At 66.0% G+C, this 65,135-nt stretch overlaps 6 protein-coding genes across 12 annotated transcripts; 4 read left to right on the top strand and 2 right to left on the bottom strand.

The window, feature by feature from the left end:
- Positions 1-557: 557 nt before the first annotated feature.
- Positions 558-4,636, bottom strand: TMEM179 (transmembrane protein 179). The gene is made up of 4 exons (XM_040975524.1): positions 4,332-4,636; positions 2,287-2,424; positions 1,423-1,501; positions 558-761 (listed from the first exon to the last, which is right to left on the bottom strand). Exons 1-4 carry the CDS (start codon positions 4,634-4,636, stop codon positions 582-584), a joined length of 702 nt encoding a protein of 233 aa, XP_040831458.1. The 3' UTR covers positions 558-581.
- A 9,044-nt stretch (positions 4,637-13,680) lies between these two features.
- On the top strand, positions 13,681-30,651 carry INF2 (inverted formin 2). 2 transcript variants are annotated; one of them, XM_040974991.1, is made up of 23 exons: positions 13,681-13,743; positions 19,494-19,893; positions 20,257-20,372; positions 20,456-20,615; positions 20,904-20,937; positions 21,304-21,445; positions 21,695-21,836; positions 21,911-22,681; positions 22,824-22,969; positions 23,571-23,632; positions 23,927-24,029; positions 24,527-24,612; positions 24,723-24,823; positions 26,322-26,392; positions 26,477-26,584; positions 26,814-26,884; positions 27,110-27,230; positions 27,551-27,715; positions 27,823-27,895; positions 27,983-28,144; positions 28,360-28,923; positions 29,021-29,077; positions 30,199-30,651. In XM_040974991.1, exons 2-22 carry the CDS (start codon positions 19,503-19,505, stop codon positions 29,074-29,076), a joined length of 3,645 nt encoding a protein of 1,214 aa, XP_040830925.1. In that variant the 5' UTR covers positions 13,681-13,743; positions 19,494-19,502; the 3' UTR covers position 29,077; positions 30,199-30,651. The 2 variants fall into 2 exon arrangements, with proteins under 2 accessions (XP_040830925.1, XP_040830926.1); XM_040974992.1 differs by lacking the exons at positions 13,681-13,743; positions 29,021-29,077 and having other exon boundaries at positions 18,506-19,893.
- A 1,776-nt stretch (positions 30,652-32,427) lies between these two features.
- On the top strand, positions 32,428-44,753 carry ADSS1 (adenylosuccinate synthase 1). 2 transcript variants are annotated; one of them, XM_040974989.1, is made up of 13 exons: positions 32,428-32,720; positions 37,412-37,514; positions 39,906-39,968; positions 40,141-40,191; positions 40,766-40,832; positions 41,300-41,407; positions 41,494-41,575; positions 41,653-41,779; positions 42,322-42,476; positions 42,785-42,909; positions 43,505-43,602; positions 44,272-44,421; positions 44,638-44,753. In XM_040974989.1, the coding sequence occupies exons 1-13, from the start codon at positions 32,529-32,531 to the stop codon at positions 44,688-44,690; spliced, it is 1,374 nt and encodes a 457-aa protein (XP_040830923.1). In that variant the 5' UTR covers positions 32,428-32,528; the 3' UTR covers positions 44,691-44,753. The 2 variants fall into 2 exon arrangements, with proteins under 2 accessions (XP_040830923.1, XP_040830922.1); XM_040974988.1 differs by having other exon boundaries at positions 40,141-40,195; positions 40,701-40,832.
- Positions 44,754-46,379: 1,626 nt separating this feature from the next.
- Positions 46,380-49,568, top strand: SIVA1 (SIVA1 apoptosis inducing factor). Its single transcript, XM_040974990.1, has 4 exons — positions 46,380-46,528; positions 47,042-47,212; positions 47,711-47,867; positions 49,447-49,568. The coding sequence occupies exons 1-4, from the start codon at positions 46,411-46,413 to the stop codon at positions 49,502-49,504; spliced, it is 504 nt and encodes a 167-aa protein (XP_040830924.1). The 5' UTR covers positions 46,380-46,410; the 3' UTR covers positions 49,505-49,568.
- A 393-nt stretch (positions 49,569-49,961) lies between these two features.
- On the bottom strand, positions 49,962-59,068 carry AKT1 (AKT serine/threonine kinase 1). Of its 5 annotated transcripts, none has more exons than XM_040974983.1 (13): positions 58,952-59,068; positions 54,209-54,337; positions 53,262-53,373; positions 52,659-52,806; positions 52,416-52,547; positions 52,265-52,330; positions 52,105-52,173; positions 51,906-52,031; positions 51,706-51,834; positions 51,403-51,617; positions 51,239-51,326; positions 50,668-50,770; positions 49,962-50,473 (listed from the first exon to the last, which is right to left on the bottom strand). In XM_040974983.1, the coding sequence occupies exons 1-13, from the start codon at positions 58,995-58,997 to the stop codon at positions 50,277-50,279; spliced, it is 1,560 nt and encodes a 519-aa protein (XP_040830917.1). In that variant the 5' UTR covers positions 58,998-59,068; the 3' UTR covers positions 49,962-50,276. The 5 variants fall into 5 exon arrangements, with proteins under 5 accessions (XP_040830917.1, XP_040830918.1, XP_040830919.1 ...); XM_040974984.1 differs by having other exon boundaries at positions 50,349-50,523; XM_040974985.1 differs by having other exon boundaries at positions 50,349-50,523; positions 50,668-50,752.
- A 4,067-nt stretch (positions 59,069-63,135) lies between these two features.
- Positions 63,136-64,239, top strand: ZBTB42 (zinc finger and BTB domain containing 42). Its single transcript, XM_040975676.1, has one exon. It carries the CDS (start codon positions 63,136-63,138, stop codon positions 64,237-64,239), a length of 1,104 nt encoding a protein of 367 aa, XP_040831610.1.
- The last annotated feature ends 896 nt before the right edge of the window (positions 64,240-65,135 follow it).

Here is a 65,135-nt window from a genome sequence, read left to right as displayed (position 1 = left end):
CCCAGAGGCAGCCAGGGGGATCTTGCTCCCCCCATGGCAGCTGCAGCTCCAGAGGCTGCAGAGCAAGCAGAGAGAATCAGGACAGAACCAGGTGTGGGTGTCTTTATTGAGAACCCAGCCGACAGGCATGCCGTCCTTGACCACCTCCTGTCCCACCCCCACCTGGATCCTCCTTGACAGGTAGGGGAGAGGGATCCTGCATGGGAGAAGCCACACCCCTTTCCATGGTATAGACCAATCCCCTGCCCCCCCACCAGGGCCTGCTGCTCAGGAGGAAACTCAGCCAGGCCCTGGACCAGAGCACACTGTCCTTGCCTTAACTGTCCCTTGGACAGGCACCTGCCACACAGCCTCCCCATAAGACCCTGCCAGGTCCACAGCTCCGGGAGACTCCTGCTGCCTGGGCCCAGCTTCCGACAGCTGGGAGGGCCTGCCGGGGCAGGCCGGGGAGGCTATAAAATGGACAGGAAGATGAGGAGAGGGGCCTAGTCTCCCATGGGGGGTGGGGGTACACGCCAAGCAACCCTGGGTTGGTATGTAGGGGTGCAGCGGGAGCCCCAGGGGCCGCCCACACTGCAGGCCTAGATGACGGCACTTCTGTCCCCCTGGAAGGCAGTGCGAGCGGCTGGCCTGGCCAGCAGCAGCTCCTTCTCATGGCCCAGGCTGCCCAGCAGGTCCTCCTGGCGGTAACTGTGGTAGACCTTCAGGAAGGCCAGCACGGCCACGGCCAGCCAGGCCAGCCACGAGGCCCAGAGCCCGAACTGCAGAGAGGAGAGCAGTGTCAGTGCCATGGCGGGCCCCTGACCAACCCAGCCCATGGGAAAGCACGGGACAGAGTGGCAGCACCCAGGGACCCAGGCAGCCAGAACACTTTCAGGGAGCCCCTAGAACCTCTCCCCTCCGGCTCCCCCAGAACCTTTGGCTGTGGGAAGTGTCCCTAGCCCTCAGAGGCCTTCAGAGCCTGGGCTGGCAACTGGGAACCCCCTGGCCTGGAGCACAGGTATGGAGGTGGGACCAAATGGCCCCACCTTGGTCCTCACTGAGTGCCTCTGGCTGTCCTTGCCCCAGCCACCGGGGCCACCAGAGGGTGACTGGCGGGTGCAGTGGGGCTGACCTGTCCTTCAGTGTAGGTGACCTGGGAACCCACCCGAGCAAGCTGACCTGGTACCAAGATCAGAGGCCAACTTGGAGAACCCAGGACCCCCTGCCTGGCTTTGGCTGTGGTACCTTGGCCCCCACATGCTGCCCTGTCCCTTCTCCTGCCCCCAAAACCCCTCTGGGCACTGAAGGCCCAGCACCCCTCCTCCAGGGAGCCTGCCCCATGCCTATACTGTTTCATCCCCTGGGACTGCCTGGCGAGCACCCTGAGGGGAGTGTCCCCAGCCACCCCTCCCACCCCTGCCGTCCCCAGGTCCCACCCACCTGGGCAATGGCGAGCTGGTCGTAGAAGGCCGAGTTGTCCACGTTCAGCTCAAGATCCACATCCTGGAGGGCCTCGCAGCTGGAAAGCCGGCCAACAGGAAGGGGACCGAGCAGAAACCACCTTCACCACCCCAGCTTCCAGGCCCACTTCCTGCCACCTCCCACGTCCACCCCTCCAGGACCCAGGCCCAGCCACCACGTTCACCCCTCCAGGACCCAGGACCAGCCACCGCGTTCACCCCTCCAGGACCCAAGCCCAGCCACCACGTCCACCCCTGCAGGACCCAGGCCCAGCCACCTCCCACATCCACCCCTCCAGGACCCAGGACCAGCCACCGCGTCCACCCCTCCAGGACCCAAGCCCAGCCACCACGTCCACCCCTGCAGGACCCAGGCCCAGCCACCTCCCACATCCACCCCTCCAGGACCCAGGACCAGCCACCGCGTCCACCCCTCCAGGACCCAAGCCCAGCCACCATGTCCACCCCTGCAGGACCCAGGCCCAGCCACCTCCCACATCCACCCCTCCAGGACCCAGGCCCAGCCACCGTGTCCACCCCTCCAGGACTCAGGCCCAACCACCTGCCACATCCACCCCTGCAGGACCCAGGCCCAGCCACCGCATCCACCCCTCCAGGACCCAGGTCCAGTCACCACGTCCACCCCTCCAGGACCCAGGCCCAGCCACGGCGTCCACCCCTCCAGGACCCAGCCCCAGCCACCTGCCACATCCACCCCTCCAGGACCCAGGCCCAGCCACCGTGTTCATAACGCACCAGCTGTCCCTCCCTAGGGTGGGACAGTGGCATGGTGTTGGGCTGGGCAGACAGAAGCCCACGGGTGCACACAGGTCGGGGGTCGCACCTGTGGGGCTGGGTGCCTTTCTCAGTGATGGCGTCACACCACATGGAGAAGCCGACGCTGACAATGGTGCCAGCAATGAAGACCAGGAAGACCACGAACGCGCTGACCAAGAGGCTCAGGGAGGCCTGGAGCAGGGAGCTGCAAGAGCAGAGGGGACAGGTATGACCCATGTCCCTGCTTGATAGCCTACCCCACGTCTCTCCATGGCCTCAGGCAGGACCCCCCAGTCCTCAGTGGTAAAACCAGCCCCTCTGCTCTCCACCCACACATGCCCCATGTCCCACGTGCACCTCCTTCCTGCTTCTGCAATCGGGGAGAGTAGAGGGCCCAGCGGCTGCTTCCTTGCCCGCCACAGCCCGAGCCCACCAGGCCTCCCCAGGCCTCCCTGCCGCTGAGCTCCAGCCCAGTTCAGGGCTGACCCTGGGGGCCCAGGGACAGTCAAGTCTCCCTTAGGGAGGGACAGCAGGCTGCAGGAGAAGGGGACCCATGTCCCACTCTGCTCCATGGTGGGATGGCCAGGAAAGCAGGGACTGGCACAGTCCCTGGGGACATCCTGGGGTGGTCTCCTGGGGCAGCAGAGCCCATGGGCACCTGGCCTCGCTCTGCTGCCTCCCCCACGGGCCTCTGGGGGCTGGGCAGAGCCAGGCCAGAGCAGATGGCAGCAGGGGCCTTGGCCGGTCCTGACTTCCAGAAGGCATGGCCCCCAGCCACACAGGCTTTCTTCGCTGTGGCTCTCCCCTTTTCCTGGGCCAGGGTCTCCTGGCAACCCTCCACTGAGGCTGCTGACAGCGTGGGTGCCATGCGGAGCCCACAGCCTCCTTCCCGTCCCCTCACCCAGCTGTGAAGAAACAAACGTGTTCAAAGCCTCTCCAGGGTCACAAAGCCAGGCCAAGACCGTGGCACCGGCACACACGGGGTTAACTCATCTTTCTCCCTTGCTTCTGCACCAGGATGTGCTGTCTCCATGGAGACGGGATCCTGCCGAGCTGAGTGATGGTGTGGGCAGGCAGACGGCCTGTCAATCACAGGCACTCACGGGGCACTGCCCTCCTGCTGCAGCCCACCCATCCATCCTGCACCAGCCAGCTCCCTGGAGGCCAGCTCCAGGGCCGACACCCTACAGAGGCACCCACAGGCTCCTTAACCCTCCAGCCCACTAGGCACTGCAGACACCCCTGGGCGGGGGCAGCCAGCCAGAAGCTCAGGACCCAGCCCCCCTTGGGCAGAGTGAAGCCCCCAGGCAGCTACTGGGGAGGTCTCTGAAGTGCACTAACCCCAGCCAGCCCACGGGGGCCCTGGTGGGCTGGGGTCTCCCCAGGAGCTCCCCAGAGATGCCCATCAGGCCGCTCCGCCATTCCCAAGTCCCACTGACTGCCACTTGCCGGCCTGCTCTCCACGGCTGGACCAGCCAAACCCAGGGCTGACCTGCCCCTGCTGAAGCATGCGCCCACCAAGCTGTTGGACAGCACCCAGGGGCTCCGGGGGGCAGGGTACTCAGGTCCTGGGGCTGGGATCCTTACAGCTAGGTCGGGGGGAGCTGCTCGGGGGTGGGGGCCAGGGGTGGGAAGCCCAGCTGGAGTCCCCTTACCCTGAATTCAGCTGTAACCACATCCAGCCAGCCTCAGCTCTGTCCTCCCAATCTCCCGCCCCAAGCTGGAGTCTCCAGGTGGGCGAGGAGGCTTCTAAGGGGAGACACGGCCCTCACCCCACCCACGCCTCTGATGCTTCTCAAGATATTCGAGACCCTCTGGACAGTGAAGGCTCCAGGGGCCTCAGCGGGAGGACCCTACCCCCACCCAGTGAACGACTCCCGGGTGGAGCTCCCCTCCCCAGCAGGAACCGGAGAAGGAAAGAGAGGCGCCACCCCTCCCGCCCGCCAGGATGGGCCGTGAAGTCCCCATCGCCCCTGGCCCGGGCTGGGAGCTGACCCGGGTCCTGGCGCGCCCAGGCGGCGCAGCCTCCGCAGCCCAAGGCGGCCAAGCCAGGGATCGGGTGGGGGCCGCGCGCTCCGGGAGGGTGGTCGTCCGGGCGGGCTCCCCACTCACCCCTCGTGTCCCTTGCAGAGGAAGAAGAGAACGCGCCAGGCATGCGCCCCGGCCAGTAGCAGCGACAGGAGGCCAGCGAGCAGGCCGAAGCGGCAGGCGGCCGGCGGGCCCCACTCCTGCACGGTGAAGCGCTCGCGCTCCTGCACCGTGAGGTTGGCGCTGAGCCACATGCCCTCGGTGAAGAGCGGGCAGCGGCCGCCGAAGTCGCGCCCGTTCGCGGACAGCGGCACCACCACGGCGAAGCTGAACAGAAACGCCAGCACGGAAAACACGCACTGCGCCAGGAGGGCGCTGCTGGGCGCCATGGTCGGGCCCCGGGAGCCGGTGCGGGGCCGGGCGCGGGGCGCGCGGGAGGCTGCGCAGTGGCGGCGCCCGGGACGCGTGCGCGGCGGCCGCACCGGCGGTCAGCCCCGCGGACAGCCCCGCACGTGCGCGCCCACGCGGGGAGATCGCCCGAGCTCCGGAGGGTGGGTGGCGAGCGGGACACAGCTGGGACATGCGGCCGGGAGCGTGCCGGCCCAGCTCAGGGGGTGTGCGGGCACGGCCTGGGTTGAGGTTTGTGCGGGGCAGGTGCTTGTTGGGCGGGACCCGGCCCTCGAAGGGGCGTTTCGCCTGCGTTCCCAGAGCAGGAGGCAGCAGCTGCTGCTTCTGCTCAGATGGCACGGAGAAGTGAGCTCCTTGTCGAGGCGTGCTGCGTGTCCCATTGAGCAATGCGGACCCGCGTGGCACAGAAACGGGACTCTGCCCCGCGCCACCACCCACTTGGTCAGGCAGGCTCAGGGCTGACAGCTGGGAGCCAGTGCTGGGTGAGCAAGGCCTCGCCCCATCTGCACACGCGTGTGCTCTAGCCTCTCTTCCAAAGGTGCCCCCCTGCAGAATAGTTGGCGGCTCCTGGTCTCTCATCTCCAGCGTGGGGGGACCGCACCAGTTGCCCCAACCAGAAGTTTTACAAGGAGGACTGGGGAGAGAGCAGGACGCAGCAGGGCCCACTTGGCACGCTTCAGCCAGTGGTCGGGATGCTTGTCCTGCGGTGGAGCTCCTGCGCTCCAGTCCCCGCTCCCAGGAGGGAGCTGGGGACCACCCAAAGCCAGGGGCGCTGCTGCCCACGTGGCCTGGCGGAGGTGCGGCTGCAGGGCTCAGCCTCGCCTGCCCTGGCTGTGGAATGACGGGAGTGAACCCACAGATGAGCGCTCACTCTCGCTTCCCCGTCCGTCCCTCTCTGTCCAACTGACCCCTTAACAGTATACACGAGGAGGATAATGAATGTTGATGAACACAGCGCCCGTGGAAATGCTGTCTAAGCATCGCTCTGCCATCCTGGCTCCAGAGAGAGTGGGGGACACACAGACTGCACCCTAGCATCGCCCTGTTCAGGCCACACTCGGTGACCCTGCCCAATCCCTTCCCACACCCGGTACCACCTCCTCCCTCTGTGGGCTCCACGCCAGGCAGGGGCGCTCCCACAGCACAGGAAGCAGAGTCCCCGCGGCTCCGGAGGCAGCAAGGGACGAGCAAGCAGGGCTCAGAGGCACCTGGCCAAGCACACTCGTCCTGGACATAAGCTGCCTCACCTGCTATTTAGCCAGGGACGCACAGACCCCGGGACTGAGTGGGGAACTCGGTGCAGGGTGTACAGGGAGCCCTCCTTTCCAGGCACAAGGCCATAGACGCCACCTGCAGGCGTGGAGTTCACACACAGGCAGGAGGCTGGAAAAAGTGCAAATTATGCCGGGCAGCGTGCAGACAAGCCACTAATTGCTTCTAGCAGAAATATTTATGCAAATAGCCCACAGGTCTTCAGCTCATGTCTCTGCATTTACATTCTCTGTCGCCAGCCCTCCCATCTTCCCTGAGCAGGGGAGGCAGCCCTCCCTGCCAGCCCTACCGCTCCTGGCTGACACCCTTCCTGGGCACCCTGAGGCTCCCCATGGGCTCCATCAGCCAAGGAAGTGGAGCCACCAACCAAGAGGCAGCTGAGACTGCGAGCCAGTGGGGTGGGAGGAAGGAGGAGCCAAGTTGTAGAGCCTGGGAGACGCAGAACCACCAACACCGGGGATAGGAGGAATACTCGGCTGTGGCAGTCCCATCGAGGGGCACCTCTCTACAGGCCCAGAAACTGCCTGGGGTGGCAGAGTGCTCCTCACCCAACTCCCCAAGGCACCGAGGGACCCAGGAGATCTGTCTGCCAGTTGAGGATGGGGCTGGGTCTGCTGGTCCTCTCCCTAGCTCAGAAAGGCAGCGAGAGGAGCCCAGGCCCAGGTGGTCATGCAGGGATGGAGGCCTCTTGGGACACCACAGGCACATGTGAAGGCCACGGTGACACCCCTGGGGGCCGCAGCGTGGCAGACCTGTGCTGAGCTGGAATCTCCTGGCTGCTGCAGGAATTGGGCAACAAAGATCCTCACGTGTGTGTGTGTGTGTGTGTGTGTGTGTGTGTGTGTGTGCACCTCACAGATAAATGGATACAGATGCAAGAGGGACAGAGGATGAGAGGTAGCCCCAGGCCGGAAAAGTAGATGGGAAGAAACCAGAATAGCCCTGGGTATACAGGAGCAGCACCACAGCCTGCTCCGAGGATGGTGAGAGCCAGAGCCCACACCCAGGCTGGCCGTGGCCGTGTGGACGCCTAGGGCCGTCAGTGGAGGAAGACCCCAGGGACAGCCTGGTCTCCCGCAGGTGCAGGGTCCCAAGGTTTGGGGCCGTTCTCAACTGCTTTCCCAGGCCATGAGCAGGGAGCTGGATGGGAAGTGAGGCAGCTGGGACTTGAACCAGCACCCACGTCTCTCGGAATCTGCCTGGCTTGGAAGGACAAAGAGGACTGGTTCTCTCCCCACCCCACATGCCTGGGCCCAGGACCTGCTGCTGATTGGGCTCAGGTTTTAGCCAGAAGGAGGGGGCAGTGTGGGTACCTTCTGGACAGGGCTCTGGGTGCCCAGGCTGCAAGGACCGCGGCTACCACACCTGTACACGGCACCCCAGTCAGAGCAGGTCCACTGCCCCTGCTGTGCCCGAGGTCTGAGCCTCCTAACCCCAGTCCCTCCCTGGAACCCACTCCCAGGCACCGCCAGGGCAGCCTCATGCAGGAAGAGACGAATCTGTAACTGGCATGAATATTGACAAGGCTCCTGATGTGGCTGCAGAGAAAACACACATGGTGCTCCCCCACTGATGGGGAGCAACATCCACTCTCCTGGACCCTGGACAGCAGGGGCCACACCTTGACTGCAAGTCGCCCACTACATGAGTCACCACCTCGGTCTGACTGAGCCGGCCACTCTCCAGCAAGCCCTCTGGGACGTTACCTCAAACTGGCCGGTTGTCCAGGCTGGTGACCCCAGGCCAGTCTCAACTTTGTCCATGGAGCTCTGGTGCCCCCGTGTGGCCAGCAGCAGCAATCCCTCAGCCCACGCAGTGGAAGCACCTGGTTCCACCTGCGGCCCCCAGGCTGCACCTGCTCTTGCCAGTGCAAGAGGCCAGGGGTCTTTCTGCAGGATCTGGGTCCCCCTCATCCAGTCGTATGACTTGGGGACTGAAGTTACAGAGTCAGGGCAGACTTCCCTGCCAGGGTCCATGGGAGACCCTGGCCCACGGTTAAGGGGATGGCATCAGAGGGAAGGGCTGCTGAGCAGGACCTGCTTAGGGACCCGCCCTCACCCCACTGCTGAGTGCAGCCCCTGGCGCTGTGTGAGCGGCTTTGTGGATGCAGCGTGGACACCACGAACCCCATCCTGACCTCTACTCCATGTGGGCGTCGTCTAGATTCCTGGTGCCCTCCAGGCCGGGCAACTGCATCCATAGCAGTGGGATGCAGGGAAGGCTGCCGCGGTACCTCTGCCCCCAGAGTGGCCAGAGCTCAGGCAGGGAGCAGGACGGGACTGCCCACCGAGGTCGGGCCAGAACCATGCTCCCAGGACGTGGCCGTGGGGAACCCAGCCGCCGAGCAGAAGCGACGCGAGACTGTCCTGTCAGTAGCTGGCTCAAAGAAGACATGGAGAGCTCAGTGGCCACCGCTGTCTGCCTCCCAGACCCTGCTCGTGGCCACTGGCCCTTGTACTGGCTCTGAGAAGGGGCACACTCAGCCCCGGCCTCCCCGGGAGCCCCAGCTGGACCCCAGGGGTAGCCCCAGCCGGACCCCTGGCTCTCCACACCCCTGCACCTTTTTTGGGGGGGGCGGATTCTACTCGGAGTGGAATGGTCAGCGAGGGCACAGGTACTGGACCCAGGGGTCCCCTGCTAAGAAGTCAGGCCTAGCTCTGCCCACCACTCCCTCCCTCAGCTGCCCGCCCTCCATGGGCTGCTCCCTGGATGACCGAAGCTGGCTGTTTGCTTACCATGCACCCTTCTCTTTTGGAGGCACCTCTGGGGGACAGCAGGTGGCCACATGGGAGAAGCCACATCCCCCAGGAACGTGGCCCCTGTGCAGAAGGATCCTCCCAGGCAGTAGAGCCACTCACCAGCCCCCAGGACTTGGACACTGTCTGGGCAGATGCTGGCCCGCTGATGGCCTGAGGTCAGGACCTGGCCCTGCCCTGCGGGAGGCGGCACCCATGCAGGAACTCCTGGCCCCTGACGCGGCTGACCCTGCCCCGCCCTCCTGCTGTGGGTGTTTGGGGAGTGGACAGCACAAGGAGGGCTCTGTCTCCTCTGAAGTTAAATTACAGCACAGCACACCCTGGGCTCCTCCTGCTCCTCCACGCCACAATGCCTACATGTGTGGGCACTCTAATGTGGTCCCTTGGTGACGAGACTGGTCAAACCCTACCCCAGCACCAAGGAGAGCTGCCCGAGTGGCTCACCTGCCACTCCCCCTCTGGGACTGTGGGTTCCCGCCCACCCAGGACGGGTCAGTGGGCGGCCCCAACTTGAGGACCAAGCCCAAAACCAAGCACTGCAGGACAAGACAGTGATGCCTCCTCTCATGGCCAGAGGGCGGGCACACTGGTGAACAACCCACTCCAGGCGCAGGGCTCCTGGTCCTGCCCCCCTTATTCCAGCCCTGTGAGGCACAGAGGGTGGGTCTTCACAGGGCTACTGCCCAGGCACAGAAACCCTGGGCAGCAGGAGGCACGGGCCCACAGACGGGTATGAGCTGTGACAGCTGCACCCCCTTCCGATGCAGGGCAATCACTGTCCCTCGCTCACATCCAGGCCCTGGCTCCAACCACAGACCTTGCTTGGGGGTGGCTGGGCCGAGCGTTCCAGTACCAGTGGGGTTCCTGCTGGCTGTGGAGGAGCTCCCCGGGAAGGGCTGGGGGGACATGGGACAGACCCTGTCACCAGCCTGTCGTTGGATCACGTTGACTGTGTGTCCTGCCTGCCCTGTCCACTGAGGGCTGGGCTGGACCCCCAGCACCAACTGGGTTCCACCAGTTCCAGCTGCAGGGCCCATGCCAGGTGACTGCGGGGTGACCTGAAGCTGGAGAACCGGCTGCCGGGCGAGCAGGTGCACCTGCAGGGCAGGGTGGGACCAGGCTAGCTGCCCAAGGTCCAGGGCTCTGAGGACAGCAGGCAGCGTCCTGTGGGGCAGACACAGACCCAGAACCCACACACGAGGCCTCTGCCTTCACCGCCCAGAAGTTACCACACGGACACATGGTGACAGGTTACCACTGTCACAGAAACAGACTGGCACCTGGGGCCAGCACCTGCACCATGCACACCTGTGCTGCCCACACCCAGGAACAAACCACACATTTACTGCCCAGTTGTCCAATCGTCCACTCGTCCATGCTTGCGATGACCACTCCCCTGTCCCCCACGCAGCCATCAGCACTGTGTCCCAGGATGCACCAGCCACAGTGGGGTTCCAAGCAGGACCAGGACTTGAGCCCCCACTCACAGCATGGGATATGGGCCACTGGACAGTGTCTCGGGTACCAGCCTTGCAGAGAGGACTTCCTGCCCCCAACCCCTGACCACTTGCCACCATCCCGGCTGACGTCTTGCTCTCTCATCCGCTGCCAGAATCCCAGCTCACATGCACCGGCCATGACTGCCTGGCAGGGCCGCAGGGTCTGGGCAGGGGTCCCTACCCCCACCCATCCTCCTTTCCAGGAGACAGATGGCAGATGCTCCACTTCCTTCAGTTCCGCAGCCTGACTCAGCAGCAGCTGCCGCCTCGGCCCCCACACCCGGAACCCCACCTCCATCTGCAACCTGCGGCCCTGGGAGCCACAAGGCTCAGCAGCCTGAGGACAGGGCAGGCACTGCTCTAGAACCCCTGTACCCTAACCCAGCCCCCAAGGGACCCTCCACCCTAACCCAGCCTTACAGGGACCCTGTACCCTAACCCAGCCCCCAAGGGACCCCTCCACCTTAACCCAGCCTTACAGGGACCCTGTACCCTAACCCAGCCCCCAAGGGACCCCCGCACTCTAACCTATTGCTCACAGGGACCCTGCCTGGGAACTCTCCCCCGAGTTCCAGGAAAGTGGGTGCTGTGAGTCCTGGCCTCACAGGCTTATTCCATTGAAAGTGGATGGGGTCCCATCAGCCTAGACAAGGTGCCTGCTTCCTACCCACCCGCAGCCCCACCCCAGCTGGCTAGAAAGCCTAGGCGGCCAAGGGAGTGCTCAGAATTCCTCAGCTTAATCCAGAAATGCAGGCAGCTAGCCCAGCCCCCAGCTGTACCCTGGGAGCCCTGTCAGGGGGTGAGCAGGTGAGGCGTGCTGTCAGCCACGTGCACCGTAACCTTCTCCCTCCATGCCACGGCAAGGCTGGGTCCAGGGAGGAGTGGCAGCCCCTGGGCTCTACTGCACCTGTCTACTGAAGTCCTTGAGCTGCCCCAGGACCCAACCTGGGGGGTATGACCCCCACCCCACCTCGCAATCCTCTCTGAAGGGGGCCAAGTGGGAGAACCCCACCTGCCACATGCTGCACACACACTGGCTGACTCAGCCAGACCCCAGGTGCCCAAGTGACTGACAGCTGTCACTTAAAGGGCAAAGAGATGGAACCACTCAGCTACTCTGCAGACAAGGCCTGGACACTCAGCCGGCCCCACGCCGCATGGCGCATACAGCAGGTTAGTGACTGCCAGGTGCTCACACAGGGGCTAGCATACACACATGAACCTGCTGAGGGGACTGTGGCCACCCCCGGGGGGGGACAGTGGTGTCTGAATGCCGAGCTCAGCCCTGGCACCCTGGGGAGCAGCCAGAGATAAACGGGGTGCATGGCAGGGGCACTGGCGTACATGGGATGCAGAACAGGGGTGCATGGGGTGCATGGCATGGGTCCGTGGGGTGCATGGGGTGCATGGCATGGGTCCATGGGGTGCATGGGGTACATGGCATGGGTCCATGGGGTGCATGGGGTGCATGGCATGGGTCCGTGGGGTGCATGGGGTATGTGGCATGGGTCCGTGGGGTGCATGGGGTGCGTGGCATGGGTCCGTGGGGTGCATGGGGTGCATGGCATGGGTCCGTGGGGTGCATGGGGTGCATGGCATGGGTCCATGGGGTGCATGGGGTACATGGCATGGGTCCATGGGGTGCTTGGGGTACATGGCATGGGTCCATGGGGTGCTTGGGGTACATGGCATGGGTCCATGGGGTGCTTGGGGTACATGGCATGGGTCCATGGGGTGCTTGGGGTACATGGCATGGGTCCATGGGGTGCTTGGGGTACATGGCATGGGTCCATGGGGTGCTTGGGGTACATGGCATGGATCCGTGGGGTGCATGGGGTACGTGGCATGGGCACATGGGTGCATGGGGTGCATGGCTCAGGTGCATGAGAGATGAGTGCACAGGGACAAGTGGGTTCATGGGGGTGGATTCGTGGCAGGAGGTTCAAAGCCGGGTGCACGGGTAAATAGGGTGGCCGTGGGTGAATACGTGAGTGGGTGGCAGCGCGTGTTCTGCTAACAACACAGAGGCCGTCTCAGGGCACAGGAGGATGCCGGGAGCGAGTGGTTTGGCAGGAGTGACAGCGCGTCCTGGAGGTTGCTCACGCAGGCAGGGTACCACTGCTCAGCACCCACCCCCCAGAGAAGCTCTCGGGGGGACCCCTCCCTGTGTGTCCTCTACTTCCCAGCCAGAGGCCGGGGCCAGCTCTCTGCCCACCCCTCATGGTGGCTAGGGCACAGGAGCAGGTTGGATGGTGAACCCTGCCCCAGACACCTCTGCCCAGCTGTGGTATGTGTGTCGCCCAGCTCTGAGGACAGACCCAGGCAGGAGTTAGTGTCAGACATTTCCGAGGTCAGGCGGGTCCGGCCGGGGGCTGGACGGCAGTCACCAGGTGCGGACCCAGGGTAGGGATCTGGCCAGACTGGCATGTCCAGGGTGGGGCTGGCATGGAGGGTGGACAGCAGGAACACCGAGGAGCACAGCTGAGGAGGGCCGGTGGAGCCCACGGAGCTAAGCCCTGCTGCCCTGGGCATGGCAGAGCGAGCCCTGAGAGTCGCACGGCCAGCACTCACTGTTGAGCGCACCCACATGCCCACGTGCGCATGCTCAGAGGGGCCTCCTTCCGGACAGAGAACCCGTGTAGCCCCGAGGGCCAGCCCAGCACGGGGCCCAGCTCCAGCGTCCCAGGGCCAGGAACTGGTGAGCTGGCCCTTCCCGTGCACCTGACCCCGGGGTCAACACCGATGACACCCGCTGAGCACGGCACCCCAGCCAAGCACCAGGGCTTGAGATGACTCAGCCCCCGCCTCCCCAAGTGCCAGCCACAGTCCCTGCTGGGCTCTGGCAGAGCTGCCCCTCCAGGCCCCTTCACAGACACTGGCCGACTGCCAGGGCGGCCCTATCAGGAACACTTCCAGGGCTGTGGCCTAGGCAGGGGACATTTACCAGCAGGGAGAGTGGGCCTTCTCCCACACAGGGCGGCCGGTGCCACCTGGAGCTCCCAGGATGCAAGCGGCCCAGCCGGTCTGAGGTCCAAGACCCACTGGCACTGCAGCCTGAAGTCCCTCTGCCGGCGCTGGAGGCAGACCTCAGGCCAGCGTGACTTGGGCGCAAGCCTGCCAGGTGTCCACGGGCTGCAGGTGGAAGACAGAGGCCCAAGCCAGCCCTTGCCCACAGCGCCTGCAGCAGGGCACCTCTCCAGCCCTCACCGAGGGCCCCCACCCGGCAGCCTGGGGATGGGGAACCGCCAGCGGGTGACCGCGCGCGTCCCTCCCCGCAGCCCGTCCAGCCTCGGCCCTCCGCCCCTCCTGGGGACAGGGCACCGCACGTGTCCTCGCCCCCTGGACGGGGCGGGGCCTCCCCGGTGACCACCCCCGCCCCGGGACCGCGCCCGCGCCTCACGTGGCCGCGGCGGGCGGGGCCGCCCCTCCTCTTCCTCCCGCCGAGCCCGCCCCGCGCCGAGCGCCCGCGCGGAGCCCGGGAGCCCCGGGGACCCAGCCGTGCCGTGCCTGGGGCGCCCTGCCCGCAGTCGTCCCAGCCCCCGCCGCGGCCGCGCGCCCCCGGTAAGTTCGCGTGATCCCCGGGGAAACTGAGTCTGGGAGAGGCGCGGTACTCGGGCTGGGGCGCGAGGCCCCCCGGCCGCCGCAGAGCCGGGTGGGGCCGGGGTGGTCGGCGGGCGGCCCCACCCCGCCCCGTGGCCACATCCTGGCTGCGAATCAGCCACAGTTGGGAAAATCAACTTCAACTTGGCCGCCGCGCCCGCACCGCGCCCAGACCGCGAGTTCCTCTGCGCACGCCCCTGCCAGGCGCCAGAGTCGCGGGCGTTTCCCCTGGGTGCGGCCTGGACTGGCCAGGAGTGGCCGGGACCCACAGGTCAGAACAGCCCACAGCTGCCCCTGGGAAGTCTTGGTCGCTGTTGGCCCCGTGATCACAGGTTCAGCCACCAGTGACACCTGCGGTTGCAACCTCCGGGTCCACCCCTGGCGCTGCCCAGGGCAGAGACCTCCAGGAATGGACATAGCCGGCCTGGCACTGGGGCCAGGTCTAGTCTGAGACCTCCCACGCCCACCCTGGTCAGTAGCCAGGGGCCTGGACCAGGGGGTGCCTGCACACCCTCTCCCCACCCAGCAGACCTGGGTCGGGTGGGAGCAGACACTCCCTGGTGTGGGGGTCTGACTGGCTGCACCCCCGACCTCCTGGGGCTCACACCCAGCTGGATGGCGGGCAGGACAGTGGATGGGGCACACTCCCCTGGGGTAAGGCCAGCAGGGGCCAAAGGTCACCACTGGGGACAGCTCCAGCCAGGGCTGGAGGTGCAGGCCTGAGCCCACCCTGCCACCCCCATCGGATAGGAACGGTCCCTGAGTGCCCCTTCCTCGGGCCCCCTATGAGTGTCCTCAGCTGGGCGCCGGCGGGGTCTGAGAGCTCAGCATGGTGGGCAGCAGGAGCCCAGGACACCCTCCAGGGGCCGCCCAGGCTTGGCCATGCTCCGTCCTAGGCACATGCCAGGCTCTGGGCCGGGCTTCCCGCCCCCTCTGTGCCTACCGCACCGCGTCCTGGCACCACCACTCCACTGACAGGAGCCTTTGTCCTGCTCCTGTCCCGACTGGGCATCCACACACACCAGCACAGGCACAGGCCCTCCTGGCTGCCCTGGACGGGTGCCACCCCCAGCAGCACCTGAAGACTCAGCCATCGGGGCAGGGCCAGGTCTGCTCCTTGGCCACCGTGCCCTGCCCCCCACATTCCCCCATGGCCTTCCCTGGGTGTGGGAAGGACAGGGCACAGTGGGAGAGGCCCAGAGGAACCAGGCAGGGATGCCTACCCATGTCCATTCCTGAAGGTCTAGCTGACCTGGAAGGCTGGCCCTGGGCAGCCTTCCTGTGGGGCACAGCCAGCACTGCCAGGTACTCCCCTCCTGCAGGGGAGGCCAGCGGGGCGACCCCTGGAGAGGCAGGGGCAGACTCCCACAATCCCAGGCCTGACACAAGGCCCAGTCTTGGCGCCTGACCCTGGCCAGCTGTATAAGCGGCCTCAGCATCCCTGTCTGTGCTGACATCCTGGGATGTGGCCTGAGCCCAGCCCCCTCTCCCATCTGTGTCCCTGCTCCATGCACAGCTTGGCACTGCTGCTTGCACTGCCCCAGGAGGCCCTCAGCTGCTCCTCCCCCGGCCCCTCTGTCTCCCTGGGACACGGGTGTGCAAGGCCTAGGGACACCCCCTTCGAGCTGCCCAGGCTGGGGAGCTGCCTCTAGGAGGTGAGAAGGGTCCTCGTGCGGAGTGAGGGGACGTGATGGCTACTTCCAGAGAAAAACACTGAGCCAGGCGAGGCTGTAGCCATGTGAGCAGCGAGCTCGCCCGGTTGGACCAGCCGAGCTCTGGGCCGCTGCCTGGGGGCAGGGCGGCCAAGAGGTGTCCTCGAGGCTAGGAGGGGCTCAGCTGCTGTGGTGGCTGGCTCAGTGGTTCCTTCAGCCTGCCGCAGGCTGGGATCCACCCACTGCAGCTTGGGGGTGGTGCCCGTGGGCTGTCTGTGGGTGCAGGCCCGCCTCCTGAGTCCGGGCTACCCTCAGCCCTCCCTACCTTCCCTCTTCCCTTTCCCCTGGAGCTGGAGGTGAGGGGGAGCTGACACCCTGAGGTCAGGCCTGGAACCCCACTCCAGAGAGGGTCCTAGCGGAAGGACCACTGCTCTCCTCACCTGGCACAGCCCCTGCAGGCAGAACAGTGACCAGGGCCTGGGCTGGCACAGACCAGCTGGGGTCGGTGGCCTGCCACTGGACCTAAAGCCCCTGAGCCACTTGTTTGGCACACACAGAACCAGCTGCTGTCCTAGCAGAGCACCCCATAAGTGCCCGCTGGTATCCGAGCAGAGTGCCCCATAAATGCCTGCTGGTGTCCCAACAGCACGCCCTGTAAGTGTCCGGTGGGCTTCAGCTGTTGTCACCATCCCCCATGGCCCTGGAGGGCCCCGGCTGCAGGAAACAAGCCCAGCTGGGGGATGGCACCAGAGTGGGACCCCATGGAGTGGTCTAGGGGAGGTTGAAGGAGGGCTGGCATCTCCCCTCCCCATGGGGCCTTCCCCTGGAGCAGCACCAGGGCACTTCCTGTTTACTCTTTGTGCCTGAGCACAGAGCCTGGCAGGTGGAAAAGTCATGGTGTATGGTGGAGATTCTGTGCACCTCCAGCTTCCTGTCTTTGTTTTATTTGCTTATTTGAAAGGCAGAGTTAATAGAGACAGGGAGAGAGGTCTTCCATCTACCAGGTGGCCAGGACTGGACCAGGCCACAGCCAGGAACCAAGAGCTCTCTCCGCATCTCCCACGTGGGTACAGGGGAGCAGCTGGGACGTGAACCAGCAACCACCTGACTGGAACCACCATGGTCTGGTGCTCTTCTTGTCCCCACGGGAGTTGAAGTGAGGCCCCCAGAAGCTGCGCCTGCAGGAGGCTGGGGCCCCAAGCACTCTCGGGACATGAGATGGGCTGGGGGACAGTGAGCACCGACAGTGAAGCCCTGCCATTGCTGCCTCCCAGGCACGGGACTCTGACCTGGAGAGCCTGCGGCAAACGGGGCCATGGCCTGTGGGGGGTGCGAGGGACAGATTCTGGTTGGGAGGGAAGGGCCTAGAGCCCAGGGAGCTGAGCCGCCCTGGCCCAGGGAGCTGCCAGGGACACGCGTGTTTCCGGAGACACCAGCGTTGCCAGGCAGTGAGAAATTGGGCACTTGGCAGAACTAAAAATACTTGGAGGCTCCCTGTCTCCCGACTGCGGAATCCTGCTCCGCCCCTGTGCCTCCTGTGCAACCCTTGCTACCTCCAGCCTTCCGCCCCCGCCCGCCAGTGTGGACGCTGGCAAGGCCCGCCCGGAGCCAGTTCCCACCGAGGCCTGGGCCTCTCACTGGACCCTCCTGCCCAGCAGCCTACCCTGGGGCTGCCTCCAGCCGCCCAGCAGGGATGGTCCAGTGGCCTGAGGGCTGCAGGGCGGGCTTTTCAGCCTTGCCCCTGCCTCCTCTCCACTCTCAGCTGACCACGTGACCAGGCAGGTGGGTGGCGGCTTCCCTGCCTGAGTCAGCATTGCCGACAGGACAGGCGTGGGCACCGGGCTAGCCCGACACCAGCGCAGGAGGGCCCACGCTGCTGGGCAGGAGGTCAGGAGGCTGGGCAGACCACGTCCTCCCCTGCGGTCTGGGCGTGCTGAGGTGGGGCCCTCACAGTGCAGCCCCTAGTGTGTTGGCAGGACTTGGTGGTCAGGGAAGCTTCTGCTTGAGTCCTTAGCTGTTCCAGGGCTGGGTCTGTCTGAATCACAGGTTCTTGCTCATACCCCAGTGATCACTTCCTGCAGAGCACTCCCTGGAGGGACACTGGGGAGGCCACAGCCCAGGGCGTTGCTCTGCAGCCTCACTCCCAGACCTGGGCAGGGCACTGCTGGACTGGACTGCTTGTGGGAATGTGGGAGCTGCTGGGGACACGGAGCTCCCCCTCCCCAGATGTGGAGCCCACATTAGGCTCCCCAAGATCTCTCGGCTAAGCCCCCTCCCACCTGGCAACAGGCATGCTATGGCTTGTGTGTTTCCTGCAGAGTGCTACTGGACTGGGGCGACAGGGACAGGCCACCAGCCAGGAGGGGGACAGGCCATCAGCCAGGAGGGGGACAGGCCACCAGCCAGGACGGGGACAGGCCACCAGCTAGGAGAGGGACAGGCCACCAGCCAGGAGGGAGACAGGCCACCAGCTAGGAGAGGGGACAGGCCACCAGCCAGGAGGGAGACAGGCAACCAGCTAGGAGAGGGGACAGGCCACCAGCCAGGATGGGGACAGGCCACCAGCTAGGAGAGGGGGCAGGCCACCAGCCAGGAGGGAGACAGGCCACCAGCCAGGAGGGGGACAGGCCACCAGCCAGGAGAGGGGACAGGCCACCAGCCAGGACGGGGGCAGGCCACCACCCAGGACGGGGACAGGCCACCAGCCAGGAGGGAGACAGGCCATGCCAAGGGGACCAGGACTCAGGCCAAGGGAGGCGGGGTAGGGGGAACAGCAGCCCTGGCGGCCTCTCCAGGCAGCACGAGAAGGGTGGGCCAGGTAGAGGGTTCCGCCTGCCTCTTCCCCACTGCCCAGCGGGGCCTTTTTTTTAGTTTATTTTTTTTTCCTTAGGAGCACAGACAGCCTGCTCAGGCCAGACCCTGGCAGCAGCGGCTGTGCTCAACTAGCACCATGAGTAGTAGCTGGCCAGGCCCAGGGTGGGTGGCAGGGGCACATCTGGGTGAGTGGATGGAGGGGTCCCGGGATAGGGAGTCCCTGGGGTCAAGGGCAGGGCTTGGGGCTCTGGCCCAGGCTGCCAGCCCCTCCACCCAGCATGGCCATAGCATGCCCACAGCCTTCCGGGTCCTCTCAGCAGCCTGAGGCTTGGATGGGACCCACGGTGTGGCCAGAGGCTGCTAGCTAGGCCTGGGCTGGGCCCCCACACGGGGCAGGGCAGAGTTGGCTCTAGGACACAGGGTAAAGGCAAGAAACCCTGGGACCCAGAGATACAGCACAGCCCCTCTGCTCAACCCACAGGCAGGTGCAGGCAGTGCAAGAAGCCAGTCGGGCCAGGGTCTGTGGGGCTCTGCCTTTCTGGGCAGCAGAATGCCCTGCCTCCCTCCTGTGGGGTGTGAGTGGCAAGGAGCAGGGGGCCCAGTCCTACCCTACCCCCTCAGTGCCTCTGCAGCACTGCCTACCAGGTCCTCAGAGGCTAAATTTGAGATTTAAGCTGCACATGGCCTCAGGGAGCTGGGATGTCCCTGACCTTTGAGGCCAGTCCCCAGGGAGTTCCTGCAGGATGGGAGATCAGCGGGGTGGGGCCTATGGGAGGCTCCACCCCCCTATCCTGGCTGCTGCTCTGGGAGAACAGGAGACTCATGGAGCTGGCCAGCCTGCCCTCCGTGCTGGGGTCCAGCTGGTCTGTGTCCCCCTTCCTGTGCCTGGCGGGGCTGTTCCCAACTTGGGTGGACAGCAGAAGTCTCATGACGTGGCCACCCTTGCTTCCTGCGCTGTGGGTCCTGGTCCCCATGCTATGGGCAGCCCAGGAAGTGCCTGAAGGGGCGATAAGGAGGCCCGGGCCACCATCTTGTCACCAAGTCGTTCCTGGCTCCCCCAGGTCCTGAGTGTATGGGGCTGGACACATCCCTGTGCCAGACTCTTGGCTCTGCACCTGCACCCTGTCTTGGCTCTGAGCTCCACGGCCGTCTACTAGGGACAGGGTGTGGGACACTGAGGACTCAGCAGGGGTGGGGGACAGTCTCCATCTGGGCTTGGACTAACATCCTCCTGCGGTCCCACAGCTCAGCAAGATGTCGGAGAAGGAGGGTGCCCAGCGCAAGTGGGCGGCACTGAAAGAGCGCCTGGGGCCGCAGGACTCGGACCCGACCGAGGCCAACCTGGAGAATGCCGACCCCGAGCTGTGCATCCGGCTGCTGCAGATGCCCTCGGTGGTCAACTACTCGGGGCTGCGCAAGCGGCTGGAGAGCAGCGATGGCCTCTGGATGGTGCAGTTCCTGGAGCAGAGCGGCCTGGACCTGCTGCTGGAGGCCCTGGCACGCCTGTCAGGCCGCGGCGTGGCCCGCATCGCTGATGCTCTGCTACAGCTCACCTGTGTCAGCTGCGTGCGTGCCGTCATGAACTCGCAGCAGGGCCTGCGGTACATCCTCAGCAACCAGGCCTACGTGCGCCAGCTGTCCCAGGGTGAGGGGCCCCTCTGCAGTCTCCCCATCCTGGGGAGCTTCACCAGGACCAGGACTCTGGGGCTGGCTGGGGGACAGGGCTTGTGGATGTGGACAGGTGCCAGAGTGAGTAACTGAGCCAGAAGTGGCCTCGTGTGTCCTGGTCAGGACGCAGGCTGGCCTGCAGGACAGCGGAGGGTGGAGGGCTAGGTCAGCAGACACCCCCTCCCCCACCAGAGCCCAGGGCGGGGTTGCTAGCATCCAGAGGGCCCCCACCCCATGCATCTGCTGCAGGCCAGGCTAGGCCGCCCCCTGGTGGCTGGCTGTGGGGCCGCACGCCCCTGGTGCACAGGGGAGGCCTGAGACTCACGCCCTGTCCTGGCAGCCTTGGACACCTCCAACGTGATGGTCAAGAAGCAGGTGTTTGAGTTGCTGGCCGCACTGTGCATCTACTCCCCCGAGGGCCACGAGCTCACCTTAGACGCCCTGGACCACTACAAGGTGGGCAGCCCGGCCCAGGCTGTCGATGGGGGGAGAGGATGGCCCTTCTTTGGAGGGTACAGGCTGACCCCGCCCCCCCACAGGTCGTGTGCAACCAGCAGTACCGCTTCAGCGTCATCATGAGCGAGCTGTCGGACAGCGACAACGTGCCCTACGTGGCAACACTGCTCAGCGTGGTTAACGCCATCATCCTGGGCCCCGAGGACCTGCACACCCGTGCCCAGTTGCGAAACGAGTTCATTGGTAACCCTACCCCCTGGCTGTCAGGTACCCTGACCACACCACACCCACCTGCACAGCCTCCCCCTGCCCTGGTAGCCGCCTGTACCTTCTGCCCTGTGAGTGGACGTTTACCCTGGAGTCTGCCCTGTGGGCGGTGGAGGGAGCCGGGTGCCCCTAGCACCACGCATGTCCAGCCCAGGGGCCACGTGCTGAGAGCTGAGGGAAGCAAGAGGCAGAGTGCAGGCAAGCAGTGCGTGCCTGGGCGGCACTAACCTCTGCCTCGTCCCCCACCCCATGCCTCCTGCCCAGGGCTGCACCTGCTGGACGTTCTGACACGACTACGGTGAGTCCCAGCCAGGCCCGTCCTTCTGCCTGCTGCCCTGCAGCCCCGCACTGGAGTGGTCCCCAGGACCCCTCAGCCGAGGATCTGCTCAGGGCCACTTGTGACCCGGGTTCCTGTCCTAGGGTCTGGCTGCAGGCAGGGCTTCACCAGCTGATATGGCCTTGATGGGGGCCTGTGGCCCCTACAGCAGGACCTCCATGGAGCTGCCTGGGGGCTGCTGGGCAGCACCCGAGGCTCAGGCCTTGTCTCTGGCTCTGGCGGCCCCAGGCCCGGCCCCCTGGGTGGGCCCCAGCTCGGTGAGGCCTGAGCAGGGGCTGCTGGGAGCCACAGCTGAGCACACCTGTCCCCCGCTGCTCACACTCCCAGAGACCTGGAGGACGAGGACCTGCTGATCCAACTGGAGGCCTTTGAGGAGGCGAGGGCCGAGGATGAGGACGAGCTGCTGCGCCTGAGTGGCGGTGTGGACATGAGCAGCCACCAGGAGGTGTTTGCCCACCTCTTCCACAAGGTGGGCCTGGCCGGCGCACACCCTCGCCAAGCCACCCTGCCAGGCCACCCCGCCAGGCCCGGCCCCAGTGCCGAGCAGAGGGTCAGGGCGCCACCCCAGGCTCCCTCTGGCCAGCTCTGTCAGGTGGACCCGCAGAGCGGGGGGGCCAAGGCACACGTCAGAATGGGGAACACACGCAGTCCCAACCATCCCCAGGACCAGGCGCGGCAGCCCTAGCTGGGTGCCCGCTGACACCACCCACCCCTCCAGGTGAGCAGCTCCCCGGCGTCCAGCCAGCTGCTGTCTATGCTGCAAGGCCTCCTGCACTTGGAGCCCAGCCACCGCCCCAGCCAGGTGCTGTGGGAGGCCCTCGAGAGGCTCGTGACCCGGGCAGTGCTGCTGGCCAGTGATGGTGAGTGGGTAGGCCGGCCCGCCTGGCGCCCTGGGGGCCCAGCTGCTCACGGCCTCCCTCCCCACCCGGTACAGCTCAGGAGCGCAGCTCTGAGGAGGTGTTGGAGCGCCTACTGTCCACCAAGGGGCGACCTCAGCCGGGAGCCCTGGGCCGGGCCCACAAGAGCATCCAGGCCAACCTGGAGGCCCAGCAGCCAGCAACAGCCCTGAGCTGCCCACCTGTGGCATCACCAGTCCCAAGCTCCACTCCTGTGCCCCTGCCCCACCTCCCAGGTGCTGGGACCACTTGCCCCCCACCACCTCCTCCCCCGCCTCCTCTCCCAGGTCCTGGGACCACTTGCCCCCCACCACCTCCTCCCCCGCCTCCTCTCCCAGGTGCTGGGACCACTTGCCCCCCACCACCTCCTCCCCCGCCTCCTCTCCCAGGTCCTGGGACCACTTACCCCCCACCACCTCCTCCCCCGCCTCCTCTCCCAGGTGCTGGGACCACTTGCCCCCCACCACCTCCTCCCCCGCCTCCTCTCCCAGGTGCTGGGACCACTTGCCCCCCACCACCTCCTCCACTACCCGCTCTCCCAGGTGCTGGGACCACTTGCCCCCCACCACCTCCTCCACTACCCGCTCTCCCAGGTCCACCGCCCCCTCCACCATTGCCATCTATGGGCTGCCCACCCCCACCCCCACTGCCTGGCCCCCCTGGAGTGGACAGGGTAGAAGAAGTCATCGTGTCCCAGGTGGACCACGGCCTGGGCTCCGCCTGGGTCCCCAGCCACCGGCGTGTGCACCCGCCCACACTGCGCATGAAGAAGCTGAACTGGCAAAAGCTGCCGTCCAGCGTAGCCCGAGGTGAGCTTCCCCCGCAGATGCGTGACTGCGTGGCTGAGCCCTGCTCTTCAGTAGGCTCTTTGGGGCCTGCTGACATGCTGGGCACGGCTTAGGCTACTTTGCCGGGTGCACAATAAGTGCCTTGTGTGCCCCTCCCCCATAGAGCGCAATTCCATGTGGGCAACGCTGAGTGGCCCAGGCGTGGCCGTGGTGGAGCCCGACTTCCCCAGCATCGAGCGGCTCTTCTCCTTCCCGACTGCCAAGCCCCAGGAACGACCAGCCGCCCCAGCCCGGAAGGAGCCCCGGGAGGTAAGACCAGGAGCAGGGAGCAGGGGGCAGGGGGCGGGGCAGGGGGCAAGGGCAGAGAGGGCTAAAGACGGGGGGGGGGCAGGAGCAGGGAGGACCAGGGCCAGGGGGGCCAGGAGCAGGGAGGACCAGGGGCAGGAGCAGGGAGGGCCAGGGGCCAGGGGGGCCAGGAACAGGGAGAGCCAGAGCCAGGTAGGCCAGGAGCAGGGGGAAGGGGCCGGGGGCAGGGGGGCCAGGAGCAGGGAGAACCAGGGCCAGGGGCAGGAGCAAGGAGGACCATGGCCAGGGGGGCCAGGAGCAAGGAGGACCATGGCCAGGGGGGCCAGGAGCAAGGAGGACCAGGGCCAGGGAGGCCAGGAGCAGGGAGGGCCCGGGGACAGGGAGAAGGGGGTGGGGGGCCAGGAGCAGGTGGCCCAGGGACAAGGCAGACCAAGGGTGGGGTGGGCCGGAGGCAGTGTGGGCCAGGGGCAGGGCAGCGGCTGAGGTGCGTAGGGGTGGTGAGGGAGGGATGCTGGGGCAGGAGTGGGGTGCATGGGGTCTGGTGTGGCCAGGGCAGCACCATGCCATGCCACCTGTGTGCCAACCCACGGCGGGACTTCCCTAGGTCACCTTTCTGGACTCCAGGAAGAGCCTGAACCTGAACATTTTCCTGAAGCAGTTTAAGTGGTGGGTGCCGTCCCAGGGAGGGCCCCCACGCCCTGGTTTCCTTGTTGCCCCGCCAGGAAACCGAGCCCTCCTTGAGCCCATATACCACCCCTAGTCCTCCCCTGTGGTTGTCTGGGCCCTGGGCCCTGCCAGGGAGTGAGCTCTGCCTGCTAGCAGCCCTGGATGGCAGGTGCCCTCCTGGGCAGAGTTGGCACCTCAGTGCTGTGCCAGCCCTGCCCAATGATCCAATGGCCAGGTCTCAGGGGTGGGAAGCGTATACCCACCATTCCCTGCCCTGCCCTCTCGCCCCTGCAGCTCCAACGAGGAGGTCGCAGCCCTGATCCGGGCTGGGGACACCTCGCGGTTTGACACAGAGGTGCTCAAACAGCTCCTGAAACTACTCCCAGAGAAGCACGAGGTGAGGCCAGCCAGCCGCGTCCTGGGTGCTCCTGCCAAGCTGCCCCAAGCTGGGCCTCCCTGGAGCCCACCACGCAGCCCCAGAGTGCTTCCCAGCGAGTCAGGAGCTGCCAGCCAGCCACCCAGGAGACTTCCTGAGGGAGGCGGGAGCTGCCAGCCAGCCAGCCCAGTAGGGCTTCCTGAGGGAGGCGGGAACTGCCAGCCAGCCACCCAGTAGGGCTTCCCGAGGGAGGTGGGAGCTGCCAGCCACCCAGGAGGGCTTTCTGAGGGAGGCAGGAACTGCCAGCCAGCCACCCAGGAGGGCTTCCCGAGGGAGGTGGGAGCTGCCAGCCACCCAGTAGGGCTTCCTGAGGGAGGCGGGAACTGCCAGCCAGCCACCCAGGAGGGCTTCCTGAGGGAGGCGGGAACTGCCTGCCAGCCAGCCACCCAGGAGGGCTTCCCGAGGGAGGTGGGAGCTGCCAGCCACTGAGTCCCCACACTCGGGCCACCTCCCGGCAGATTGAAAATCTGCGGACCTTCACTGAAGAGCAAAGCAAGCTGGCCAGTGCTGACCAGTTCTACCTGCTGCTTCTGGGCATTCCCTGGTGAGAGCCAGGGCGGACAGAGGCCAGCAGGGCAGGGAGGAGCTGGGGTGTGCCCCCAAGGCAGGGTGGGTATGAGGAGTCCTGGGCTGACCCTGCCCCCGCTGTCTCAGCTACCAGCTGCGGGTGGAGTGCATGCTGCTGTGTGAAGGCACGGCTGTGCTGCTGGACATCGTGCTGCCCAAGGCCCAGCTGGTGCTTGCCGCCTGCCAGAGTGAGTAGGGCCCCAGGTGGGGGTAGGGCTGCCAGCACCAGTCATACCCAACACACCTGTGTGGAGCACACGTCCCTGCACACACACGTGGAGCACATGTCCCTGCACACACACGTGGAGCACACGTCCCTGCACACACACGTGGAGCACACGTCCCTGCACACACGTGGAGCACACGTCCCTGCACACACACGTGGAGCACACGTCCCTGCACACACGGAGACACGTCCCTGCACACACGGGAGCACACGTCCCTGCACACACGTGGAGCACACGTCCCTGCACACACACGTGGAGCACACGTCCCTGCACACACGTGGAGCACACGTCCTGCACACGTGGAGCACACGTCCCTGCACACACGTGGAGCACACGTCCCTGCACACACACGTGGAGCACACGTCCCTGCACACACACGGGGAGCACACGTCCCTGCACACACGTGGAGCACACGTCCCTGCACACACATGGAGCACACGTCCCTGCACACACACGGAGCACACATCCCTGCACACACACGTGGAGCACACGTCCCTGCACACACGTGGAGCACACGTCCCTGCACACACGTGGAGCACACGTCCCTGCACACGTCCCTGCACACACGTGGAGCACACGTCCCTGCACACACACGGAGCACACGTCCCTGCACACACACGTGGAGCACACGTCCCTGCACACACACGGAGCACACGTCCCTGCACACACGTGGAGCACACGTCCCTGCACACACGTGGAGCACACGTCCCTGCACACACACGTGGAGCACACGTCCCTGCACACACGTGGAGCACACGTCCCTGCACACGTCCCTGCACACACGTGGAGCACACGTCCCTGCACACACACGGAGCACACGTCCCTGCACACACATGTGGAGCACACGTCCCTGCACACACACGGAGCACACGTCCCTGCACACACGTGGAGCACACGTCCCTGCACACACACGTGGAGCACACGTCCCTGCACACACACGGAGCACACGTCCCTGCACACACGTGGAGCACACGTCCCTGCACACACACGTGGAGCACACGTCCCTGCACACACACGGAGCACACGTCCCTGCACACGTCCCTGCACACACGTGGAGCACACGTCCCTGCACACACACGGAGCACACGTCCCTGCACACACACGTGGAGCACACGTCCCTGCACACACACGGAGTACACGTCCCTGCACACACGTGGAGCACACGTCCCTGCACACACATGTGGAGCACATGTCCCTGCACACGCTTGTGAGGCCCACACATGCACACAGCGATCCATGAGCTGGCCCATGTACATGCAGGCAGCTGTATTCATGCAGGATGCACACACAGCCATCTTCACACATGCACACATGTGCTCACTGTCTCTGAGGCATCAGCAGGGACATGGGCAGGTTTGGACCAGCTGGGCTGGGCACACAACGTAGCAATGTCCCTTCCCCCTGGGCTCTCCCTGGGTTGTGGTGGGGAGCACGGCCAGACCCCTGTGCCCACCCCCAGGCCTGCTCTCCAGCACCCAGCTGCCTGTCTTCTGCCAGCTCATCCTGAGTATTGGGAACTTCCTCAACTACGTGAGTCAGGGGCCTGTGGGGTGACCCTTGGGCTGCCAGCCTTGGTGCCAGGGAGGACCACATGCTGCCTGTCCCTTCTGCTAGGGCAGCCACACAGGGGACGCAGACGGCTTCAAGATCAACACCCTACTCAAGCTCACTGAGACCAAGTCCCAGCAGGGCCGAGTGACACTGCTGCACCATGTGCTGGAGGTGCCCGCCTGATGCCTCTTCCAGGATGGGGCACCAGTGCCCTCCCTGGGAGCCCTCTCCCAAACTGTCCCTCCGTGGAACCAGCCCTGGGGTTCAGAACTCCTGGGCTCAGAACCCAGGGCTGGGTTAGAGGTGGAGCTGGGGGTTAGAGAGGGGCTGGGGGACAGAGCTCCAGGGCGGGAAACAGAGCTGACTGTGGCTGAGTCTGACTGCATCCGCCCCTTGACAGGAGGTGGAAATGACCCATCCGGATCTTCTACAGCTACCACAGGACCTGGAGCAGCCGTCCGAAGCTGCAGGGTAGGGGCCTGCCATCCCATGCCCCTAAGGGCTGACTTCACAGCCCCCACCTCCTGCAGGGTCCACTCCGGCTTTCTGGGTGCTACACCCACATGAGAAGGTCCTTTGCCCGGGGAGTGCTACGCTCAGGATTGGGGGGCTGTGCGGGATGGTCAGCTGCTCCCAGAGGCAGCTGGGGTACGGGGTGGGGCCCCTCATCCCTGTTGGTTCTCCGGTGCCCTGCAGTATAAATCTGGAGGCCATCCGCTCCGAGGCCAGCGCCAATCTGAAGAAGCTGCGTGAGGCCGAGCACAAAGTAGCGGCCTCGGTGGCAGAGGTGCAGGAGCAGTACCTGGAGCGGCTGCAGGCAAGGGGGCGCGGGGCGGGGCCTGGGGCGAGGGGCGGGGCCCGAAGTCTGGCCTGTGGGGCAGGGCCTGGGCGCTGGGCGGGGATTTGGGTGGGGCCTGGGCGTTGGGCAGGGAGTTGGGTGGGGCCTGGGTGCTGGGCGGGGCCTATGGGCAGGGAGTTGGGTGGGGCCTGGGTGCTGGGCGGGGCCTATGGGCAGGGAGTTGGGTGGGCGCTGGGCGGGGCCTAGGGCGAGGGGCGGGGCCCGAGGGTGGGGCTGCGGGTGGCCCCGCCCCTGCCTTGCCCTGGCCTGGCGGGGCTGTGACGTGCTCCTGCCTGCAGGCCAGCCTCGCTGCCTCACAGGCGCTGGAGGACGTGTTCGACACCATCGAGCGGCGGAAGCTGGAGCTGGCCGAGTACCTGTGTGAGGACCCCCAGCAGCTCTCCCTGGAGGACACCTTCGGCACCATGAAGACCTTCCGGGAGCTCTTCCTGCGCGCGCTGAAGGTGCAGGCAGGGCTGGACGGGGCAGGGCTGGGCAGGGCGAGCCCCGGGGAGCCAGGCGCTGAGGCTGGGCCCGGCCTCACTGGGCGCCCCCCCCACGGTGCTCGCAGGAGAACAAGGCACGCAAGGAGCAGTTGGCCAGGGAGGAGGCACGCAGGCTGCGGGGCGAGGAGGCCAAGCCGGGTGAGGGGCTGTCCCGAGGTGGAGGCGGGCAGGGCCAGGCGTCCCAGGTACTCCCCCAGCGGCTTCCTGAGGCCCCCGGCTCCCCAGCCAGGAGAGGGCCGCCACAGCAGGAGGAGGTGTGTGTCATCGACGCCCTGCTGGCAGACATCAGGAAGGGCTTCCGGCTGCGCAAGACGGCTCGTGGCCGGGGTGACCCCGAGGCCAGCGGCAAGGCAGGCGCCACAGACGCCCCCAGGGCTGCAGCACCTGGTAAGAGCCGCAGCTTCCTTAACAGCCTCCTTCAGGAAGCTCTCCCTGGCTGTGCAGGGATGCCCTCCTCAGCCTGGCCAGGTGCCCAGCTCTCCCTCGTGCGGCCCTGAGGAGGCTCCCAGGCCCGGGACCCGGCAGCCAGCCACACCTGGGGTCCAGCAGGAGCAGAGTGGCAGCGGGAGGCCTGACCCTAATGCGCCCATCCCTGTCCACAGTGGCCACCAGTGACCCCACGCCTGGCCATGTGTGCCCTGAGCCCCCAGGCTGGGACTTGGTGGACGCCCTGAGCTCCAGCCCCCAGCCCCCTGAGGAGGGCGGCCCCCAGCCCCAGGAGCGGCGCTCCTCTTGGTATGTGGATGCCAGCGACTTCCTGCCCACCAGAGACACCCAGAGTCCCCAGCCCCCCGAAGGGGCCTGGCCAGTGACTCTGGGAGACGCTCAAGGCCTGAAGCCCCTCGTCTTCAGTGAGAAGCTCCCCGGGGTGGAGAGCCCCGGGCAGGAAGCCCAGCACCATGCAGGGTCGGGGGGCGACCAGGAGGCCGACAGCACGGGCCAGGGCCCGGGCCTCAGCGCTGGCCGCCCAGCCGCAGACAGCAGTGAGCCTGGGGAAGAGGAGGGCACGGCGCCGGAGTCCGCCCTGGACACATCCCTGGACAAGTCCTTCTCCGAGGAAGCGGTGACAGACTCCTCGGGCTCAGGCCCCCACCCCCGAGCCCCAGGCCGAGCCCCAAAGGGGTCGGGCCGGAGGAAGAAACGGCGCCCTGCTCGGAGCCAGGAAGGTAACTCGGGCCGGGTGGGGCTGGACGTCCCCTCGCAGCCTCTGATGGGGGCGGGGAGGGGTCCCCCAGTTGAGTATGCGTTTCTGTTTGGAAGCAGCTGTGGCGCGCGGCTGCGACGATGGTAAGACAGGCAGGCTGTGTGTGACCCAGTAAGGTAGGTGGGGCTGGCGGGCAGCAAGAGCCTCACTAACTCGCTTTCGTCCGGTCTGCCGGGTGCCCCGGGTGCTGACCTTGCTTCTGTTAACCTGCTGGGCGTTTCAGCAAACACCGGTCTGCTGCTGGCAGCCCCCCTCGCTTGCCTGGCACAGCCTCTGTGCCAGCTCGGGCGCCCAGCAGGTCTGAGCTGACCCACGGGACCTCCTAAGAGCCTGCGGGTCGTGTATATACTGAGAACTTGGGCTGGGGTCTGCCAGGGCCCTTGAGCAGGAAGAGGGGGGCGTCTGGAGTGGCCACCGAGGACAGTGGCTCGTATGTGGCTCTCAGGTGCGAGGTCTGTGCTGGCCTCCCCCGGGGGCCGCTGGAGCGGGCGGCCTCCAGCCCCTGCCTGTCCACTGGACTCCAGCAGGGCGTGGGCGAGAGCCATGAGCCCGGCTGCCTGGCATGCTGCAGCACCTGAGCCAGCCCTGGGCATCTGCAGGCCTCCCGCTGCCCGGGGTTCTTCCCCAGGCGTCATCCCTCCCACGCAGGTCCAGGCTTGGGCTGGCCTGGGCTGGGGCAGGAACTCTGTATCCTGTTGGAGTCACAGGAAGGGGTCGGGACCCTTGTCCCCTAAAGGTGGGGAATCTGACATCCCTACCTCAACACGCAGACTGTCCCCCCACTTCTGGGTTGTGTGAGCCTGGGGTTGGAACCTCACGTGTGCTAAGTCTGTGAGCTGGTCAGCTGTGTGCGTGCTGAGCTGACTCCTGTACCTGCTGCCCTCCCCCACCGTGGTGTCCACACAAGCCCAGCACCTAGTTGCTCTGCTTGGTGCCTTTTTGCTCAAGTTGCTCTCGCTTTGGCCTCCTGCTGGCACTGACCCCAGCCTACTGTGTCCCTCCTGGGAACCTGTGCGGGAAGGCCATGGGGACAGGCCCCAAGGAGGCTGAATAAGTGCCGAGCTGGGGACGAGACCAGCAAGGCCAGATTTGGCCAGGGGCAGGGGCAGAAGAGGGGGTGTGGAGTCCTGGGGGTAGCGGGGCACACCATTGTGGCCCCAGAGGAAGAACCAAGGGTCCCAAACAGTGAGGGGCGGCTCCTGACCAGGCCCCGTCCCCTCTCTCTGTGTCCCTGCAGGACTCAGGCCCAAACCCAGAGCCAAGTAACAACATGCGCTGCCAAGCAACGCCTGGGTCCAGGCTGGGACTGGCCCCCCGGAGCCCGACACCCAGGCCACCTCGGGGCAGCATGGCCAGGACCCCCGAGCACCACCTGCACACACCTGGCCTCCGAGGCCTGCTTTGCACCCAGTGAGGTCCATAGCTGTGGGGCTGGGGCCACGTGGTCAGCGCCCCCACCCCTGCCCTACCCAGGCCTGCCTCCTGCCATGCTGCTGTTTAGTGCAACACATTCCTGCCACTGGCAGACCCACACGCCCTTGGATGGGAAGGGCTCTGCCTGCGGCCAGGATGTGGCCACATCACAGCGGCCCCTCCCTCCCTGGGGCAAGAGTAGCCTGTCCCGCCCCCAGCTGTGCCCTCAGTCCCAGTGCGTGCTGCCAGAACAATAAAGCCAAGCCTGTGTCCAGGCTGGGGGAGTCAGTGCTTCGAGGGAGATGGGCAGCCTGGCCACTCCAGGTGAGGGCAGGGCTGGGATGGCATCAGCTGGGTTCTCCCTGACCACAGCCAGTGCAGGCCAGAGGCCCTGGGAGGAGTGCCCTGAGGGTAACAGGGGGCCCGGCAGCACCAGGACCCGTGGTCAGCAGCCCCAAGCCCTCTCCATTCTGTACTGGGCCCCGCTCTGCGATAGGGTCCCCACTATGTCCCCAGCTCTCCTGCCTAGTGCACCAGGCAGCCTGGGATTGGGAGCGTCTCAGTCAGGCTGGTCCTGGACCAGGCCAGTGTTGAAGCTCTCATAGAACCACTCAAGTCACGTGTGTGCCGTGTCACTGGCTCAAAAATAGCTCAGGTGCGGGTGGATGTTGGCTGGCCAGCAAGAGCCCGGCCCCAGCACAGCACCCGGATTCAGTTCCTACCTGACAGGTGTGATTTCCCAGGGCCTGGTCCTCACTGCTCATTGGGCTAAGTTGTGCTTGCCACTATTGGTGGCCAGCCTGTTAGCCACCATGTCCAAGTGCCCAGGGAGGTGTGGCATAGCAGACAGAGCCCACCTGCTGGACCACATGGCTGCAGCCACACAGGGCAGCTATGCACTGCCCATAGGTGGGGGCCCTGGGTGGCAGGGAGGAGGGAACAGGGGTAATTCTAATTCCGGCTGACTGGGCCATGTGACTAGGGCCAGCGGGTGGGGCCATTTTTAGAAAAGTTCCCTTCTCTGCTTGGATGGGCTATTTATAGGGCCAGGCTGGCCTGGCACCCTGCAGAGCAGTGGAGAGTTCCCCACCCCCAGCTGGTCACAGGGAGGACTCCGAGCCAGGGCTCCTCCTCTCCCAGGGGACAGGGCCACAGCCCTGATGGAGACAGACCTCCCATGAGTCCCTGGCTGCTCCTGGACACCTGTTCCACCAGGCCCTCCCTGGACCTGGGCCAGGCTCTACCCCCACCCAGCAGCCAGGGCACCTTACCTATGGAGGCCACAGCTGCTGGTGCAGCCCCCAGCTGCCCCCCAAGGCTGGGCCTTGCGATGTCGGCGTGCAGTGGCTTGTGGGTACAGAAACGGTCAGAGCCCAGCAGAGGGGTAGCTGCATCATCCGGGGCACAACGATACCCCCCTGCTGCCCTTTGGTCCACAAGCACCCTGTGCTGTGGGCAGCAAGCCCACTCCCTCACTGGACAGCAGGGTCTGTCTGGATGACAGTACAGGGGCTCACTCCGGCTGCAGGCCCCAGGCATGGAAAGCCTCAGCGAGCTGTCTCCCAGACCTGCCTGAGGCTGGCACAGAGCCACCCTGCCCTCTGGCAGCCACAGGCCAGCCTGTTTCGCCTTAGTAGGGTGCTGGAAGGGGTGGGAGATGGGGCTGCCACATCCCTGGGAATCGTGCAGGAGCAGGTGCTGGCACCTCAGGCCTGGGCCGCTTGGAGCTGGAGCCAGGACTGGCAGCGCGGGGGGCTTTGTCCTCTCCTGGGCGCGGCCACCAGAGGACGCGCGCGTCCTCCCAGGGAGCCCGGCACTCATCGCGGGCCAGGTGTCCCCCAAGAACGCACACCCTCCGCTGGGTGGCCAGCGCGCAGTCCCCCGCCCTGTAGGCCCCAACCCCCACCTGAACCTGGCGGTGACGCGCGGTCGTCGCGGACTGGCCCTGACTTCCGGATGCCGAGGGCGGGTGGGCTGTCCGACCACCTGTGCTCGCGCCTCCTCCTCCGGGGTGTCCGCGGCCCCGGGGTGCTGCGCCCGGCCCAGAGGTCACCGCGCGTCACGGCGCCCGCCCCCGCCCCGCCCCGTCCCGCCGGGCCTTTTAATGGCGCGGGCTCCGGGGCGGCCACGCGCAGCGGACGAACCCCAGCCCCGATGTCGGCGCCCCGAGCCTCCAACGACCGGCCCCCGGGCGCGGGCGGCGTCAAGCGGGGTCGGCTGCAGCAGGAGGCGGCGGCCAGCGGCGCCCGCGTGACCGTGGTGCTGGGTGCGCAGTGGGGGGACGAGGGCAAAGGCAAAGTGGTGGACCTGCTGGCCACGGACGCAGACATCGTCAGCCGCTGCCAGGTGCGGCTTGGGGCCCCGGGAACGCCACCCACCTCCCCACGCGACCCCGGGGTCTGCCTCGGGGTCTTCCCAGAGCACCCCCCAACTCCCTGGGCTATGAGCTATGAGCGCTGAGCTGGGGACACCCGATCCCGTGGTGGGGGCAGGGAGGCCGGCTCCTTCGCCATTTGGCAGAGGGATCTGGCCCAGGACTGACTGGCCCCTGGCAAGGGTCAGAGGGTGCCCAAGTGTCAAGGAGGGTCTGGCCAGCCAGGCAGAGGATCCCAGAGCTTATGCCAGGGTGACCAGTGGCTGGGGCGCCCAGGAGGCCACACAGGGCTGTGCCCAGCCTGCTGTGACTGGCACTGACCTAGGTGTTGTCCTGGAGGGCCCTGGCATCTCCAACCAGCTCCAAGCCAGATGGTACAGCCCTGGGATGCCCCCAGCTTCCCAGGAACTTAGGGACTAGTTCTACCTGGAACGGGACCATTGCCAGCCAGCCCTCTCTTCGCGGCCCCACAAGCTCTTCAGCAGCCCCACGGGCCATGCTCTGCTCCTGCTGTATGCCCCCCACCCTACAGCTGCAGTTCCTGTGCCTGGGGACGCCCCACTACCACCACACACCCCTGCCCAGACCCCACAGGCTCTGACAGCCACTGCCAAAGCAGGGCACCCGGCAGCTTGATGCACTAGACTGGGATAGGTCCCTGGTTCCACTATGCAGTGACCAGCAGAGGGCAGAGTAGGCCACCTCTGACCTCCGGGTCAGGCAGTCCTGGGGAACTCCCACTGCTCCTGACAAGCTAGGACCGGGTGCTCCGCGGGTCTCTCAAGGGGCAGGGGGCTGGGGGGCTCGGAGTAGCTGGCACCTGGCACAGCTGCTCAGTGCCTGGACCTCCTGCCCATTCCATGGTGAGGCCAGTGTGGGCTTCAGTGCCCTGCTCTGGCCCCAGCTCAGCCCCACCCTGGGGTCCCGGGCCCCTTGGCTCTGCAAGTCGCTGCCCTCTCCACGCTCCTGGCGCTGGGAGCTCCCTTGCTGTCCCTGGCCCAGGGCAGCTATCGGCTGGGGAGAGCTAACCCCATCCACAGCACCAGCTCCCTCCTGTTCTCTCCCCCTCTGCCTGTCTCCGACACTGCCTGCTGTTCTAGCCTGTGTCACAGCCCAAGGATGGCCATGCTGGGGTCCTAGGCTGCCCCCTCACTTCCCCTGGGTGCCTGGGCCTCTTTCCATATCGTCGCCTGACCCATCTGCTGGTCAGCTCTAGCCTCAGACCCTGCTGAGCCGCTCCTCTGCGAGGGCTGGAGGCTCCCTGCCCAGCAGCTACTCAATGTCCTCAGCCAGGGGCTCTGTGAGGCCAAGTACTCACTGCCCTGGGCAGTGGCTACCCCAAAGCAACTCACCTCTCCGGCTGGACCTGGGGCCTGCCACTGACCTCGGCTGGGGGTTGCAGGGTAGAGGGACCTCTCTGTGGTCCTGGGCTGCTCCAGAGACCACTGAGAGGAGGGTGCGGTTGCCAGGCACTGCTACTAGAAGCCTCCAGGCACGGCACTGGCCTTGGTGAGTCTGGCAGTGAGCAACAGCGCAAGAGGAAGCTGTGCGTGCAGCCAGGGCCACCTCAGGGCTCCACCCCCGGTCAGCCATAAGCTCTTCCGCCTCTGTGGCCCTGAGGCTTGGGACCAGGGGCTGCTGCAGGCGTGGGGGCAACTGCGTGTCTGAAGGTCGCATCCAGGGAGGGTACAGCTCGGAGAAGGGGAAGGCTGTGTGGGAGGAGTGAGCAGCGGGGGTGGGGTGCTCAGGAGACCGTAACATGGCCATGGGGCAGCCGTGGTGGAGGCAGAGAGGGCGGCGAGCTGGGGCCACCGGGGGCAGACCAGGAGCTGGTCTAGTACGCAGTCATGCACATAGGCCAACCCCAGCCTGCCAGGGCCTGCTACCCCTGGAGCCCTCCCCCAGGCAGCATCAGGCACTGGCAGAGGCCGGAGCAGTGGCCACAAGCGGGTTGCCTGGGCACTGGACACACATTCCCAGAGGGCCAGGGGGGCTTGTGGATGCTGGGACATGGGCAGGTGCTGGGCAGGGGTCCTGCCTCAGGCTGGGGGCAGGGCTGGACCTTAGCCACCACCATGATGCAGGCAGCCCCTCTAGAAGGCTCCTGTGGACCTGGCCAACTCCTTGACTTCCCATCCCAGGGAGGGACAGAACAGGGGCCCCACATCCCTCCACCCCTGTGGGCAGGGCCCTGGTTCTGAACTCCCACCCTGCAGGAGTGTCCAGCCAGGTGGCAAGGGAGCCACGTGAGACCCTGGTTCCTCGGGTCACTCAGCGGGGGTTCCCCGCTGTCCACCTACTCCGGATGGCGAGGCATTGCTCCTGAGCTGGTCGGCAGGGGAGGGCAGTCGTGGGAGCACAGCTGGCAGCCTCACCCCGAGGGAGGCATGTGGGAACTGTCCCCAAGGCAGCCACTGACCACATGGGCACCCCCACCACCCCAGAGCAGCGGCCCGTGTTTCCTGCCCCACTTGGGACTGAAGCAGAACAGGAGGGAACAGGGAGGGGCAGGGAGGCTGTGGCCCACACAAGGGCCCAGAGGCAGCCCTGGAAGGGAACCCTGTGTCCTGCCTGAAGCTTGCCACGACCTCAGCCCCTTTGTAGCCACAGCCCCTGCTCAGGCAGGACCAGCTCAGGGCTGTGGGCAGGGCCTCAGCCTGGCCAGCAGGTGCCCCCACAACAGTGGCACAGACTCCATCTGATGACACAGAGCTAAAATTGTGTCCTCTGGAGCCGTGGGCAGCCTTCATGCCAGGCTGGGGCCCGTGGTGACCACAGAAAGGGCTCTCTCCCTCGCCTTCCAAGTGGCCCAGCCCATAGGAGGCCCAGGCAGCTGTCGCATTATGCTCTCCTCCTGCCAGGGGGACCCAAACGGTTTATTTCCAAGTCAGGCCATGGCCCAGCACCAACTGCCCTGCGCTGCCTGACCTCCTGGTGTCACCCCACAGGCTGTCACCCTGGTCTCCCACAGTCAGCCAGCACAGAACGAGGCCCTGGGTCTGGGGTCACCTACTGCTTGCTGGCAGGTATGGCTGCCTGTCCCCAGCCAATGAGTGTGCTGGGCAGGCCTGTCCGTCCACCTGGGCGTTCTGGGCCAGCGGGGCTGACATGTCTTCTGGGCACTGGGAGTGGAAGACAAGGGCTGCAGGGCATTGAGGCCTGTCCATCCCCAGCCATGGCAGCAGCACTTGGTACTTGGAATCTGGCAGCTGGCCAGAGGCGTCCCTGGAGCTCTGCTGTCCACTCCCCTGTAAACTACCCCAGTTTACCCATTTGTTCACAGAGGGTTCATCCAACTGCCCTCAGGAGGCAGCCAGTCAGTTGCTCACCCGCCCCCCATTCCTGCCACCCTGTGAGGCCCCCTCCTGGGAGAGGGCTGGGCTGCGGAGCCCCCGTGGTGTCCACCTCAGCCCCAGGGACTCTGGCAGATGCTGTGGGTCCTGGCTTGGGAGTGCTAGGCTGGTGGAGGACTGGGTCAGGAAGAGACGGCTCACGGACCCCGTGAGGGTCCTTGGTGGGTCACAGATGCCTGCCCTCTCCCTGCACCTGGCCTTCCCAAGGTGCCCCGCGTTGCAGCAAGTAGCTGGCAGCCTGGAGACTTGGTGCTGATGTAGCAGGAGTGGCAGATGGCAGCTGGCTGGCCCTCGTGGGGGGCGATGGAACGTGGGGGACAGCCGGCTGGCCCTCGTGGGGGGCAATGGGATGTGGCTGACATCTGGGGGCCATGCAAGGTGGAGAATCCGGGTGCACCTGGGAAGTTGCCGGAACCACAGAAAGCTGAGTTGAGGTGGCGGGGCCAGGGCCTGGCATTCCATTGTGGCAGGAGATGACACAAGGCTGAGGTACGCAGTGGGCTGACCATGGACAGGCCGTGACACCCAACTGGGCTAGGAGGCCATGGCCAGGCCCCAGCCTTGGCACCTAATGCCAGACACTACCCCTCCCCCTCCTGCAGCCTGGACCCTCAGGGCTCTGGGGCCTCACATTTAGATCCTGAAGGTTATCCGGGAGTGCCCCCGCAGGCCGCCAGGAGTGGGGTTGGTGCCTTCCACCTGCATGGGGCAGCAGAGCCCAGGGACCTCCAGGCTCCTCCCCTGGGCAAGCAGGGGTGGGGGCACAGGTGGGCGGGCCTGCTTGTGGCCCGAGAAATGCCCGCCCTGTGTAGGGCATGAGACCTAGGGGCAGGGTGCATAGGCTCTTGAGAAGCTGAGGGAGGCTGAGTATGGTGGAGCTGCGGTACCCTGCTCACACTTCCTTGAAGGGCTGAGGCCTTTGGTTCTCTCAGCAGAGGCAGCTGGAAGGCAGAGTCCCTGAGTGGTCACCTGCTTAGCCATCTCCTGGAGGCCTTGCCATAGCGTTCTGCCCTGGTCTCCCACCCACTCCTGCCCCACCCCTGCCCCACTCCCGTCCAACCCCTGCCCCATTCCCACCCACTCCTGTCCCACTCCTGCCCCATCCCTGCCCCATTCCCACCCACTCCTGCCCCACCCCTGCCCCATTCCCACCCACTCCTGCCCCACCCCTGCCCCACTCCCACCCACTCCCAGGTTCAGAGTGGGGCAGTCCCCAGGGACTGTACCATCTTCTGTGGGGACACAGCTGACCGCCGAAGATAGCCAGGCTCTGCCCAGGACTCCCAGCTGAACCAGGTTTCTGTTCCTAGGGCGGCAACAATGCTGGCCACACCGTGGTGGTGGACGGCAAGGAGTACGACTTCCACCTGCTGCCGAGCGGCATCATCAACCCCAAGGCTGTGTCATTCATTGGTGAGTGGCTGGCCTCGGTGCTGGACCTCATGGATGCGGCAGGAGGGGCCGGCATCCTAAGTGGGAAGCACCTGCTGCAGTGGGGCTGCCCGTGTGGTGGGGGCAGCACCCTACCTCCTTGCTTGTGTGCCGGGCCAGGGCAACCACTCCCCGCTGGCCAGCGTCTCCCCAGGGCAGAGCACAGTTCTGCTGAGCTGCCCACACTCCACATGTATGCGTGAGAGTACACATGAGCATGTATACTCATACGTGCAAGTATATGCACGTGAGTGTGCCCCAGTGACCAGCACAGTGGAGGGAAGGTCCTGCTTGACTGCCCATACCCATCAAGGTGACACTGTGACCCCTGTGACCTTGTCCCATCCCTCGTGGGCAAATGCAGGCTGCCAGTCATGCTGCTCTTCCCAGTGCACAGCCGGGCCCAGCCTGAGGGGCGAGGACAGCTGAGCAGTGGTCAGCTTGAGAGTCTTCAGAGCCACTCCCTTGGGGCCAGACCCCAGTTCTGGTTTAGCCATCGGCAAGTCTAGCAGTACAACGCACTACCCTGTGGGGCGAGGCGGTTGGTGCCCAGGCTGCAGGGCAGGCAGGGGCAGTTAGGCGCATCCATAGGGGGCAGCCAGCCACAGCTGGCAAGACAGCGTGCACTGCCCTGTCGGGGGGAGGCAGCTGGCAAGGCTGGCAGGGGCAGTGGCTGCTAGGTGCATCAGCAGGGGCAGCCATGCGGTTATTTTGGGACACGTGGCATTTAGTGACCTGGGTGCTCCCTGTTGGCCTCGCCCAGGTACCCTGGGGACAGCAGTAGTATCGGAACAGGGTCCCAGGCACTGCTTGCTAAGGGACCCCAGCCAGCTGCCTCCCTAGGGGCCCGCCCTGCCTGCAAAACTTGAACAAAAACGCGCGGCGGGTCCTCCCCGCCCGGCCCCGCAGGCCTGCCATGCGCATGCGCTGTAAGACTGCCTGCAGGCTCCGCCCTGCGGAATTCCTCTGGTGTCGCCACCCGAGAGGCAAGGAGGAGCGGGTGCCCCGCACCCCAGCCGATGTTCGTCACGCGGAGGAGCCCAGGCATGCGTGCCCTCCTCTGGGGTGCTGCTCACAGGCCAGGATGACCCTGTCCTGGCCGCCTCACCCCCACAGGGCCACCCCCAGCTGGCCACCGCTGACCTTACCCTTGGCCTGTGGCTGGCCAGCACAGGCGCTGGCTTGTTGTTTTTTTGTTTTTCTAAGATTTATTTTATTTTTCTTGGAAAGGCAGATTTACAGAGAAGAAGAGACATAGAGAAAGATCCTCCATTCGCTGCTTCACTCCCCAAGCAGTTACAATGGCCAGAGCTGAGCCAATTCAAAGCCAGGAGCCCAGAGCTTCTTCCAGGTCTCCCATGCAGGTGCAGGGTCCCAAGGCTTTGGGCCATCCTCCCAGGCCACAAGCAGGGAACTAGAAGGGAAGTGGGACTGCCGAGATTAGAACTGGCGCCCATATGGGGTCCTGGTGCATGCAAGATGAGGACTTTAGCCACTTGGCTACCATGGTTTATTTGCGTTCTGGGGTCAGGCAGGACCTGTAAGCTTTGTGCAGGCTTAACAGCCAGAAACAGAAATGTGGTGGGTCCATGGCCAAAGTCATCTCTCCACCCTGCCGGGGGCTGGCTCCTAGCTGCTGGTTCACTCCAGCCTTGGGCCAGCAGGTGATCACTCCATGTGGGGGGCTGTGCCCAGGACTGGGCTGAACTGAGCGTGTCTCATGTGCTATGGCCGGTGTCTGGGGTTCCCACAGGCCTGCATGGCATCTGCTGCTGGTGGCTTCTGGCCTGCTACGGACCACGGCTGCCTCAGAGAGGCCCACAGCACCCAGAGCCCGCCCCGCCCTTGCCACCCAGCAACCACCATCCTGTTGTCGCTCATGGACTGGCATTCTGCTGCCGGCTGCCTTGCTGATGCTCACTGCAGCTCAGCCACGTGGGCACGGGGGACCGGGGTCCCCTGGGGTGGGACGTGCGCACCTGAGGCTGCAGCCTGAGTCCCTCACCCACTCCTGAAGTCTGACCTGTGCTGTGCTGGTCCCATGCACACGCTCCACCGTGCTGCCACCTGTCCCAGGGCTGCCTCTCTTGTTCTGGTTTCTTAAGATGTATGTTGTATGTATTTGAAGGAGACAAGAGCAAGATCTTCCGTCTGTTAGTTCACCCCACAAATGGTCACAGCCGCTGGGGCTGGACAGGTCTGACCAGGAGCTTCAACTGTGTCTCCCACGCAGGGGCCATCAGCGGGAGTTTCCAAGGCTGTGTGCGTGGCCCACTCTGCCACCAGGGTCCCCTGCCGGCTGCTGGCTGTGTTGGTGTGCACATAGCGTTCCCACGTGCGTGGTGCGAGTCCACTTCCTGTGTTCTGTTGCAGGCAATGGGGTGGTGGTCCACCTCCCAGACCTGTTCGAGGAAGCAGAGAAGAACGAGAAGAAAGGTGGGTCAGGGCCCCTGGGAAACGGGTCTCTTGGGTGGTCAGCTGGGGAGCAGCAAGCTGGGCAACTCGGAGGCCCCAAAGCTGTGACTGCAGGTGAGCGCCAGGGCCAGCACGGAGGCAGCGCCGTGGGTCCCCCCCCCAAGTGCAGCAACCCCTGCCTACCTCCCCGTAGGCCTGAAGGACTGGGAGAGAAGACTGATCATCTCAGACCGGGCCCACCTTGGTAAGCACTTGAGGCTGGATGCCCGGCCAGGAGCCACATGCCCGGGGGCCCTGCTGAGTCCCGCCACCATCCGGGAAGCCCAGGCCCAAGGAGGCCTGCTCTGGGCAGGAGCTGGGCGTCTGCCCCTGGCCTGTCCTTCCTCACTCCCCGGCCAGGGCCTGCAGGAGATTCCGTGCAGCAAGCGAGGCTGGCTTACTCCCTTCTGCCTGCCTCTCTCCTACTAACCCTCTGTCCTCCTGCCTCTCCCCTGCTGACCCCCTGGCCCCTCCTCTCCCTTCCCCCTGCCTCTCCCCTGCTGACCCCCTGGCCCCTCCTCTCCCCTCCCCCTGCCTCTCCCCTGCCTCTCCCCTGGCCCCTCCTCTCCCCTCCCCCTGCCTCTCCCTTGCTGACCCCCTGGCCCCTCCTCTCCCCTCCCCCTGCCTCTCCCCTGCTGACCCCCTGGCCCCTCCTCTCCCCTCCCCCTGCCTCTCCCCTGCTGACCCCCTGGCCCCTCCTCTCCCCTCCCCCTGCCTCTCCCCTGCTAACCCTCTGTCCTCTGCTTCTCTCCCGGCCCTGGTGCCCCGCCTGCCCACAGTGTTTGATTTTCACCAGGCAGTGGACGGTCTACAGGAAGTACAGCGCCAGGCACAGGAGGGCAAGAAGTGAGTGAGTGAGGCTCTGCCCCACACTGGCTGGCACAGGGTTGGAGGGCAGCCCGTCCCTTAGGTCCCACACTGTCCTCACTGCCTGAGAGCCCATGCAGGGTCCAAGCCTCAGCTGACAGGCGGACCCGTATCCTCCTGAAGATGCTGTTAGGTCGTCATGTGCCCGGGACTTGGGAGTGAAACAGGGGGTTCACACCCACATGCAGAGGCACCCCAATGTGCACCTTCACCCCACACACCCACACACAAGCGGCCATGGTGAGCATCTGGTGGCCTCTGCAGACCCTGGGCTCTGCCAGGCAGAACAGGGCCGTGTGTCCAGAGGGAAGCCAAGACATACACACAGCAGGAGGAGCCTGGGGTCCTCCCAGGCCCCCAGGAGCCACCTCGATGTCACCCACTCAGGCCTGGGCTTACAGAGAGACCCTGGGCCCAGCCTGACAGGCACATGTCCCCACTCATAGCATTGGCACCACCAAGAAGGGCATCGGCCCCACATATTCCTCCAAGGCAGCTCGGACCGGCCTGCGCATCTGTGACCTCCTGGCAGACTTTGAAGAGTTTTCTAGCAGGTATCCAAGCTGTGCAGTCCCGGGGTCCTGCAGGGTCATGGCACCTGGCGTGGCCCATGGGGGCTGACGGGGTTTTCCCCCTGCAGGTTCAAGAACCTGGCAGCCCAGCACCAGTCCATGTTCCCAACCCTGGAAATAGATGTGGAAGGCCAGCTGAGACGGCTCAAGGTGAGGGGGCATGGTGGCCACAGGGCCTTGCGAGGCACCTACCCCAGCAGCCCCCTCACTGTGCACCTGGCCCACAGGGCTTGGCCGAGCGTGTCCGCCCCATGGTCCGTGATGGGGTCTACTTCATGTACGAGGCCCTCCACGGGCCACCCAAGAAGATTCTGGTGGAAGGCGCCAACGCAGCTCTGCTGGATATCGACTTTGGTGCGTGGCCAGGGTCTCTGTCCCATGTACCCCGTCACCCTGTTGGAGTGCAGCCATTGGAGCCGGCCCTGTCAGCCCATGTGTCCTGTCACCCCTTCCTCCCCCATCACCTCATTTCCCCTTTTCCCCCATAACCTTGTCACCCCATCTCTCCATCACCCCCATCCGCCCCCGTCACCCTTATCTCTCTCTGTCACCCCCATCTGCCCTCAGTCACCCCTTCTTCCCCGTCACCCCCATCTCCCCATCACCCTATCTCCCCATCACCCCTTCCACCGCTTGTCACCCTCATCAGTCAGGACTCTGGCAGGAGTGCAGCCCCGGCTTTCCCAGCCCTGCAACGAGAGGAGTAGGGCAGGGGCTGGGCTAGATAGGGACCAGACAGGGCAGGAGTCTCTGCCCCCAGGCCCAGAAGCACCCTAATTCACCCTGGTTCCTAGGGCGCAGCCACTACAACCCCAGTCGGGATCACCTCCCCCTCACCTTGCCAGCCCCAGGCACCTGAATGAGCCGTGGAGCTGAGCTACCACCCTCTTCTGCAGGGACCTACCCCTTCGTGACCTCCTCCAACTGCACGGTGGGTGGTGTGTGCACTGGTCTGGGCATCCCGCCCCAGAACATCGGTGATGTGTATGGCGTGGTCAAAGCCTACACCACCCGTGTGGGCATCGGGGCTTTCCCCACCGAGCAGACGAACGTGAGTGACCTGCACTGCCTCACCCGTGCCAGCCTCCCCCGTGCAGGCTAGGGAGGGCTGTGGGCCATGTCCAAGCAAGCTCACCTGAGTGCCCGCCTGCCCCGGGGGCTACCTCCCAGCCCTCAGCACGGTCTATGGGGGGCGGTTCACGGACCCCCAGGTCTGCTCAGGAGGACGTCCAGTGCTGAGAGCGGTCAGGCCCCGCTTTGTCCCTCCTGGGCCCAGCCAGGGCCTCAGTAGGGCAAGGCAGGGGAGGAAGGAGACACTGCGCACAGGCTGGCCCTGGACCCGCCTCCATCCTCACCTAGGAGACCGGGGACTTGCTGCAGACCCGCGGCCACGAGTGGGGGGTGACCACAGGCAGGAAGAGGCGCTGCGGCTGGCTGGACCTTGTGATCCTGAGATACGCCCACATGGTCAACGGGTTCACTGCGTAAGCCACGCCTGCCCAGCACCACCCGCAGGGTCCCGCTCCTGCCGGCCCCCAGCCCTGGGCCTTCCATGACTGCCCAGCTGGGACAAGTTGGAGCCAGGCCCAGGCAGTAGGCCAAGACATGCCCGTCCGCCCTGAGTCCAGGAGGCGCCTTGGCTCCAAAAGGGGAGTGGTCCTTCCCCTCCCACAAGGCAGAGGGTGGGCAGGGAGGGGCAGCCCAGCCCAGGCGGTCAGCATCAAGCAGGAGGTGGCCTCAGGGGGCTGCAGTCAGGGGAGGCTGCTGTGGGCTTGACCGGCTGCCCCTGGATGGCTTGGTAAAAGTCAAGCCACAGCCCAGCTGTGCAGTTCCATGGGGTGCAGAGAGGCTTTCTCCCCAAGTCCCCACTGGGAGAAAAGAGAAACAGGGAGAGGAGGGCCCCTGCCCTTGACACCGGGTCCCCAGGGCAGGCAGGGCGCAGGGGCGGGGAAGGCATGGTGTTCAGCAAGGGAGAGGGCTGGCAGTGGCCAGGGCTTCAGTCTGGGCCTTCACTTCATTGCCTGCTACCTGGGATGTGACAAGGCCCCCACCTGCTGATGCCACACTCCTCTCGCCCAGGCTGGCCTTGACCAAATTGGACATCCTGGACACCCTGGGCGAGATCAAAGTTGGTGTTGCCTACAAGCTCAACGGGAAGAGGATCCCATACTTCCCAGGTTGGGGCATGTCCCCCGTGGCCTGGCGCCCCTCTCCTCCGTGGCCTGACGCCCCTCTCCCCCGTGGCCTGACGCCCCTCTCCCCCATGGCCTGACACCCCTCTCCCCTGTGGTCTGACCCCTCTCTCCCCTGAAGCCTAGCTCCTTCTCCTCTCTTAGGCCTGGCTCCCCTCTCCCCAGTAATCTGTTCTCTCCTCCCCCAAGGCCTGGCCCCTTGGTCCTGAGGCTTCAAGGAGGAATCGCTGCTCCCTTGGTCTCTGTCCCCTGCCCCTTGCCCACACTGGGATCACGTCCTGACCCCACCTTGGTCCCCAGTGGCTGAGGTCAAGCCTACCGGTGTGGACTCATGGATGTACTGGGCTGAGGGAAACCCCATCTCCGCTGACCCCTCACCTCAAGGGGCCTGCTGAGCTGGCATTTTCTGTGGCTGAGGCTGCAAGGCCTTCAGGGACATGGGTTGTGAAAGAGGCCTGAAGGCAAAGGGATTTCCAGGCAGGGCCTGGAGGATGTGCCCAAGTGGCTGAGACCATGGCAGGCTACCCTCCCTGCTCATGTCCCTGTGTGCCCACCCCCACCCTGCTCTCTGCCCATATGTGCTCACCCCTCCCTGCTCATGCCTGTGCGCACCCACCCCCTCTCTGCCCATGTATGCCCACCCCCACCCCATAGCCAACCAGGAGACACTTCAAAAGGTGGAGGTTGAGTATGAGACGCTGCCAGGCTGGAAGACAGACACCACAGGAGCCAGGAGATGGGAGGACCTGCCCCCCCAGGCCCAGAACTATGTGCGGTTCGTGGAGAACCATGTGGGAGTGGCAGGTGGGTGCCCAGGCCCCTCTGTGCGCCCACACAAGGGCCTCCGGAGTGATTGTCAGAGACCACGGCCTCCTGGGGGGGGGTCCCCTGGGGACATGCACCCACCCCTGCTGTCCTGTGTTCTGCCATTGCTACTGGGAAGAAAACAGCCCCTGACTGTTCAGCCCTGGGACCGGCATGGTGCCCACCAGGGTAATGGGTTGCTCCTTGCCCTTGCAGTCAAGTGGGTCGGCGTTGGCAAGTCCCGGGAGTCCATAATCCAGCTGTTCTAGCTAAGCCTGCATCAGAGCCCTGAGGCCAGCCCTGCATCCCCCGGGAGCCCCGAGGCCAGCTGCAGCCATGGGCGCCCCCCCACCCGGGGAGCCCCAAGGCCAGCCCTGCGCCCCGGGAGCCCTGAGGCCAGCTGCAGCCGTGGGCACTTGGGTGCTGGGCCCAATAAATAGCTGACTGGCCACCTGTGTGTGTGTCCCTGTTGGCCTGCTGCTTCCCTGCAGTGGGGAGGGGAAGGAGGCAGCATCCCCAGAGTTGTCCCCCTTTTGGGGGACAGTTACACCCAGAAAGCAAAACAGCAGCTGAAGGCAGAGCCGACACACCGGGACCCCAGGTGAACCCAGGCGGGCGAGGCCTTTGCTGCCCCCGGGGCAGACACAAGCACAGGGCTGAGTGGAGAGTCACAGGAGTTTCTCAGAGGTTACACATGTGTCCCAGTTCTGGCCAGCACAAGGAGGACACGCGTGTGCGCAAGAGACTTGACACAGATGGTGCAAGGCAGCCGGGAGCCCCTTGCAGGAGGGCGGCATCCAGAAGACCACGTCTAGAAGGTTCTAGAATAGGGTCAAGAGCAGAACTGAGATCACTTGGAGGGTGGGGAGGAAGGGGCAGCCTTTGTGCCCCTGCAAACATGCCTGACCCAATGTGGCTGGCATTGGTCAGGCCATATCACCAGCCATGGGAAGCCCGTGCTGCCGCCAACCGCACCTGCACCTGCCAGCTTGTGCTTGGGCCACACCTGTCAAGAGATGGACGCTCACTTTCAAATCCCCATTTTCACTTGGGAGAGAGAACTTGCATCCTCCGTCACTCCCTCGACACCTGCAGCGGCGGGGGCTCCGGTGTGGCAGCCACGCCAGGGGGCTGATTCAGAGCAGGAATACTGGGATTTGAGCACTGAGTACTGGGTGTCGCCCTAGCTGAGAGGGCGACACCCAGTGGCAGCTGACATGGGGACCAGGCGGAGCACAAGCTGCCACCAGCCAGGCAGTGCTTGGCACAGGACAGCAGTAGGAGCCTCGGTGGCACCCTGTTCATATACCCCCACCCCAGGTCATACACCCCACCCCACCCTAGTTCGTATGCTCCCCACCCGCAGTCGTCCGGCAGTGCGGGAGGCCCTGGTCCGACTGAGGTCAGCAGCGTGTGGTCAGTGCGGGAAGCCCTGGGCAAAGCTGCCGTCTCCTGCAGTGTGTGTTTAGTCTCGGCCCCGGGAGGACCCTGGCATCCGCCTGTCAATGCTGAAGACGCGGACGGCGCGCGCCTCCCGGAGCCTCAGAGGAAGAACGTGAGGAAAGCTGCTCGCCAACCCAAAACTCCTCGGCCACGCAGCCCTTCGCGCCCCACGCCTGGTCCCGCCCCCTAGTCCGTCCGGACCTATCCCGCGCCGCGCTCGGTCGAACCCCGCCCCCAGCGTGGCTCCCGACCTATCCTGTCCCTCGTGGCAGGGCTTCGCCCCGCCTCTTCCCCGCCTCACTCTCGGCCTCGCCTGAGGCTTTTCCCGCGCCCGGAGTCCCGCCCGTAAGCGTCAGAGGCCCGCCTCCCTCGTAGTCTGGCCTATCAACGCCGCGTCTCGCACGAGTCCCGCCCCCGCGCCCTCTCTTGGCCTATCCCGCGCCTCGCCTCTGTCCCGCCCCCACCCTGACCTAGTGTTGGCGCATGGTTGTGACATCACGGGCGGCGCGCGGCGAGCGGGCAGCCGCGTCCTGCAGCCCCGCGGCCATGCCCAAGCGGGGCTGCCCTTTTCCGGACGCGGCGCCGCTGCAGCTCAAGCTGCGCGTGGGCCAGAGGGAGCTGGGCCGTGGCGTGTGCGCCGAGCGCTACTCCCGGGAGATGATCGGTGAGTGCGTGCATTGTGAGCGGCGGCCGCGCGGGGCTGGGGTCAGCGCGTCCCGGGGCCCCGAGGGCCAGCCGAGGCCGGGCGTACGGGGAACCGCGTGCGGGGAGCCGCAGAGGCGCCTTCTGTGGGACTGCCAGCCCTGCGGGAGGCTGCGGGGGTACTCCAGGCGCGTTTTGGGGCGCGCTGGCTAAATGCAGGTTTGCAGGGTCGGCCACGCAGCTACTGGACAGGGAGCCGCCTCACCACGGGAGCTCCATTCCTGTCCGCAAACAGCTCGAAGCCAGCGGCAAGGAGCCCGCCTGGCCGCGGGCCTGGGCTGTCCCTGCCATGCTGCCCGCTGCCTCCCAGAAGGGGAAGGGGACGGGGCTCGCCCGGCTCAGCGTCCGCCTCCTCACTCCCTGGCACCTGCAGAGGGCTGGGGAGGACAGCGGTCCCCAGCCCGGGGCCATGAGCCCACGGAGGGCGTGGGTGGGCTGTGGGCGCCTGGCTCACGTGTGTGGTCTGTCTCCCCAGAGAGGACCAAGCAGCTGCTCTTCCAGGGGGCCCAGGCCTACATGGACCGCATGTGGGGCGACGGCTGCGCCCTTGTGCACCTGCCCGAGCCCCCCAAGCCCGGCCCTGCTGCCAGGGGGCAGATGCTGATTGGACCCGACGGCCGCCTGCTCCGGAGCCAGACAGAGGCTGGTGAGTGGGGGCCACTGAGGCCACTGGCTGGCTGTCCGCACCCTCACACCTGTTGGGGGCGCCGGGAACCACTGGTCAGTGTTGCTTGTGCAGGGTGGGGCAGGTGCTGCAGTCGCTGCCTGCCTGGGACATGTCCCAGCACCGTCCACCCTTTCTGGGGGCAACAGAGGGAGTTCCTGGGCCTGGCGTCCACCTGGCAGAACTGGGCTGCCTCAGCGGCTGACTGATAGACAGATGGCTGGCTGGAGGGACAGTTAGATGCAGAAGCAGGCAGAAGGCAGCTGGGTGGGTGTTTAAAACAGCCCACCCATGCCTGGGCGAGCTGGGAGCCCCTGGGCAGCCAGCCACAGCGACACCTGTGGACGGGGACCTCTGGTGGCAGAGAGCACAGTGGGGGGGGGGGGTTTCAAAGGATCCAGTGAGAGATGGGGTGGGGACAGGGAAGTGGGAACCCCTCGGCCCCAGCATCTGAGTGACCTTGGCCCCCCCTCCCCGCAGACCCATCCAGGGTGGCCCCAGTGGCCTGCTCATCATGTGTACGTGCAGTGGACGGCAAGGCGGCATGTGGCCAGTGCGAGCGGGCCCTGTGTGAGCAGTGTGTGCGAACCTGCTGGGGCTGCGGTGCCGTGGCCTGCAGCCTGTGTGGCCTCTTGGAGTAAGTGGACATGCCTGGCTCGTGTTAGGTGGTGGCATCCTTGACCACACAGAATCGAACCCACAGCATGCTGATTCTCTACCTGGTGGGGTCCTGGACAGATTCACATTTTGGGCTCTTTATTTCCTAAAATCTTATGTATTTGAAAGGCAGAGTATAAAGAGAACATGCTATCCACTGGGCACAATGGCCAGGCTGGTCTAGGCTGAAACCAAGTGCCTGAAGTGCCGTCCAGGTCTCCCAGGCCACAAGCAGGGAGCTGGATGGAAGTAGAGCTGCTGGGATTAGAACCGGCGCCCACATGGATTGCTGATCCTGCAGAAAATTAGCACACTGTGCACAGCAGGGCCTGTGTGCTGATCTTCTGGGCCCCCCTCCCCATAGGTGACCCTCCTGGGGTCTGGGCACTGCCTGCAGGTGCAGGCTCTTGGGTGTGGCCTTTCAGACCAGGAACAGGGTGCGTGTACGTGGGTGCGAGTGTGCACAGGTGTGGGCACGCGTGCTCGGGTGTACAGTGGTGTGGATGTGTCATTCACACAGGTGTGGGCACGCGTGCTCGGGTATACACTGGTGTGGATGTGTCATTCACACAGGTGTGGGCACGCGTGCTTGGGTATACACTGGTGTGGATGTGCAAGTTCACACAGGTGTGGGCACGCGTGCTCGGGTGTACAGTGGTGTGGATGTGTCATTCACACAGGTGTGGGCACGCGTGCTCGGGTATACACTGGTGTGGATGTGTCATTCACACAGGTGTGGGCACGCATGCTCGGGTATACACTGGTGTGGATGTGCAAGTTCACACAGGTGTGGGCACGCGTGCTCGGGTATACACTGGTGTGGATGTGTCATTCACACAGGTGTGGGCACACGTGCTCGGGTGTACACTGGTGTGGATGTGCAAGTTCACACAGGTGTGGGCACGCGTGCTTGGGTATACACTGGTGTGGATGTGCAAGTTCACACAGGTGTGGGCACGCGTGCTTGGGTATACACTGGTGTGGATGTGTCATTCACACAGGTGTGGGCACGCGTGCTTGGGTATACACTGGTGTGGATGTGTCATTCACACAGGTGTGGGCACGCGTGCTTGGGTATACACTGGTGTGGATGTGTCATTCACACAGGTGTGGGCACACGTGCTCGGGTGTACAGTGGTGTGGATGTGCAAGTTCACACAGGTGTGGGCACGCGTGCTCGGGTGTACAGTGGTGTGGATGTGTCATTCACACAGGTGTGGGCACGCGTGCTCGGGTATACACTGGTGTGGATGTGTCATTCACACAGGTGTGGGCACGCGTGCTCGGGTATACACTGGTGTGGATGTGCAAGTTCACACAGGTGTGGGCATGCATGCTCCATGGCTTGGCCTGGGTCTGGCTCTGACCCGAGGGTGGCCAGGAGGGGTGGCCACAGCCTCTATGGAGATGATTGAGACCTCTGATTGGGATGGTCCTTTGTCTTGGCTCTGTTGGGACCACCGGCTGGCTGGGGTGGGGGTGTCCACTGGGCCTCCTGGGCGGGTTGTGTGGGATCAGTGACTCACCCTGACCTGTGTCTTCCCTCTCCCATGCTGCAGGCTCGGCGATGCAGGCGAGAAGGTGCTGTGTGGCAGCTGTACCATGTTCGAGGCCTGATGGCAGCGTGGGCGGGCTCTGTGTTTATACTGTCATGACACCAGCAAATGAACTTTCTATTTCTGCTATTTCTGCTATTTCTGAGTGTGTGTGTGCGCGCGCACAGGGGGGTGGGGAGGCTGCCAGGGTGACAGGAGCTGATCTCAGCCCCTGGTGGCAGCACTGGAGGGCTGTGCTGGCTGCAATGTGGAGGTGCAGGCTCCTTGCAGACCCCAAATGCTTGTCCCATCTAGGACTGTGGAGGCATGTTGTCATCTGCAAGGTGCCCAGGGTCCCCTGGCGAGGGTGCTCACCGGAGCTGGCCATACCCTCAGGAGACAACAGGGCACCAGTAGGCACTTCACAGGCACAAGCCCAGGTCAGGCCTCCCTGGTGGCCATGATGCCTGGGCAGCCAGAGGCTGAGGCTTCACAGAGGCAGTCGGGGGTTACACCCACCACCCCACAGTGCCACCAACTTGAAAAGCAGTTTTTATTGAACTTGGAGGGGCCATTCCAGGTTTCATAGTAAAAATACAAAGGTTGATGATAAAAATGCTGGCGGGGCCAGGGCGAGAACCAGCAACGTGGAACGTCTGAGAGAACAGGAACTTTCAGAGGGGCCATCCAAGGGGACACTGGGGGACAGTCCCCAAGGGCCACCTGACTTGAGGAAGGGCCTCTGGCCTCAGGAAGAGGCCACAGTGTTGTCCCTGGCTGGCCCTCCCCCAGGGCCACCCACAGTCTCCTCAGAGGCCAGCCGCTGGCAGGGAGAGGAGATGGAGTGCCCAGCACTACTCCCCAGCCTGGCCTCTGCCCATTGGCCCTGGCAGCCCGGGCCTCGCCAGAATGAGTCGGTGAAATAAATTAAGGACTGGCAGTTTCCCTCCTGTCTGCTGCAAAGGGTGGCCTGGCTCCGTGGCTGCAGCCGCGCGTGGGCTCCTTCCATCCTGGGGATCACTCAGGCAGTGCCGCTGGCCGAGTAGGAGAACTGGGGGAAGTGCGGCCTGCGCTCGCTGTCCACACACTCCATACTGTCATCTGTAGGAGCAGGGACAAGGCACTGGCACCAGTGCAACACGGGCACCCGCAGTGAGGAGCACCAAGCTGGGGGGAAGCTCAGGTGAGGCCCTTGGCACACAAACCCCGCCCTGGCGTGTCCACCTGCCAGGCATGGAGCCTCACCTTGGTCGGGAGGCGTGATGGTGATCATCTGGGCCGTGAACTCCTCATCAAAATACCTGGTGTCTGTCTCAGAGGTGACCTGGGGCTTGAAGGGCGGGCTCAGCTGCATGACAGCAAAGGGAGGCTGGCACTGGTCAGCTGACCCCGGACCGCCTGGGGCACCCCAAAGTGCCACAGCAGGTGGCATGGCTTGCCATTCTCGCCCTGGTTTCCTTGCAAATGGAGAAGGGGGGCTGGGGAAGAACACTCCTAGGCTGAGCACGCCCTGCCTTGGGCCTGGCTACTGGAGGAAGAGCAGTGAGCACCCAGGCTACGGGAGTGGGAGATGCACAGGTAAGACCCCAGTCACAGGGATGGCGGGCCTGGTGTGGCTAGAGGTGGGGTGACAGCAGACTGGGCACACGCCCCAGCTTGTCAGAAAGCGGGCCAGCCCAAGTCCACCAAGCATGGCAGGAGGTGGGCACATGTACCCTCATCCCACCCGGGGCGGGCAGGGCCGTGTACCCTCATCCCACACGGGCGGGCAGGGCCGTGTACCCTCATCCCACCCGGGGCGGGCAGGGCCGTGTACCTTCTTCTCGTACACGTCCTGCCACACGATGCCGGAGAAGAAGCGGTGCCTCATGATCTCCTTGGCGTCCTCAGAGCCCCCGCCAAGCCTGGGGGGAGCAGGCAGGCTCAGGAGGAGCTGCAGGCCCCACCTTGCACTGGGGGGACAGGCCCCGCCGGCCTCACCTCTGCTTGGGGTCCTTCTTGAGCAGGCCTGAGAGCAGGGACTTGGCCTCAGGGCCCAGCGTGCGTGGGAAGCGGATCTCCTCCATGAGGATCAGCTCGAAGAGCTTCTCGTGGTCCTGATTGTAGAAGGGCAGCCGGCCACACATCATCTCGTACATGACCACGCCCAGCCCCCACCAGTCCACAGCGCGGCCATAGTCGTTGTCCTCGAGCACCTGCGGGGCCAGGGGGGCAGCGTCACCGCGGGCCCAGCCACGCACCCCACGCTGCCGCTCGGGGAGGTGGGGTGGGCGCGGGCAGCACCTCGGGGGCCAGGTACTCGGGTGTCCCGCAGAAGGTCTTCATGGTGGCACCGTCCTTGATGCCCTCCTTGCACAGCCCGAAGTCGGTGATGCGGATGTGTCCGTCCTTGTCCAGCATCAGGTTCTCCAGCTGTGCGGGAAGGCAGGGTCAGCCCCGGCCCCCCACTGGCCCGTCAGCCCCCCTGCCGGGCCCCCTGGCACCTTGAGGTCCCGGTACACCACGTTCTTCTCCGAGTGCAAGTAGTCCAGCGCCGACACAATCTCAGCGCCGTAGAAGCGGGCGCGCTCCTCGGAGAACACGCGCTCGCGGGACAGGTGGAAGAAGAGCTGTGGAGAGGCAGGTGAGACGCGCAGGGAGCCCGAGTCCCGACCCCAGCCATCCGGACCCACCGGCGCTTACCTCGCCGCCGTTGGCGTACTCCATGACGAAGCAGAGGCGGTCGTGAGTCTGGAAGGAGTACTTGAGTGCCTGAAACCGAACACAGGGCTTCAGGGCCCGGCCCGGGGTACCCGCAGTACACTGTCCCCCAACCCCTGCTGGGCAGGACGCGCACACTCACGGTGAGAAATGGGTGTCGGGAGTTCTGCAGCACACGGTTCTCCGTGAGCGTGTGTGCCACTTCGTCCTGGAAGGTGGGGCGAAGGTGGGGCCTCTGAGCGCAGGTGCCCGGCCAGCCCCGCCCCCAGGCCCCGCCCCCGCCCCGGCCCCACCTTGGCCACGATGACCTCTTTCTTGAGGATCTTCATGGCGTAGTAGCGGCCGGTGGCCTTCTCCTTCACCAGGATCACCTTCCCAAAGGTGCCCTTGCCCAACAGCTTCAGGTACTCAAACTCGTTCATGGTCTGCGGGTGATGAGCGGTTGTAGCTCACGGCCGCCCAGCCCCCAGGAGCCCAGGCGTCCTCCGTGATCCACCGTCAGTGCCGGGAGCAGCCCGGGCAGGGGTGGCTCTTACCACACGGTGCTTCGGCTTGGCCAGCGACACCTCCATCTCCTCGGCGCCCGAGTTGTCACTGGGAGACCCCGACCGGAAGTCCATCATCTCCTCCTCCTGCTTCTTGAGCCCGTCGGCCACTGTCTGGATGGCTGTGGTCCATTCCTCCCTGCAGGGACGCCCGGCAGACAGGGCCTGTGGGCCCAGGCAGCCTGCCCAGCCTCCTCCCCAGGCCCCGCTGTCCCTCGCCTGCCCAGCCTCCTCCCCAGGCCCCGCTGTCCCTCACCTGCCCAGCCTCCTCCCTGGGGCCCCGCTGTCCCTCGCCTGCCCAGCCTCCTCCCCAGGGCCCCACTGTCCCTCGCCTGCCCAGCCTCCTCCCCAGGCCCCGCTGTCCCTCGCCTGCCCAGCCTCCTCCCCGGGCCCCGCTGTCCCTCGCCTGCCCAGCCTCCTCCCCGGGCCCCGCTGTCCCTCGCCTGCCCAGCCTCCTCCCCGGGCCCCGCTGTCCCTCGCCTGCCCAGCCTCCTCCCTGGGGCCCCGCTGTCCCTCGCCTGCCCAGCCTCCTCCCAGGGCCCCGCTGTCCCTCGCCTGCCCAGCCTCCTCCCCAGGGCCTGGGCCGCTGCCTACCGCTCCTCAGGCGTCTCCACGTGGAAGGTGCGCTCGATGACCGTGGTCCACTGCAGGCAACGGATGATGAAGGTGTTGGGCCGCGGCCGCTCCGTCTTCATCAGCTGGCACTCTGGGGTGGCATCAGGGACAGCCCTCAGCAGGCAGGGCCCCTTGCCACACCTCAGCACCCCCCAGCGTGAACAGTCTGCTCCGGAGGCAGCCCAGGAGGACACTGGGCTGCGCCAACATGACCACCTCGGTCCTGCAGTCAGCAACTGGGCCTGCCAGGCCCTGGGGAGCCCAGGAGGAGCTGTGACAGAGCAGCGTGTCCTGCTCCTCACGGCCACCTCTACTGCCTGCAGCACACACCTGCAGAGCATTCAGCCCCCACTCACACGCCTGTACCGTGTTCAACACACTTGTATACCAGGAACATGCATGGGACACACATGGGCTTTGCACAGCCAGGCCATGTCTTCTGCAACCCCGCGTCCTATGGAAGCCAGGCCCTGCCCCTGCCCCAGTTCCTGAGGGCCTTCTTGCCCTGCCTGAGGCTGCAGGGCAGCCTGCCTGGTGGCCCCCACTCCAGGAGCCTGACCAGTCCTGATCCTGGGGCATGTGCTCAGCCTGAGCTCCTTGGGCACAAGGTGGGCACAACACAGGAGGGTGACCCAGCAGCTTGTGCCACAGCCCTGAACCTGGGTGGCTACCTGAGAGGGCATGGGGGGGGGAAGATCCCACGGGGGCCATAATCCTTCACATCCTGGGGCACATGGGCTCTTGCCTAGCCAGGCCAGCCCCCAGGACTAAGCTGGGCCCCCAGTCAGTGGATCATACAGAGCAGTACAGGGGAAGTGACACAGCGCACCCACTGGATGCTAGCTCCCAGCTGAGGGGATCAGCCCCATCCAAGTCACCTCTCCCAGGGGCCTCAGCTGCAAAAGAGCCTTGGGGGGGACACCTACGTGCCACAGAGAAGTTGTTCAGAGGGGACTCGCGCTGCTCCACGTCCTGCGGCCTCTCCTTGTAGCCGATGAAGGTGCCATCACTCTTGAGAAGGAAGTAGCGTGGCCGCCATGTCTTGATGTACTCCCCTGTGGGGACCCAGGACACCGGCTGTGAGGACTCTGCAAGACTCGGCTGGCTGCAGGCACGGGGACAGGTGCCAGGCCCCGGCCAGGTACCCAGGGTGTGGCCAGCAGGTGGCTGGAATGTGAGCTGACCAAGAACATAAAAGCCTGGCTCCTGGCAGGGGCGCGCCAGCCCCAAGATCCTGGAAGGCACAACAGGATGAGAGCGGGGACAAGGACAGTCGCTGCCCGCCCTGGGCACAGCCTCTGAACACCGGCTGCTATGACCCTGTCCTGGCTCAGGGACACGGGCACAGCTCCCCCAGCCGTCCCCACGCACAGCGCGTGGGGACGTGGCAGATGCTCTGGGAGCGCGTGGGGTCATTTGTCTTCCTGACACCCAGGAGAACGCCTCATTTACATTTTGCCGAGCTTAGAGTGTGAGCAACAGGAACGGGGCTAATTAGGCAATTGCTCCACTGAGAGGGCCCAGGGAGCAGGCAAAGACCCCAACTCAGCTCACCAGACTCCCAGGGCTGTCAGGGGCCGCCCGGGCAGGGCACTTGCTCTCCCTGGCACCTCCCCAGCCCGGCCTGCACTCCCTAGTTCACAGGGGGAGGCCCTGGCAGATGGGCAGCCCCACCCCTGCTCTCATAACCCTTTCCACATCCAGGAACTGATGCCCCCAGGCTTGGCCACACAGGAGGGGGTGCACAGGGGCTCCAGGGTGAGTGTGTGGAGCTGGCTCTGGGGGCTGCACAGCCCCCCTCTGCTGGGCCGGGCCGCCCGCCGGAGCGCCCACCCGCCTGCGTGCCAGTCTGGAGCTGTCGGCCCCTGATGGAGTGCCTCTCATTCTGCCAGCTGCCGCGCCCCAGGACGCTGACGGCGCGCAGAGACTGATGAGCACCAAGCCAGCGTCCCCGAATCCATCTTGGCCCTGTGCGGGGCGGCCCCACTGACTGGGAGCCTGCCCAGGGGTCTGCTGAGGGACACACCTGCCCCACCTCTTCACCAGAGCCCTGGCTTGGCTGGGGTGTGGCGTCCTCACACTTAACCTAGTCAGCCAAGATGCAGACACAGCCACAGACCCTGCCAGGCCTGGGTGCGGGGAAGCAGGCCGGGAAAAGAGGCAGTGTGGCCACCATCAGACTGGCCCCTGGGAGCCCATGGAGAAGGCAGACGTGCCCGCTGAGTTCCCCCTCTCCCGGCAGTAAAGGGTCCCTGCTTGTCCCCCGTGTCAGGCTCTGCTCATGGGTGGAGCAGCAGAGTCCAGCCGGGAAGGTCCACCCCCAGCCACAAGGGCCCACATGACATACGTGGGGTGGCAGCAGAGCAAGCACACTGGAGCTCTCTGGCGTCCACCCTACAAGCAGGGTGTGCAGCGGGCACCCAGGCCTGGGTGTGCCAGCATCCCCCAACAACACATGCATTTCAGACCCGCAACCATGGCCGGCCCCAGCCTCCCTGCCCCAGCAGGCTCCACTCCCAGGCAGGTCCAGGAGACCCACGCCTCCCCAGGCTGGCCAGCCCACCACTAGGGCATCCTCAAACGTGGGCCAGGGCTGGGAGCAGAGGTACCCAGCTGTCCCCACACTGGGTCCTGTCCAGGCCACAGGAAAGGCACGCTGGGGCCTATCAAAAGCTCCCAACCCCAAGCCAGTCCAGGAGGCCCCAGAGCTGGACCAGCTTCAGCCTCACAGCCCTCAGCACGCCTCAGCCCCCACGAGCGTGCACCCCCAGCAGCACCCGTATGACTGGGGCAGGGGTCAGACGCCACGCTGCGTGGCTGCCGTGGCCTGCACTCCACGAGCGTCCCCTCCGCCCCTGCAACTCTCAGCAAACTGCTGGATTAACGCCTTGCTGCCGCAGCAGTGGCTGGCAGGGTGCCAGGCAGCACCAAGCTGTTTCTCCACAGCAAAGTGAAGCCCAGCAGGCCCAGGGAGCAGCGCCAGCTGACAGCACCGCCACCGCCCCAACGCATCCATCGTGTGCGACAGCTGCGGCCGCCACGTACCTTCTCAGCCCACTGAGCAGACGGCCTGCTGGCACCAGTCCATCACTGCCGGCTGAGTGGGCCCTGCGTCCCCTGAGGCGGCCAGCCCGGCTGGGAGTGCTGCACTGAGGGCAGGAGCAGCGTCCGCTCTGCCAGCGGGGGTGGTCCCAGAAGGCAGGATGCACAGAGTCCCTGGGACACTAGTCCAAGAGGCAGGCCATGGCCGTGACCCGGATGTTGGTGACCAACTGCCCCTGGGCTGGACGCTGGGCTCCCCCAGCCACCCCAGCACAGTGGAGGGACGCAGCCTCTTTCTGCAGCACCTCACCCAGCCCCCTGGCTCAGCCACACACAATCCCTTTGCTCCATGGGTGGGGTGGCCTTCTAGTCTCCCCACCCTTGACTCTACACTCTAAATCCAGCATGGCTGGATCTGCAGCTCAGGGCCAGCCCCAGCCATGGCCACTCTTAAAAGCCAGAACCCTCACCAGTCACCAACTGCCTCCAGCTGCTTCAGCCACATGTGGCCCTCCAGGGGTACTTCCCAGCCTCTGTCCTGGGCCAAGAGTCCAGAGGGACCCGACCTGGCAGGAAAGGTGTCAGGGCTCCTGACCTGGCTGAGCAGCCTCCCCAGACACCGCTCAGAAGGTGGGGCCCCGCACCTGCCCACCTGCCACCACAGAGCAACTAGACATTCCCCAAGGACACAGACACAGGACACAGAGGCAGTGGCTGGCTGCCAAGAGGACCCCCAGTAACTCATAGCTCTCAATGCTAACGAGTGGGAAAGGCAGGCGACTGCTACCTGGGTGGGCAACGGGGCCGAGGAGCCCCAGTGAGGGAGCAGTTGAGGGCAGGGTGCTGGTCCCACGCCCGCTAGGCATGCCTGTCCCTCCACCCCTCCAGGGATTTCCAGGAGTCAGCCAGGCCTGCAGAGAGGGTGCAGAAAGATGGGCGGGGAAGGGGTACCATCGTCCTGCAGCCCAGTCCCAGCTGCACCCCGGTGGCAGGAGAGTGAGTGCCCCAGCCCTGCCCGTCCTGAGCCCCCACAGGCTGCCCTGACAGAGCCCTGAGCACTGCCCCCGCCCCCCAGCACCAACACCTTAGCTTCCTCTTTTGCTGTTTGTTTTTGGAGGGAGAACTTGACGCTCACAAAACAGGAAGCTGGGCCCGACACTGCCAAGCCATGGCCACAGCCATGTTCCCAGCAGCCTGGCCCCTCTGGCCAGCCCTCCCACTGGGCACACCCACCCCTCCCCCTGGGCACACCCACCCCTCCCCCCAGGCACACCCACCCCTCCAGGTTCCCAGGCCCCATCTTGCCTCCTGCTGCCCACAGGGCACCGCAGGAAGTAGACACAGCCACAGCCTCCCAGGGAAGCAGGGGCAGCCCTGCCCAAGGCGGGCACAGCCCTGCCCAAGGCGGGCACAGCCCCAGTGCTCCCTGCCCTGCAAGGGTGAGCCTACAGAGAGCATCGCCTGGCTGGACAGTGGCCACCAGGGTCGCGAAAGGTTCTGGGACTGGAGGCCCCTCCAGGGCCACCTGCCCCTGGACTCAGAGGTAGTGGATGGGAGGCAAAAGGGAGCCTGGCCACCTTCAGGGCCATAGCAGGGAAATCCAGGATGGGGACACAGCAAAGCCTTGAATGTTGCACAGATGGGTGCCCGTATAAGCCCGTGGGCCACCTTGCCTCCTATGCAGTGGGCAGGGCCCAGGGAACCTACATGCCAACCCCAGGCCAACTTCCCCAGGCACCTCTGGGCTGGCACCACCAGGGCCATAGCCCCTGGACCCAGCTTTCCATTGGGGGCTCTGCACGGGAAGGGCTCAGGTGGCCAGGAGACCCGGACTATGTCCCGGCTGTAGCCATTGTGGGCACCTGAGGAACTGCCTGCTTCTCAAAACAAAACAGAAAGCTGACACCCAGAGTCCCACTGGGCGTGCTCCTCAGGGGACCGCAGGCGCTCCCAGAGCACAGCTGGCCCCACGTGTTGGCTCCTGGGGTCGCCAGCCAGGGATGCATGTCCACATGCAGCCACGCAGGGCCCAGGGCCCAAGCTCCGGAGAAGTAGGCAGGAGCCCCCCACCAGACCATCACCCAGGGGTCTCTGCCCTCTGCCCTCAGCCAGACCTGAGCAGGGGAAGGATGGAGCAGAAATCAGCACTGATGGTGGTGACCGCCATACAGCCAGGGGCCACCACAGAGGGCCACCTCTGGAGGGGGAAGGGGGCTTCATGGGCACATGGCCTGGTCCACAGCCTCACTACCCAGGCTGGGGGTGCCACAAGGACTGGGGGCTGCCAGGCCCCCCAGGCCCAGGCAAGTCCCTGAACTTGGCCCAGCTGAAGCATGGGACAAGTGTCACATCCATGCCAGTGCTGCCCCTGGCCTGTTGTCCTCCACAAGGGGCACCTCTGCCCTTCCCAGAGGGAGCCCGAGGAGGGATGGAGGGGCTGTCGGCTGGGTCCTCCCTGCAACTGTAGTCCCCACCCCCACCCGCTGGGAGCAGGTGCGGGGAAACCTGTCTTCAGGGGCCCTCGGGCAATGCCCCAGGCAGCCCAGTGTCCTCAGGGCCTTCCAGGAAATCAGGAAGAGAGTTGCTCAGACCAGGCCAGAGGGTACCCACCCCTAGGGCACACGCACCTCGCTTGTGCAGCCAGCCTTCCTTCACAATGCTTCCTTCGGTCATGGTGCTCCTGCTGCCTGCTCCCGCTGCGCTCACTGGAGGCTCAGGGCGCCCAGGGGGCCTGGCCCGGGGCTCTGGAGAAAGTGACCGAGGACTGTCAGTCTGAGTCTGGCCCTGCCACAGGGCCCTGGACTGTCCACATCCTCTCCCACATGCTCAGCGCTCCCTGGGTCCCAGACCAGGCTGGTCAGCCCCCTGCCCCTCCCCCAGCCCCAAGGGATTGCAGCCTCCCCAACCAGTGGAACCAGCTGAGACCACATCCTCCAGGTAGCTCTCAACTACTCCAGCCCCCCACCGCTCAGTGCCCAGCCTGTCCAGGCCCTGGGACTGCAGGAAAACCGTCCCAAACCACAGGGCCCCTGCCACTGGGAACCCTCCGCATTCCTCCAGGCCCTGTGCCACCATATGAGCCCCCTGCTCACCAGCCACAGCATCTGGCACCGGCCCACGTGAGCATTCCCCGGGCTGGGCAGGAGCCCCAGGAGGGGGACAGCCAGGGAGGCAGTGGCCACAGGCCAGGCCTCCTAAGCCGCAACCTGGGTAGCAGGACCAGGCTTAGTGGCAACCAGGAAGGGCCTGGGGCCTGGGAGAGAGGGCCAGGGGCAAAAACGATGCAGTGGGATGGCCGAGGAGGGGACCCCCACTTCCTGCAGCCTCTGTGGCCCAGAGGCTCCAGCCCCCGGCTTTAGAACCGGCCCTGTAGGCTGTGTACAGCCAGGGATAGGGAACCAGGCCCCACCCACACAGCCTGCCCTGCACCTGAGTGCCAGCTTCAAGCAGCCCAGGACAGCAGGGGTGAGGGGGCGGAATCCCAGGCCAGTCCAGCCAGGGGGTGCACCGAGGCAGGCTCCTCAGTGGGCCCAGGACCCCCAAGCAGATGTGAGCAGCTGACCCCAGCCAAACAGGAAGTGGCTTGGGGCCCAGGAGGGGTAGCAGACCCCTAAAGGGGTAACCCGGGCAGCCCAGGAAGGTCTGACTACCAGAGGCTTCTAGGAACTAAAAAGCGGGTGCGGACAACCCTTTTCCCAAGCCCCCAGCACCGACTCGGCCCCGCTGGCCCCGCACCCAGGCTCGCAGGGGCGCCCCCAGCCCAAGGCCGCGGGGCCGGGCGCACCCCCTCTGCTGGCCTAGGCCCGGCCGGCGGGGAGGCCTCCCAAGGTCACAAGGAGGCCGGGGCCGACGGCCCGCACCCGGACGCCGGCCGGGGCGCCTCCCGCGCGGCCGCGCGCCCCGCGCCCTCCACGCCCAGGCCTCGCTCGGCCACTTCCTGCCCCCGCCCTCCACGCCAGAGGCCGTGGCCGCACCGGCCCACCGGGAACAAAGCGTGGGGCCGCGAGCACGGCCGGCGGCGGCGGCGGCGGGACTCACCGGGCCGCCGCGTCCGCGCGAGCGGGGCCTAGCCGGGCCGCGGCCTCCGGCGCCCGCCGCTCCGCATCCCCGCGGGCCGGCGCTGGGCGGGGCCGGCTGGAGGCCGCGGCGGGCGCTGCTCGGGCCGGGCTCGCGCCGCTGCCGCTCCGGTGCCCGCGCTCGCGGCGCGCTCGGTGCCCGGCGCGCTCGGTGCTCGGCGCCCGCTCCCGCGCTCGGGCCGCGCTGGCTGCGCTGGGCCGGCCGTCCGCCGCGCTCGGTCCCGCCGCCGCCGGCCCGCCCTCTCCCCGCCCCGCGCCCGCGCCGCCCGCCCACATCCGCCTCCGCCGCCCCGGGCGCCCCCACCGCGCGGCCGCCGGCGAGGGCGGAGCGCCCGGAGCGCGAGCAACGCGGGGCGGACCCGGCGGCCCGCTAGCGGAGCGCGGCCTCCGAGGCCCTCTGTGTAAAGCGCCGGCCACTAGTGGGCCCGGCCCGCGCCCCAGATGGGCCTGGGGGCTGGGGTCGGGAGGAGGGAGCTGCCCGAGGGCCCTAAAAGTCCCAGGCGAGCGAGTGGCCGCCGGGGACAGTGCGGGACGAGTGCGGACGGGTTCCCCAGCCCTGAGCAGAACGGGGCGCGGGACTTGCGGGGACAGGGGGAGGAGAGGGACCCCGAGCTGGGGACAGAGGCAGCCGGCGGAGGGCGCACGCAGCAGGCCCTTGCCTGGACTGGCCGGGCCGGACCCGTGGCCGCAGCCAGCCACGCAGTCCACGCGCGCTGCGGGGTCTCCCGCGCGGCAGACAGACCCCCGGCTCCCAAAACACCGCACCACCCCGCCCCGCCCCCTCCCAGAGGCCCAGCGCTGATTGGCCCGGAGGGGGGGGGGCTGTCATTTTTGTTTTTTTATTCAGGGTCAGAGTTCAGCTCGGCATCGGGAGATGACTCGGGGAGGCAGGTGCAGGCGGGCCGGGTGGCCGGGGTTCCGTGCCGCCCCGACGGCACTGGCGTCACTCGCTCCTCCAGGTGCCTCCCAGCTCCTGCAGCATAGAGTGACCCCAGCTCAGGGGCCCCCGCAAACCTTGATCGTGACCCCCCAGGACGCTTTCTGGGCTGTGCAGTCTGGAAGGTGGAGGAGCCTGGGGAGCAGGAGCATCCAGGGAGCTCCCCTGCAGACCTGCACAGGTCACTTGCACATGTGGCCCTGCACTCTGCACAGCTGCAGTGACCCACCCCTGCGCCTGAGCTGGCACTGAGGGCTACAGCCCAGGCCTGGCTCTGGCCACTGCCGGGCCTGCCACAGGGCCCCTTGGCCAGATGTTCCTGACAAAAACTGCTGCCCTGGCCCCAGAGGGGCCGGTTGCCTGCCCTGTCCCCTCCTGCAGCTGCTGTGGACGTCAGGACGCAGGGGCCGGGCACCAGGGCTGTGAGCTCAGCAGCAGCTGCAGGGCAGGGCCTGGGGCAGCTCCCAGGCCAGATTGCAGCCCGATTCTGGAGAGGCCCTCCAAGGGCGGCCTGCTGCAGGCCCCCAGGACAGCCCACTCCCACAGTTAACCGTGGGCTGCCAGGGTCAGGCCTGCCCCCTCCTCAGGGTTGCCCTTGCAGGTGCAAGGCCGGTTCGCTCCCTGCCCACAGTGGCTTCCAGTGCGAGTCCGCTCAGAGTGCACAGACCCTCCCCCAAGGAGGGTCCCCAGGGTGCAGGGAGGAGGAAAAGACCGCCTAAGGAGAGGGGAGAAAATAGGTATGCTCTCAGGGGGAGAACCTTCCAGAAAAAAAAAAGGCCAGCCAGTAGCCGGGTCTGAAGCCAATGCCAAGCAAGAAATGTGCCCCCATCCTCTCCCGAGGGTCATTAGGTTCACCGCAGGGAAGGGTGGGGCTCTGGCTGGACCCCATGTACTGGGCTGCTGTCAGGGAGACCAGGCTGGGGCCTGGTGCCCCAGCCCTCTGGGCATGTACCTTGCAGGGCGACTGAGAGCTGGGGCGGCGCAAACACTGCGCACACACCTGTGTTCAGAGTGAGGCTCCCATCACTGCCAAGGCCACACCAGCTATCTTCCCTTATCTGAAGACCACCAGGATGGCAGCTCGTGGATAGAGGGGGGTCCGCGGTGCCGGGCACCTGCTTCCTCCGCCCCCTCCCCTCTTGTCTGCCCAACCTGTCTTCAGAATGACCAGGACGCGAAAGCTTTAGTGCTAACCCCAACCCGGCCCTCCCGGTCTGCTGGGAGGGTATGGGGTCTCAGATCTGCGTCTGCGCTGACGTGCAAGCACAAGCTCTTCAGGAAGGGGCATAGCCCCCACCTGCCCCAGGCCCCGACGGCCGCTCTGGGGCCACCGAGCCCAGCCTGGGAAAGCCCCTTGGAAGCAATCAGGACCTTGGGTTGGGGCTGCACGGGAAGGGCGGAGGCAGAGGCGGGAAACACGGCTAGACCACGTCCCCGTGTCCCGCACCCCCTCTTACCCCGGGCCGGCCCGCCCCGAGTTTCGCTCTCGCGGCGCGGGGCGGAGCGAGCGGCCGGGGTCGCACCCGGGAGGGCGCACCGCGCGGGCGGGCGACGGCGGGAGAGGGGCTGGGGCGCGAGGTGAGCGCGAAGGGGCGGGCTCCCGGCTGCGCCCTCCCCGCCCGCCGGCCGCGCCCCGCGGCGGCGCTGCCATAAATGGGGGCCGCCCTCCGCGGCGCGCGGCTTCTGCTGACTTTGGATCGAGTTTGTCCTGCTCGGGGCAGGTGCGGAGGGCGGCCCGGGCGCGCGGCCGCGCAGCGCCTCCCCGCACCGTCTCGCCGGGCGATGCCGGCGGGGCTGCATGGAGTTCCCCGGGCACGGCGCGCGGCTGCTGGGCCGCCTGAGGCGGCAGCGCGAGCTGGGCTTCCTGTGCGACTGCACGGTGCAGGTGGGAGAGGCGCGCTTCCCCGCGCACCGCGCCGTGCTGGCCGCCTGCAGCGTCTACTTCCACCTCTTCTACAGGGACCAGCCCGCGGGCGGCCGCGACACGGTGCGGCTGGACCGCGACATCGTCACGGCCGCCGCCTTCGGCCGCCTGCTAGACTTCATGTACGAGGGCCGCCTGGACCTGCGCCGCTTGCCCGTGGAGGACGTGCTCGCTGCCGCCAGCTACCTGCACATGCAGGACGTGGTCGCCGTCTGCAAGGACAGGCTGCGGGAACTGGACCCGCAGCCGCCGCGCCCCCTGCCCGCCGCTCCAAGGGTCCAGGCCACCCTCCCACCGCCAGCACCGCTGCCTTGCCGCTGGCAGGCCCCGGGACCGCCCGACGGGGCCCTGGACCTGTCGCTGAAGTCCGACCCGAGGCAGGGGCGCAGCCGCCCGCCGGAAGCCCAGTCGCTGGTGAAGGATGAGCCGGTGTCGCTGTGTGAGCAGCTTGACGGCGGCTGTCCCGGGACTCCTGGCAGCCCCCGGCGGCCCCCAGCTGCTCCTGCAGCCCAGGGCGCCCCCGTCGCCAGCGGCGCCCACCGCCAGGAGCAGAACATCAGGACCCCGGGCAGCCAGGAAGGGCACCTCTGCATGTGTCCACTGTGCTGCCAGCTGCTGCCCAGCGCCCGCATGCTGCAGCTGCACCTCAGCGCCCACTTCCGTGAGCGAGACGGCGTCCGCGCCCGGCTCCCAGCCCGTGGGGCGGCACCCACGTGCCCGCAGTGCAGCAAGACCTTCTCGTGCGCCTACACGCTCAAGAGGCACGAGCGAACCCACTCGGGGGAGAAGCCCTACACCTGCGTGCAGTGCGGCAAGAGCTTCCAGTACTCGCACAACCTGAGCCGACACGCTGTGGTGCACACGCGCGAGAAGCCTCACGCCTGCCGCTGGTGCCAACGGCGCTTCACGCAGTCAGGGGACCTGTACCGCCACGTGCGCAAGTTCCACAGCGGCCTCCTCAAATCCCTGCTGGGGTGATGCAGTTCCTGGGGCTCTGGGGCCGGGGCAGGGCAGGTGGGGGAGCCCTGGCGCGAGGGTGGGGGGCTCCGGAGGTGAAGCCTGTGGGAGCCGCCATCTGGGTGGGGCTCCGACCTCCCTCCCTAACACTAACCCTGGCCTCTCACCCCAGGCTGGCTCCTCTGCTCTGTCTCCCAGCCCAGCCTGGCGGTGCCAGCTCTGTCCTGCTCCCAGCCCCTGCAGCCAGATCCTCAGACCTCCCTGGTTGGGGTCCCCTGCAAGAACTTTCCCTGTCTGCTCTGGCACCTGAGGGTGCATCCTCGGGGCCCCTGACCCAGGCCAGGGAGGTGGCTGGCATGTGTTCCTGGTGGGCAGTCCCTGGTGTCTCAGCAGGAGCCCCTTCCTGGTTGGCTGGGAGCGGGGGCGAAAGTGAGTATCAGCAGGGGGGGCGGCTGGGCACAGATGGTATCCCTGGAGGCGCAGCCAGGACAAGGGAGCTAGCCACGGGCTGTGCAGCCCCAGGGGCAGTGTGACTGGCATGGGATGACGGGCCTCGGCCACGAGCAGTCCCTAGCACCCGTAACCTCAGGGGAGCCAGAGAAGTGGGGTCTTCGCAAGTGGCACCACACATCTATTATGGGAGCGGGTGGGCCATGCTGCTCCCCTGCCTGGGCCAGGACCGTGGCATCCTGAGAGTCCCCTGGGTGATCAGAGAATGGCCTTGTTGGTGGCAGGGCTGAGGGGCTGACCATGGGGCACTGTCCTGTGGGCAATGGTGTCCTGGAATCCCATTTACCACATGCGGTGTATGCAGGGCCGCCTGTCCCCATGGAGGACACCTACATGAGCAGCGTTCCTGCCTCACCTGCACGTGGCTTCCAGGGGCCCTGGAGGGGCAGCCCAGCTGCCGGTCAGGG

This window comes from Ochotona curzoniae, unplaced genomic scaffold (genome assembly GCF_017591425.1).
Source record: "Ochotona curzoniae isolate NIBS_2020 unplaced genomic scaffold, NIBS_Ocur_1.0 contig_2688, whole genome shotgun sequence".
Classification (NCBI taxonomy): domain Eukaryota; kingdom Metazoa; phylum Chordata; class Mammalia; order Lagomorpha; family Ochotonidae; genus Ochotona; species Ochotona curzoniae.
Note: the sequence above shows the minus strand (reverse complement) of the source record. Positions and strands in the feature narration are given on the sequence as shown.

What these genes read in the sequence shown, in the direction of transcription:
- TMEM179 (XM_040975524.1), bottom strand. Translation starts at nt 4,636, where the DNA reads ATGGCGCCCAGCAGCGCCCTCCTGGCGCAGTGCGTGTTTTCCGTGCTG. An exon ending in AAAGGCACCCAGCCCCACAG is followed by an intron (nt 1,502 to 2,286) that starts GTGCGACCCCCG and finishes CCGGCTTTCCAG; the next exon opens with CTGCGAGGCCCTCCAGGATG. An exon ending in ACCAGCTCGCCATTGCCCAG is followed by an intron (nt 762 to 1,422) that starts GTGGGTGGGACC and finishes TCCTCTCTGCAG; the next exon opens with TTCGGGCTCTGGGCCTCGTG.
- INF2 (XM_040974991.1), top strand. Translation starts at nt 19,503, where the DNA reads ATGTCGGAGAAGGAGGGTGCCCAGCGCAAGTGGGCGGCACTGAAAGAG. An exon ending in AGTACCTGGAGCGGCTGCAG is followed by an intron (nt 27,231 to 27,550) that starts GCAAGGGGGCGC and finishes TCCTGCCTGCAG; the next exon opens with GCCAGCCTCGCTGCCTCACA. An exon ending in TCTTCCTGCGCGCGCTGAAG is followed by an intron (nt 27,716 to 27,822) that starts GTGCAGGCAGGG and finishes CGGTGCTCGCAG; the next exon opens with GAGAACAAGGCACGCAAGGA.
- ADSS1 (XM_040974988.1), top strand. Translation starts at nt 32,529, where the DNA reads ATGTCGGCGCCCCGAGCCTCCAACGACCGGCCCCCGGGCGCGGGCGGC. An exon ending in AGAGAAGAACGAGAAGAAAG is followed by an intron (nt 39,969 to 40,140) that starts GTGGGTCAGGGC and finishes ACCTCCCCGTAG; the next exon opens with GCCTGAAGGACTGGGAGAGA. An exon ending in TCTGCTGGATATCGACTTTG is followed by an intron (nt 41,780 to 42,321) that starts GTGCGTGGCCAG and finishes CCTCTTCTGCAG; the next exon opens with GGACCTACCCCTTCGTGACC.
- SIVA1 (XM_040974990.1), top strand. Translation starts at nt 46,411, where the DNA reads ATGCCCAAGCGGGGCTGCCCTTTTCCGGACGCGGCGCCGCTGCAGCTC. An exon ending in CTACTCCCGGGAGATGATCG is followed by an intron (nt 46,529 to 47,041) that starts GTGAGTGCGTGC and finishes CTGTCTCCCCAG; the next exon opens with AGAGGACCAAGCAGCTGCTC. An exon ending in CCGGAGCCAGACAGAGGCTG is followed by an intron (nt 47,213 to 47,710) that starts GTGAGTGGGGGC and finishes CCCTCCCCGCAG; the next exon opens with ACCCATCCAGGGTGGCCCCA.
- AKT1 (XM_040974983.1), bottom strand. Translation starts at nt 58,997, where the DNA reads ATGACCGAAGGAAGCATTGTGAAGGAAGGCTGGCTGCACAAGCGAG. An exon ending in AAGAGGTCATCGTGGCCAAG is followed by an intron (nt 52,331 to 52,415) that starts GTGGGGCCGGGG and finishes CCCACCTTCCAG; the next exon opens with GACGAAGTGGCACACACGCT. An exon ending in CCGAGTACCTGGCCCCCGAG is followed by an intron (nt 51,618 to 51,705) that starts GTGCTGCCCGCG and finishes CTGGCCCCGCAG; the next exon opens with GTGCTCGAGGACAACGACTA.
- ZBTB42 (XM_040975676.1), top strand. Translation starts at nt 63,136, where the DNA reads ATGGAGTTCCCCGGGCACGGCGCGCGGCTGCTGGGCCGCCTGAGGCGG.